A 56,850-nucleotide genomic window follows, 5' to 3' on the forward strand; every position below is an offset into this window, starting at 1 on the left:
TAAAAAAAATGTGGCATTTATACACCATGGAGTATTACGCAGCACTAAAAAATGACAAAATCATAGAATTTGCAGGGAAATGGATGGCACTAGAGCAGATTATGCTTAGTGAAGCTAGCCAATCCCTAAAAAACAAATACCAAATGTCTTCTTTGATATAATGAGAGCAACTAAGAACAGAGCAGGGAGGAAGAGCAGGAAGAAAAGATTAACATTAAACAGATACATGAGGTGGGATGGAAAGGGAGAGAAAAGGGAAATTGCATGGTAATGGAGGGAGACCCTCATTGTTATACAAAATTACATATAAGAGGTTGTGAGGGGAATGGGAAAATAAACAAGGAGAAATATGAATTACAGTGGATGGGGTAGAGAGAGAAGATGGGAGGGGAGGGAGGGGGGATGGTAGAGGATAGGAAAGGTAGCAGAATACAACAGTTACTAATAGGGCATTATGTAAAAATGTGGATGTGTAACCGATGTGATTCTGCAATCTGTATTTGGGGTAAAATTGGGAGTTCATAACCAACTTGAATCTAATGCATGAAATATGATATGTCAAGAGCTTTGTAATGTTTTGAACAACCAATAAAAAATGTATTTTTACAATCTCTTAGAATATTTGGTTTATATAATTATTGCCCCCACCATTCATGTTGTTGGAATTATTAGTACTGTGGATGGTATACTTGACACCTGCTGTTTACTTTGATACCAGATGTAGTTCATGGCTATTTATTGTTTTTGCTGTTGGCAATTTCCTGTTTTTTTGTGGTAATTAGTGTTGTAGATGTCATAATAGGCAAGAGGCATTTATTTTGATGCTGTACATTGTTGGCTTTGGTTTTTGCTATTATATGTTTCCCCATTTCTGTGAGATGCTGGGAATCTACGGGGACACTGTGAGTTCCCTGGACAGAGGCATCCCAATACCTGACTTCAAATTATACTACAGAGCTATAGTAACTAAAATGTTACTTTTTTTAATGCATGGTACTGGCATAAAAACAGACACAGACTAATGGTAATGAAAAGATACACATGTACAGCCATCTGGTCCTTGACAAAAGTGCCAAAAACATACATTGGAGAAAAGATAGCTTTTTAAACAAATGGTGCTATGAACACTGGTTATCCATATGTAGAAGAATAAGACTAGATCCTTATCTCTCACCTGCACAAAAATCAACTCAAAATGAATCAAAGACCTAGGAATCAGACCAGAAACTAAGCAACACCTAGAAGAAAATAGAGGGTCAATATCCAACACACAGGCACAGGGAATGACTTTCTCAGTCAGACCACTAAAGTTCAGAAAATAATGCCAAGAGTAATAAATAGGACAGCATCAAATTAAACAGTTTCTGTCCAGCAAAGGAAACAATTAGGAAAGTGAAGAGGGAATGTATAGAATGGGAGAAAATCTTTGCTAGCTACTCTTGTGATACAGGATTAATACCTAGAAAAAATATATATAAATGTAATACCCAAAAGAAAAAATCCAATTAATAAATGGACAAATGAATTAACCAGACATATTTCTAAAGAAGAAATACAAGTGACCAATAAATAAATAAATAAATGTTCAACAACATTAGTTATTAGGGAAATACAAACTAAAATGACACTGAGATTTCATCTTACACCAGTCACAATGGCAGTCATCAAAAATACAAAGAACAATAAGTGTTGGAGACGATGTTGAGAAAAAGAACACTTTTCCATTACTGGTGTAATTGTAAAGTACAACCATCCTGGAAATCAGTAAGGAGGTTTCACAAAAGGTAGAAAGCAACCACCATATGAACCAGCTATAACACTCCTTGGTACTTATCCTGAAGAATTAAAGTCAGCATACTATAGCAATACATGCATATCCCTGTTTATAGCATCACAAATCACAATAGCCAAACTATAGAACCAGGCTAGATGTCCATTAATGGATTAATGGATAAAGAAAATGTGGCATACATACAAAGGAGTTTTAGTCAACAATGAAATCATGTCATTTGCAGGAGATGTGCATATACTACATATATATATTTTAAATTTTTTTTTGTAGTTGTAGATGGGCAGAATGCCTTTATTTTATTTGTTTATTTTTACGAGGTGCTGAGGATCAAATCCTGTGCCTCACAGATGCTAGACAAGTGCTCTGCCACTGAGCCTCAGCCCCAGCCCATGCATATACTATATTGACAACTGAATGTTGGCCATATCTCTGTAAGAAACTAGGGACACACACTGTATTCATTCCCTTACATGTTTACATTGTATACACATGTCATTGGTATTAAGATGCTAATTTAGTAGAAAGACTAAGTGAAAGTAATCTTGAACAAAGTCTTGATTTCTAAGTGGTCTTTGAATGAAAACCAACCTCTATGAGGCCTGACCTAGGTTACTGGCCCATATTCTAGGAATTGGAAAAGTACAAAATGACTAGAGTAGATGGTGTAGAAAAGGGAGTGCAAAGCGAAGAAGTAAGCAAGGGTGAGCTCATGACTACATTTGCACATTTTAGTCAGAGTGTTCATTTTGGAGGTGGTGGGAAAACCATGAAGTAATTTAGAAAAATGTCCTGGGACGATATTTGGATTTCAAAATAATCAATAATGGCAGGGTTAGATGCAATTAGAAAGGAAAAAAAAGGCTTATCTAATGACACAGGTGAGCAATGATGACCTGAATGTCTGGTGGTGAAACAGAAACATAGGAACAGATGGTAGACATACCGAGTCAGTAGTGTGAGAAAGGAAGGGGAAAGGAAAGGAAGGCATTCGGAGGAACTCCAGGTCTTCTGGCTGGACAACAAAATGAATAATGGTTGAATTCTTTAAGATAACACAGAGCACCAGAGAGAAGCAGGTTTCAGTGAGATAAAGTTTGGAGGATATTGTATTTAAGGGGCCATAAAATATGGCCAATAAGCAACATAGACAAGAATGGATATGTGTTTAAAAACAGAAAACTCAAAGAATGAAGTTACCTGTGACTATGAAATATCAAGGATAAAAACAAGGTGATGGAGATAAGAAAACACAACCTTAAAACATGTGATTCAGGAAAGCAGTGGGAAAGCATGGTAAGCTATAACTGAAGCAATGTATGATGCAAAATTTTAATTAAGAAAATGAAGGCTATTATAAACTCCATTGCCACCATCAGCAAATCTGTTTTCTACAAATATTTCTCATGAAATGGGAGTACTCATTTGGTGTATGTCTGGGCTGGGGGGTGACTGGTTGAAAAGGAATGTGGTATTTTAAGCTATAGAGACTCGTGGAAAATTTAATCATTTAATAAAAGATGGCAACTGGACACTAAGAATTGTCCTGGACAACTGGACAACTGAGAATTTGATGAAACAAATGAGCCTGCTCCTGATATACAAGGGACATGGTTCACCTCAGACATCTGGCACAAGCCACAGTTAAAGTGATGTAAGCATTTCTTTCTCTGCAAAGAAAATGCATCCAAATAAAGTATGAAAAAACTGTCTCAACACAGTAGACATGTAATTACTGTGAGTTCAAACTAAATGTGTTAATCTGGAAAAAGCTGTACTGGCAGATTTCTTTTTCCTTCATTAAGCAATGACTTAGCGTAGAACAATGTACTGCTCACAGCAGCTGTCTCATTCTTGAAATCACAAGCAAAGTTTAAAAACACTGTCTATAATGGAAATGTATGTGCCCTAGACCAGGTTACCATAAACACATCCAGTAAGCATACCTGTCATGCTTCCTATTCTTTGCTGCACAATTTATTTTTAAAAAATTTATAGAAAAACCTATGATTTCACTTCAGCTAATGTGTTTGTACATATGAACTGACATTAGGTACAGCAATGAGGCTACACACCACACCTAACACGTGCACATTTCTTGTTTGTACTTCAAACACAGAGACCCATGTATAAAACACACAAAAAACACAGATAACTGAACAATGTTTCTTTAAAAGTGCTGGAATCCATTAATTGGTAGCATTCTCTAAGAGTTTACAAAAAAATTAAGATGGATACATTATAAATGTAAATTTAGGAGCCTGGAACTGGATGCTGGGTTGGAGCCTCAGCAGCACCACATAAAAGTAAATAAACAAAATAGGGCTTTGTGTCCATCTACAACAACAACAACAAAAATCTTTTACATATAAATTTAGGACAACCAAGTAAAAACATCTGAAATCCACTTTGAGATTAAAACAATGTAACTCATATATTACTGTCCTCTTATATTCCAGATTTTGAACTCATCAGTAGCTTCTGTTTTTGTTTTGTAACATAGTATATAAGCTTCTAAATTCCCCCAAAATATCAACTCACATAAAAGTTGTTACTAACAATTGTGCAGAAGATTAAGGGTTCCTAAATGCTTTTATCAACTTCAAGTACAATGTTGTGCCTAAAGTAAGAACAATACACTCAGTCATTTTAAACACCATCCTCTCCTTTTTATTTTTTTTCCCACAAGAAAATTGTAGATAAAATAAGATTGGTTCAATTTCATGCAAAGAAACAGCAGAGGCACTCCTAGAAATTCTGCCACCTATTGCTCAAGTGCTCTTTGCTTTATAAAGCACTGGAGTACAGCCACCATGCAATTCTTCATAAGTTGAAATTATAATTAGATAAAGAGGACAAGGTCATCTTATGTGACCTATTAAACTTCAGTTTGATAATTAGTACTTCCATAAAAGTCATCCCAGGAATTCATTTGATTTACAAATTTAATTCCTCTTACTAATAAAATGGCAACCACACAAGCCTCTGCAGGGCCCAGGTGCACAGAGGGCCTGGTCCACCCCTTTCCGGGCGGGGCAGACACTCGCCAGAGCCTAACCTCTGGTGCAGGGCTGCCCCCTCTGATCAGCAGACTACCAAAGGAGCCAAGATCCATCCCAGAAGGCCCACATCAGCCCACATGGGATCCAGGATATCAGTAGGCAGGGTTCACCCCTCCCCAAACAGGGCAGACACTGCCAGAGCCTAGCCTTTGAGGCAGGACTGCCCCTTCCTACCAGCAGACTACTGTTGGAGGTCAAGCCCAACAGCCCAGATGCCTCTGCAGGGCCCAGGCACACAGCATGCCTGGCCCAGCCCTTTCCCGGTGGGGCAGACACTTGCCAGAGCCTAGCCTCTGGTGCAGGACCACCCCTTATGACCAGCAGACTACCATGGGAGGTCAACCCCAGTGGCCCAGATCTACCCACTCCAACTTATGCAGGTCCCAGATCCAGGATGCAGCAGCATCCACTGAGGGACACCAGCAGGGTCTGGAAGCCCAACATCAAGGTGAGCTACAGACAATTTGTAGGGATACTACAAGAATATAGAGAAGAAACTGTAATATCTCAGATCCACACTGCAAGAAAGGAAAACACATAGACATCATGAAAAAACAAGTGAGAAAAATGTCCCAAACAAACCAGGACACTATAATAACAGAACCCATGGATAGTGGAGAAGGAGTTCAGAAGGTTCATCATTAAATTGATCTGTGAATTAAAGAATGACCTAAAAGAGCAAATACAAGCAAAAATTGATCACTCCAACAATGAGATAAGAGAGCAAATACAGGTAGCAAAAGATTACGTCACGGGAGATTAAAAAAAAAACAGTCAGAAATCCTTGAAATGAAGGATTTAATGAATACAATAAATCAAAAAACTCAACAGAAGGCATAACCAATAGACTAGATCACTTGGAAGAAAGAATGTCAGATAACGAAGACAAAGTTTACAATCTGGAAAATAAAGCTGATCACACAGTGAAGAAATTATAAATATCAAATAAAATTACACACAGGAAAGAATTAGAAAATTATCAAACTTTCTCAAACAGTAAAATTTTTCCTTGATCTATATTGTTACTATTAAACAAAAGAATATTTTGCATGAGTTTGAAATTTCTATCCTGTGCTTTGTGTTCGATGCCTTCCCTGAACTGGTAAGAAATTAGGTGTTTTTTTTTTTTTTTTTTAAACTTCACAGTGGGCTATCGAATGCACAGAAAAATTAAACAAAACAAGGTACCCAGTTGTGGCCACCTCCAAACACAGTATTGAAACTGCTGGTCTATTGACCATCAGTTTTCAGTATATGAAACATTTTGGGGGTTGCAACTATATGTTTTTAACCTATCCTAGTAGTACCTCAACAAAATTTTGACTGTATGAATAAATTTGAACATAAAATTTAGATATTTTTAATTAACGATAAATCTGAATGGAGATTTGGAGACACAAAATATGTGCTCAAATCTTATCTTAGGAGAAACAAACACTTCTGTAATTCCAGTGGCTCAGGAGACTGAGGCAAGGGGGTCACAAGTTCAAGGCCAGCCTCAGCAACTTAGTGAGGCCCTAATCAACCTAGTGAGACCCTGTCTCAAAATTTAACAAACAAAATAAAAATGAAAATAGGTCTGGGAATGTGGCTCAGAGGTAAAAGCCCCTCTGAGGTCAATCTCTTCTACCACACACACACACACACACACAAAAATCACAAATTACATGATTTTGAATTCCACCTCAGTGCAGTTTCCCATCTGAAAAAACAAAGGGCAAACACCTATGTATTTCATAGTAGCTGTAAAGGCAAAATAAAGTAATAAATATGAAAGTCCTTTGTATATATTTTTAAAAAATGATATTTGAGCTGGGTGTGGTGGCCCATGCCTTTAATCCCAGTGGCGTGGGAGGCTGAGGCAGAAGAATTGCGAGTTCAAAGCTAGACACAGCAAAAGCAAGGCACTAAGCAACTCAGTGAGACCCTGTCTCTAAATAAAACATAAAAAGTAGGGCTAGAGAAGTGGCTCAGTGACCCAGTGCCCCTGAGTTCAATACACATACCAAAAAAATAAATAAAAAAAGATATCTGCTGTTATTATACTACATTATATACATGTAGAAATACATGCATGAAATTTACAAAATCTAAAATCTTTTAAGATGCAACATGACAACTTACATTTAAAATATTTCCCCAAATTAAATGAAGCTTAACATTTCTCTTTAGCCTACAAATAAACTCAACCAAAAATGTATATATATATATCTTTCTTCAAATGTATATATATATCTTTCTTCAAGCTTTTTCTCTTCTCAAGCAAATATTGTCAAAGAATGGACACCTATGCCTCCTCTTCCTCAATGCACCAACATCTGACCTGGCCACCACTGCCTGCAGAACAGCTTCAATACAGCCAAGCCATTAATTTTTCTTCTCAGCTTTTGCTTTATTTTACACCTGAAGATTTCTTTTTCAGCACCTCTCATAACTATGTTGGTTTCTTCAAAACAGCAAAACCCTATTTATTTCTATAATTATTTTTTGTAACTGGTTCAGCTTCTTGTTTGTCAAATGCAGGTGTTCTATGAGGTTCCATACTTGTACCTCTAGGTTGCTCACCCTATTTTTTTTCTTAGATGATCAACTTGCTCCAACAGACTCAGGCATCCTCTTGACATAGCCAACTTCTAGATCCATGTGTTTGTCTCAAGGTACCTTCGAAATATTTCCATCTGCATGGTCTTCATTCTGTTTGAAGTGAAATTCACTACCTTTCTCCCTTCTCTAAAACCTCCTCCCTTCCTTTGTTACCACTCATGGTAGTTGGTGGAACAAAAATTCTAGAGTCATCAATGACTTCTCCACTCTTGCACCCTTCTGATTTCCATGATCTATTCACATAATCTATTGATTCCATCTCTGAAGTGTCTCTCTAATGCATCTACTCTCTTTTCCATTTTAATGTCTACTGTCTTTATTGGGGCTTAGTTATTTCTTTTTTGAAATATATTCACTGCCTCTTATCTAATCTCTCTGGTTTAGGTCTCTCAAAATTTGAATCTGTCCTGTGAATGGATGACAAGGAAATCAAAACACTCCTCTATTTTTGATGCTTTCACACTATCTGGAAAATAAAGTCCAAACTCTTCGACATGGCATTTGGGATCCTGCTAATCTATTTCCAACCTGTTTTTCCACTCCTAACTCTGGCCACTCTGTTCTCTCTCTAGAACATGTTATAAACTTTCACAATTTCATGCCCTGGATCATGGTGTTCCCTCTACTTGTTATGGTTGTTCTTCATTTTGGGTCTATGTATATGTCATTTTCTCTGTAACACTGTCTGTGATTGCCTTCTTTCTACTGTTATTAAAAGTACATTTTAGTTTCAAAAAGTGTTCATCTCCTCTACTGCAGTAGGCCCAAAGGGAAAAGTCTTACTCATTTTGATTCACTTTGATAGCACAATATCTGACAAAGACAGTATCTACTAAATACTAAACTGAGCAGACCTATTCCTCATTTCAATAGGCTATACCAAAGAATCATTTTCATCTGTAAAACATCATACTTATACTGATTATTTTGTCAGTTTCATTATAATGTCTTTCTTTCTTGAACTGAGGATTGAACCCAGAGGTGATTTAACTATATCCCCAGCCTTTTTATTTTTCATTTTGAGACAGGATCTCACTGAGTTGCTAAGGGCCTCACTTAGTTGCTGAGGCTGACCTTGAACTTGTGCTCCTCCTGTCTCAGCTTCCCAAGTCACTGCAGTTAGCAATAAAGTTCAGTGAAAATCATTTGGCTTTGGTAATAAAAGAGAAAATGTACCCTAAAGATGAATTATCCATTGTAATCCTCTTGGTTTTACATAAATCAAATAGTAGTTTTTCTCTTGCATTCAGTTTGGAAGGACACAGGAAGTCATTAAAAAATCCAGTCAAATGTCTGTAAAATACAAAGAAACATAATATAAGACCTTTACTAGCACTATTAGAATACCAACGTAGGAATCATAATGCCTATCAATTTTTACATATTAAAAACCTAAAGATATTGTAAAGTCTAAACGTAGTACTACTTCAACGAAAAGTAACCTTAGAGAAATTGCATATATGCTAAAGGGGCAGTGTTAAATCAATGTCATGAAATATTTTTGTATAACTCTGAAAAAAAATCTAATAAATACTATTTTAATGAAATTACTCTATCACTGTGTGTGATATAGTTTGTCAGCAAACTATATCCTGTGAGCAAAATGTGGTTCCTCACCTGTTTTTTGTTTAACTGGCACACAGACACACTCACTTCTGTTCTGTCAGAGTCTGCTTTTGCTCCACATTGGCAAAGGTGAGTAATTTAGATAGAGACTGAATATCACACAAAACATAAAATATTTATTATCCGGCCCTTTAAAGAAAAATCTGGTCAACTCTACTATAGATAGCAGTTGGAAATCTAGCTGAAAACTAATTCAATTTGTATATTGTGGATTTCTTTTTATTCTAGAATTTAGAATCTTTATGCAAAGATATCATTTCAACAATTTTTTTTAAAAAGCATAAAGATGATATGATAGGAATGTATAGATATCAAGTACATAGTAAACACAAAGAACTTACATACAGGATTTTTTAAAAAACTAAATCAGTTAATTGTAGTACTTTTATTATAAGCCTGCCCGATTATTCACTAACTAGGAAAAGGAATGGCTCATTTTTATAATAGAATATGTTACTACTACAGTCTCATTAAAAAAATATTCTTTTTATAGGAATAAAAGGGTAAAATTATGTATACTTAATTATTTTTTTAAATAAGGGGAGAAAAAGGTTGACAGAGGAAGAAGAAGAGAGGAAAAGAAAGAAGGAAAAAGAGAGGGAGTCAGAGAAAGAGGCAAGAGAGACTGGAAAGGAAGGGAGAACCCAGTACCTCATTCTCTAATTGATATGAAGCCAATCTGTGTGCCAAAATTAAGGCCATCTCGGACATGGGAGAAAAATTTGTCAGGATGGCAAGATGTACAAAGGTTGAGATCCTGGTTCAGGTCGTGAATATTCTGTGGAAGAATTCCTCCTTGTTCTAGAAGAATCCTTAGGATAAAGATTTTTTGAAAGAGAGCAAGCATTTATTTTACCAAATGCCCAAGAAATATGAAAATAATATGTAAAACAATGTAAAAGAGTTCTATAAAAAATCTGGCAGGAATAATGCAAATTGTTACTTATGTACACAACAAGAACTAGCTAAGAAATGGTAGATTTTTATCACCTAAATTTATAAATGAACTGTATGAACTTCTATACTGTCCTGTAGACATAATCTGGTTACAGAATTTTATAATCAAAATCAAGGGCTAACTTAAGAAGAAATTTTTCAAACTACAAGAGTATTTTTAACCAAGATTTATTTGGTTTATAGAGAGTGTGCTTTTTAGTGATCTAACAGTCTGGTCTCCTTTCCTCTTAATTAGCCGTATTTTTCACTGAAAACGTGTTTCCCTATAAAACTTTATGATATGAAATATGAATGAATTAATTCCAATTCTTTACACTTAGGTATTAAGTGAGTAAGGTTTTACTGACTGGAATAAAAACACAATTCAAATCATCTATCAATTTCCTTTGTAGAAATAACAAATATTTTTCAAAAGACATTAAAAACAAAATTTTTTAAATTCAAGATGCATGAGACCACAAAAAAATGAAAAGTGGCTGTGTATTTATATTACCTGATATTGTTTCGAAAACATATATCCTTCTAATTAATTAGAAAATATGAACAATTTTAAAATATTAGCTTTCTAAATGTTTTTATATTCTAGAGAGTTTACCTAAGGAATAACTGTAATGTCAAATAAATGCCAGTATTTCTATATGAAGTAGAAATTGAATCTTTTTCAAGGCCAGCTATTTCTTTCTTCATTTTCAAATCAATGAGAGACACCAGATAAGAAATTTAATGTCATTTGAACAGGTTGAGAATAGATTTTATATTTAAAATGAGTTTTTGTGTAGTGTAGTGTGTTGTGTAGTGACTGCAGTGTATATCTGCCACCTGTCTTCTTGGAGTTAGCAGTTGTTCTCTAAAATAATTTTCATTTCAGAAGCAATAAACAATAATCAAACTTGCAGTTCCACAGTGAAATCAAACATACCTGGTGGCTTTACGGATGTCAATATGGGGTCTGGGTGAGTTAAAAAGTCGTACGCATTCAGGATGAAGATTATGAAATGCGTTTGCTGATTCCCTGGGAAGAGTAAAACAGCAAGGTCCTACTGAAGGTCCCAGTACAACAATAATATCTTCTAAGCTACAGCCATATTCTGCTATCATAGCATTCACTGTAGCCATAGCAACTCCTAATAAAGTACCTTTCCAGCCTGGTAAACAGGAAGAAAAAGAGATAAGGAAGATTACAGCATAAAATTTCAACTCAATTTGTGTCTAACTTAAAAATGAATAGATTCAGTTTCTGATTCACATAATTATTACACAAAGTACTTTTTCCAAAGTGAGATGTACTATTACAAAATACAATGACACAGAATAGCTATTTAATGAGAGTCACTGTCTTCTTCCTTTAAAATTTTCTATATGCTTCATTTATACCATCTTAGTCTTCTCTCTTTACAAAATATTAATTGTGGTAAGAAACATATAAAATGTACCATTTTAAGTGTACAATTCAGTAGTATTAAGTATATTTACCATGTTGTATAACCAACCTCCAGCAGAACGTTTTCATTCTGCAAATCTGAATCTCTATATCCATTAAATAACTAATTTCTCCCTTCACTTAGTCCCTGGTGTCACAATTCTTCTTTGTTTCTACAAATTTTATTACTCTAGATACTCCTATAATTGAAATCACATAGTTTTTATCTTTTGGGGAGTGGCTTATTTTATTTAGCATAACGATCTCAAGGCTCATTCATGATTTAGTATATGTCAGAATTTCCTACCTTTTTAAGGCTAAATAATATTCTATTGTGGTATACCACAATTTGTTCACTCATTCACCTGTCATTGGATGTTTCGTTTGCTTTCACATCTTAAGTATTATGAATAATGCTGCTATAAACATGGGGCGGTATATGTCTTTTAGATTGTGCTTTCAATTCTTTTAAATGTATATTCAGAAATATAGTTGATAAATCATATGACAATTTTATTTTGAAATTTTGAGGAATTGCCATACTGTTTTCGGAGGTGTGAGTCATTTAACATTGTTCCTTTTTTTTTTTTTTCCTGAGATTGTTGTAACTATCAGGAGCCCTCTGAGATTCCATTGAAATTTCGAGATGGATTTATTTATGAAAAAGTGCCTTTGGGATTTTGTAATTAATCTGTAGACCACTTCAGGTAATACTGACATCAATAATAAGTCCTCCAATCCATGAACATGGGATTTCTTACCATTTTTTTGTTTCTTCTTTCATTTCTTTCAACAATATTTTGTAGTTTTCATTTCTACCTCACTTTCTATATGTAAAACAAGTCTATTTCAATTAACCTTCCCTTTTACAAACTTCCCTTTCTCTTTGTTGGATCCTGTGGAATTCTAAGATTAAACCATTCTCCTTCTCTCATCTACTTCTGGAAGACAAAAACTAAACAATGTTGCTTTTTTCCTTTATTCCCTATATTGGGAGTAAGATTCAGCTGATTTAGCTGGACAGTAAGGAGCCCCCTTACTCCTTCCTTCAACACTCCATATGTATATGCTTCTAAAACTAAGCACTCAGGTGAAGAGACCAATCTTTCCAGATAAAGGAAGGAGATGATGAAAGCAAGAAATATTTAGATGATAAACTTCTCCTGGGAACCCACTAGATATGTGGTTTATGGAAAGAACAGAATGAAATATCAGATTCTAGGTAAGTAAGTGGATTATCAGTGGCCAAAATAGGAAACCAATGTGGTAGAGAAGGCATTAGGAAAAACATATTGCATTTTTAACATGATGATTTTCAGCTACCTCTGAAATTACAGGCAGTGATTTCAGAAGAAAGCAACTATAAAAAAGCATTCTGAGCTAAAAAAGAGATATTGTCAAGGCTTTTAATGGATAAGAGCATCTCTCTGCCTTGGAGGCCTTCCTTAATTATTCACACACATATAATATATTCATCTTCTCTCTATTTGTTTCTTTCCTGAAGGACATGCATATGCAAATATATACATCTGGCTGAAGAATTTTTATTAAATTAATCATATAGAAGAATGTTATACTTTCTCTGATATCTGATAAAATAATTTCAAGGTTAAAAATTATAATGTGAAAGTTCACTTTTATAACTTCATTTTGACTGCTTCATCTGAGACACCTTAAAACTAAACATTTCAAAACATTATTATTAAATAATATTTCCTTTTTAAAACCAAGAACTGAGATTCAAAACTTAAACAACTTTTGACAATGTAATATGATAAATGTTACTTCTCAACCAATTCCATTAATTTAGTTAGGTCAAAAGAAAAACATGTCACTTTCTTCTTTATAGTCTAAATATCAAAGTAGTCACAGATTTACAACTAATAGGGAATTCAAAACATCATTTCTCATTCCACATAGAACCATAACCACAGGAAAATCTAAATATTATTTCAATACCTTCACACAAAAAAAATTCTGTAACCTTAGTATAGCATCTGAAAGTACATCTGTGCTCTTCAGCAACAGTTATGGTTAAATACATATAGCTTTTTAAACTAAAAGCAGTTTTCCAAACGTGTCTTGTTTTTTTTAACTCCCTACTTTTACATCTGTTGCTACATCTGCGTGAATTACTTTCTACACCTGCCTCACATTCCTACTCTCTGGTGCCTGGATATCAAGGGTCCCAAACAGAGGCAGCACCATGTCCCTAGGCAGTGCTTAGACAAGCATGGAGGGTTGCTGTTTGATTATTGCAATGACTGGGGGTACTAATGGGATTAAGAATTGCAAGGGCCAAAGATACTTTCAAGGGCACAGTAGGATTATCTTACCCCCTAATGTTAATAATATCCTTGCTTGCAAACACTGACACTAAAGGATCCTTAGGAATCTACCTAGAGACCATCTCCTTTGGGAATTCTACTCTGATTCATATCATTTGACTTATATATTCCCTTTATCTGCTCCTATAATAAGAGTATGCCGCCCCACCCCTATCACAAAGTAATATAATTAACTGTCACACCCACTAGAAAAATTTATTTCCCTGTATTAAAAATTTAGGAAAAATCCTAAATGCTTAATTAAGTATACTTACCAGAGTGAGCAACCCCACATGCTTTTTTGACAGGATCTGCGAAAACTATAGGTATGCAGTCAGCACCAGGAGCTGCTATTGTGACTCCTCTCTGGTTCGAAGTTATTCCATCAAAAGATTCAGGCTCCTTCCTTCCCATAATCCAGACTTCATTGGCATGATCAGTCTAATACCAAAGATACATTATAAAAAGGTTTTGAAAATTGGGTTTCTCATATCATAAGCTTTTCTGTAAGTACTTATTTGAGTGCAAAATTACATAACCAGCATAAATTACTAGAATTCAATAAATCTATCATTTCAATACAAAATACTAAATGCAATATCTCTGCATATTTTATTCAAAGGAAACTAGGTCTTAACACTTAAGAGTTTAATAAAATTCATCGTGAAGACCTTATACTTGAAATGGGTACTAGTCTTCCAAAAAGTAGAAATTTAACATTTTAATGAGGAATTTAATCAACTATCAAATTAATTGTGCAATTATTTTTCCTAGACTCAAATAAAGCTAGAATTTTGTAAGGAACAAGACATTACTCCTTAATTATGATGCTAGTTTTTAGAAAATAATGGCTTTTCTTTCCTACTCTTCAGGAATCTTTCTTCTACAACAAAAAGGGCAGTGTTACTATACTAAGAATTAACCATACTTTTAGAATTGAAGAGCTACAGTGGGTTACCAATGGTAACCTACCAATGGTAACCCACTAAATAAAAAAAGTAATCCATATGTGTGTGTGTGTGTGTGTGTGTGTGTGTGTGTGTATACAATGAGATTTATATAAATATGAGATTTATGTAAATATATATTTATGAGATTTATATATCTTATAAAATTGATCTTTAGGCTATGATATATAAATCTAAGAAAACAACTCCTAAAATTTTAGATAAAACACCAAAAGCAAAAGTGAAATACCTTAATTAAAATTCATTTAGTTACTGGTGTGGTCTAAAAATATGGTTCAAAATACGAAACAAAATTTTACCTTTATTTGATAAAATTTTTCCACATTAAATCCTGCAGTATTTGCCAACCTACGTAGATTTTCTTGAACAACCACCTTGGGATCTCTTCGTTTGGAACTACTGAAGAGATTGAAGGAACTAAGAGTTGGTATATAAGATATCCCACCTGTTCTTGTAGTAAATCCATGTATGAAAATATCTGTTGAAGACAAGTAATGAAGATTAAAAAGATTCTCCCAAAAGACTACAAAGCATTACAAAAGCCAGACTCTCCAGCAGACCTCCCTGATCACTTCAACCAGCTCTTATTTATCTGGCTTCTAATTTTGACAGCACTTTGTACCTCCATATGTTCTTATTACCTACTGCTGTTTACCTTCCATATGGGATTACTGCTCTTCAAAGGGTATCTTCTGTCTCAGACCTGTCTTTTTCATACCAACAGCACACAGCTCACAGTAAATACTGTCTAACCAAGAAGGAAGATTGACTATTTTAAATTTCACTCTTCTGGGAAAGTATTAATGAGTTGATGTTTCAGAACTTCTAAATAAAAGATTTCTAGTGTTATAAATCACATTGTAAGGAAGGGCTGGGAAATTTGCTTAAAGCTAAATTTGTTTAGAACAAATTTGTTTATTTAGTATGGCTTTGAAGGAGTTTTCTCTTTTCACCCCTGACTCACAACGCCATCCATAACACACATTGCAAATGATGCTAATGACCAGTAAGTGAACAAAAGAAAGGGTGGGGAGAGGTGAGCATCCTCTGAAGACAGACTGGATTTTTCACATATACAGAAAAACAACAGAGAATATTGAAAATACCTGGGATCAAAGGAGATGTGATAATAGTTAATTCTCCTTTCAGTGCTGGCAGACTTCTCAAATATGTTTCTATTTCACTCTGGATTTCTTCTAGTTCATGAGCTGTGATTGTGTTTATCTCAGTGGACTGTTTCAAAAGGCCATCCCTCAAAGTCACATGTAAATCTTCAAACTCAAAATTGTAAACCTCAGTGAAGAGACGATCAATAAAAGCCTTCATTAAGGTTTTCCTGTGTGCAGGTACAATTACCTTAATGCTGCTCAGATGTTTTTCATCTATTTTTTGTTTAATGGTATACAAAGAGGCAGCCATGCTGGGATTTCTAACAATCTCAAATTCTCTCATAAGAGTTAACAATCCATTGCCTGTTTCCAGTTCACAATTATCATGTTCACCATCCCTTTCACAGCTCATTTTCCTGCAATCCATTATGCAAAGAAATTTGGCCTTGGCAGCAAGGTGGTATTGGATGACATTCAATGTCTTCAATAATGTCTCATGGAAGTTTTCCTGACAGGTTAACTTCAAACCAAAGAGATCAATCAAAACTGCTTCTGCCATCCTTCAATAATACACAAAGTTTTTCAAAGAAGACTTCTATGCCAAACGAATTACCTGAAAAAAAGAAAAACTGGCACAAGTAAGAATACAAAATGATATCAATTTTCTTACACTTACAACAGAAATTTGTGGTGAATTAAAAACAAGAAGAATTAATTGTCTTTACCTCAAAAAGTAATCAAAATAGGGTTGTGGCTCAGTGGAAGAGTGCTTGCCTAGCAAGTGTGAGGCATTGGGTTCCATCTACAACACCATATAAAAAATAAAACAATACAGTCATTGTGTCCATCTCCAACTAAAAATATATATATATTTTTAAAAGTAACAAATTGTACCTATACCCCTTCCAGAAAAAAAACAGACCACTATTAATCATAAGAGAANTTTTTGTTTGCCTTTTGGTGATTCTGCCTTTCTTGAGAACAAGCCAATCCTCATGACAGCTCCCTCACTTTTATTGACTACACAAAGGTCGCTTATGCCCCTACCCCTTTTTTGCCCTTCTTTAAAAATAGGTGCCTCTAATTGGCAGAAGGCACTGATTCTTAGAATCGTGTTAAAGATACAATTAAGCATGTGTTACATTTCCTCCAAGAATATGATTTAACAAATATTGAGCAGGTAAGGATGGAAGGCATGTGCTTTGTTAAAGGAGAAAAACTTCTGCCAATTACAGTCATTTCCTTTCACTTTCTGGTACTAAATTCATCTGTCATCCCATTACTCTACTTATCCCAGTGTTTTTCAGTCCTGGCTACACATCAGAATTAAAGTGGAACTTTAGAATAATAATAATAATGCAGGAAACCCCACCCCAGATATACATTGAATCAAAATCTTCTAGAGTCAGTCCTGGCATGTTTTGTTTTTCTTTCTTGTTTTTTTCTTTACAGTTGATTTAGATGCATAATTTGTTTTCAAAAAATTACAGCCTTCTTCCCAAGCCATTCAGATAAAGGCTTTTTTTTTTTTTTTTTGGATAGGCCACATGACTTAATCTTTTCTTTACATTTGCTGTTTGTTTTACTTAGGACATCCTTCTTTTTGTATGCCTGTTTAACTAATTGCTCCTTATTCAGTCTTCAAGCTCAAACATAGCCTTCCTTGAATTCCCATCCAAGCTGCAGAATTTGTTTCTTTAGCATTTTGTTCACATACCAGAAACCCTCTTTTGATATAGTCCAGACCTCTATCCAAACAATAAATTGAAAAAGTTGGTTAAACATTGAGTTGTATACTGTATACGGATGAACTTTATGTTATATAAATTATATCTAAGCACAGCTTTTTTAAAATAGAAAAGAGCAGTTAAGCCAGAAAATCATGAAAAAGTGTAAAATTATAAACTTTTATTTTTTACCTAAAACAGCTGTCTGCTCATTTGCCAATCTATTCAGAAAGCCCAGGGTCTTTTCTTTGCACATGGTCTACTGATTGGAGTTCTGTATTTTATCTCTTGCATAAGTCATACAGCTAACCCACTAGTAAGATTTCCCGAGATTTTGTTCCTTTAAGAGGAGAATAAAGGCAATTGTGAATTAATCTGAGTGCAATTTTAATCTTCATAATCTTTAATAGTTATCTTACACAGCTTTATTGGATCTTTCCAAAATATTAAGCATAGTTTTTAAAGAAATGAGGAACTTTATTTCCATGCTATTACATTTATGTATATAATATGTTATAAAAGCACAATATCAAATACAAGTGGCCTAAACAGATTGGGAACAAACACAAGTAACTCACAGGACCCCACATCTGGTAGTGCAGAAACAGGCAGCCTCATTGGAGAGTACTTTGCTAGCCATGAGCATTTAGCATGATATGGGAATTAGCCACTTATGATTTACAAAAGAAATAGGGTTAATTGCTTAGAGGTCAAATGTAGATAGGCTAGGACAGCATCTACTCTGCTTCTCCATTTTAATTATTTGACTATATGTGTTCTTCCTCATAGAGATTTAGAACATTTATTCTGAAGACAGAGATTGGGCCTTTCTTTTCAGGGGAACTGCTGGGGAAATCCCCAGACATTCTTACCCTAACATGTAAATTTTATGAAAACGTGGAATTTTAAAAACTTGTTAACATTGTTTTTAAGGCATTTGCACAACAGTTTATGGATCTTCTTAAAAGCTTGAACTAGTTTCCTGGGGCTGCCATACCAATTACCACAAACTAGATGGTTTAAAATGACAAAAATTTGTTCCCTCACAGTTGTGGATGTCAAGTTATAAAACAGAGGTGTTGACAGACTTTGTACTCTTTGAAGCTTTCCTTGCCTCTTCCATTTTTTGGTGGCTCCAGACATTTCCAGCCTGGTGACTACATGACGTGGGGGTCTGTGCCTCCATCTTCACTTGGTCTTTCTGTGTGTCTGAGTCTCAACTCTCTGTCTACCTTTCTCTTATAAAGAGAGCTTGAAAATAAATGGAAGATCAACCAAATGAGAACAAGCAAAGGCTATTTGTTCAGAGATTGCAAGGAATTCGGCTACCATCTGCATTTTAGCTGAGTCAGAGGCAGGAAGTGGAGTGAGTATGACTTGATTGGAGGTATAGACTTAGGGAAGCTACAGGCAGGCAAATTAGAAGTGAGGCATCCAATGTGATTGATCAGGGGTGTATATTTGATGTTCTCTGGTTGGCCCCAAGTTGGAAGCAGAGATAAGAATTAGGGAAAATATCATCATTAATCAGTAGTGACTATTTGGGGAGTTCTTGTTATATGTGGTTTCCTAGGTTGTGTTACTAGAGATAGTGTTCTGACTTTCTACATGTCTGATTTATAAATAACAAATTGGCTTCCTGGACTGCTTACTGTAGATAGTGAGTCGGTTTCCTGGGTAGGTTGCTGCAAATTGTTTCTCAGAGTTCTGATTCTTTTTTTAATGGTCTGACCATTGTATGTTTACATATTCATTCTTACACCTTCCATTGAATTTAGGGCCCACACAAAATCCCTTAACAAAACCACATCTGCAAAGATTCCTTCTTCTGTTTTCCCCACTTAGGGTCACATTCATGGGTTTTGAGCATTAAGACATGGATGGATGTATCTTGGGAGCAATCATTCAACCCACCAAAAATTCTTCTTGGTTTAGAAATGATGCCTGCTTGTTTAGAGAAAGAAGACAGAAAGAAACAAAAACCTTGTCCCTTAGTGTCATAAATAGGCAGGTAGGTTATGACTAGATTTTGCCAAAGACCTATTATTTCTATCACAAAGGCAGGGACATTTTGCAATGGTTGCCTGGGCATTCCTTAAAGCTTGAATTGGAGTTTCAGACCAACCCTTTGGTCTACACTCCCAAATGAGATGTTTTGGTAGGCACTAACAAAACATGTCTCTATATTCAGAGAAACTCCACCTTTGGTAGAAAGCTTGAAGCAATGTGGATAACATGATTACTGCCTGCATTATCTTAGAAAGTTAAGGAACAAAACAAACTTATCTAATTTTTTCTGTTTTCAATATCCTGAAATTTTCATTTCAGTGCCTGGTTAGAAAATGGAAAAAATCACTAGTTTCAGTAGATTCTAAGGCACTGGGATATAATAGAATATAATACAATTTTCATGATTTGATCTATTAATTCCTTTTGGACGAAGGCTGGATATGTTCTAACTTCTAAAAACGTGGTTGAAAGTTCTGGGCTAGGGCTGTAGCTCAGTGATAAAGCGCTTGCCTAGCAAATGTGAGTTGCTGGGTTTGATCCATAGCACCACATAAAACTACATAAAATAAATATTGTGAAAAAAATTCTTTTTAAACTTTTTATTGTTTTTATTTATATATGACAGCAGAATGTATTACAATTCTTATTACAAATATAGAACCCAATTTTTCATGTCTCTGGGTGTATACAAAGTATATTCACATCAATTCATGTCTTCATACATGAGCTTTGGATAATAATGCCCATCACATTCCACCATCAGTTTTAACCCCATACCTCTCCCTTCTCCTCCCAGCACTCTGCCCTATCTAAAGTTCATCTATTCCTCCCACGCTCCCTGTCCCTACCCTACTATGAATCAGCCACCTAATATCAGAGAAAACATATGGCATTTGTTTTTTGGGGATTGGCTAACTTTACTTAGCATTATCTTCTCCAACTCCATTTGTTTACCTGCAAATGCCATAATTTTATTCTCTTTTATTGCTGAGTAATATTCCATTGTGTATATATGCCACAGCTTTTTAATCCATTCATCTATTAAAGCATCTAGGTTGGTTCCACAGTTTAGCTATTGTGAATTGTGCTGCTATAAACATTGATGTGACTGTGTCCCTGTAGTTTGATGTTTTAAGTCCTTTGGGTATAGACTCAGGAGAGGGATTGCTGGGTCAAATGGTGGTTCCATTCCCAATTTTTCAAGAAATTTCCGTACTGCTTTCCATATTGGCTGCACCAATTTGCAGCACCACCAGCAATGAATGAGTAGACCTTTTTCCCCACATCCTTGACAACACTAATTGTTGTATTCATAATAGCTGCCATTCTGACGGCAGTGAGGTGAAATCTTAAGAGTGGTTTTGATTTGCATTTTTCTAATTGCTAGCAATGATGAACATTTTTTCATATATTTGTTGATTGATTGTATATCATCTTCTGAGAAGTGTCAATTCAGGTCCTTGGCCCATTTATTGATTGGGTGATTTGGTTTTTTTGTTGCTTAGCTTTTTGAGTTCTTTATATACCCTAGAGATTAGTGCTCTATCTGATGTGTGTGTCGTAAAGATTTGCACCCAAGATGAAGGTTCTCTATTCGCCTCACAGATTGTTGTTTCTTTTTCTGAGAAGAAACTTTTGAGTTTCAATCCATCCCACTTATTGAGACTTGATTTTAATTCTTGTGTCACAGGAGTTGTATTCAGGAAGTTGGGGCCTAATCCCACATGATGGAGATTAGGGCCTACTTTTTCTTCTATTAGACGCAGGGGCTCTGGTTTTTTTCTAGGTACTTGATTCATTTTGATTTGAGATTTGTGCATGCTGAGAGAGAGGGGTTTAATTTCATTTTGTTGCATATGGATTTCCAGTTTTCCCAGCACCATTTGTTGAAGAGGCTATCTTTTGTTCGATGCATGTTCTTGGCACCTTTGTCTAATATAAGCTAATTGTAGTTTTGTGGGTTAGTCTCTGTGTCCTCTATTTTGTACCATTGGTCTACGACTCTCTTTTGGTGCCAGTATCATGCTGGTTTTGATACTATAGCTATGTAGTATATTTTAAGGTTTGATGTGATGCCACCTGCTTCAGTCTTCCTAATAAGGATTGTTCTAGCTATTCTGGGTCTCTTATTTTTTCAGAAGAATTTCATGACTGCTTTTTCTATTTCTATGGGGAATGTCATTGGAATTTTGATAGGAATTGCATTAAATCTGTATAGTGCTTTTGGTAGTATGGTCATTTTGATAATATAAATTCTGCCTATCCAAGAGCAAGGTAGATCTTTCCATCTTCTAAGGTTTTCTTTGAGTTCTTTCTTTAGGGTTCTGTAATTTTCAGTATATAGATCTTTTGCCTCTTTTGTGAAATTGATTCCCAAGTTGAAAGTTCTAGGTTGGAATTGTAGCTCAGTGGTAGAGCGCTTGCCTAGCACATGGCAGCACTGGGTTCGATCTACAGCACCACATAAAAATAAATAAAATAATGATATTGTGAAAAAAAATCTTAAAAAAAAAAAAACTCATTCAGTTTTGGGTCTGAAGTTCAATTCCCATTGATTTATGCAACTCCAATGAATTATCAGTAGATGGCAGTAGATTGTTTTTATTTGTTTCCATTCTATTGTAGAGATACAGAAAAAGCTCACATACCCAATTTTACAGCAGATATCCTTTCATGATTAGTTGGTATAAATAAATTACATGCACGAGTTCTTCAGCTTATGTTGCTTTAGAAAAAGATAGTCAAGAAGTAGCAGTTATTTGATTATTTTCATTGTATAAATCTAATTGGCTTCATTCTTTAAGTTACTTCATCAAATATTCTAGGGAATACAAAAATGAATAACACATTGTATTTGCCCTTTTGCAGTTTATAGTCGAAGGGGAAAGATAGTGTAAAATAATGGAATTAATAAGAATAAATGTGTTGAATACTCACCATGTGGTAGGAATTTGCTAAGGGCTTTATATGCATTATTTAATTTCATGCATTGTCCTTGTAGTAACACTAATGAGGCAGGTACTGTTGTTCCCATGTATAAATAAGGATTCTGAGGCTCAGGTTAGAAATAATTTACCTAATAAGCTATGAAGTGGCACAACCTGGAATCAAAACTAGCTTTGTCTTACTCTAGAACCTATAATGTTATCTATCATCATATGAGGCAGAGAAACAATCATATTAAAGGAGCTCACATATTCCCAGAAAGATTAAGAAAGGTTTCTTTAAATGCCACCCAAAGTAGAGTTTTTTTTTTCTTTCAAGTATTTTTTTTTATTGGTTGTTCAAAACATTACAAAGCTCATGACCAAAGTACAGTTTTAAGATTGGTTTTGATGTTGACATTACAAGAAAGTGTGTAAAAGCCATATTCTGTCAGAACAGAGTAAGTTGGAGTACAGATAGACCACAGTTAGACACCTATTCTGGGCCAGGCAGTGCTCTTCTCTCATGGAGTTTACATAAGTTGAAGGATACAGAAAAGATATAAATCTAAAAGATGTCAGTGGTAATAGATGTCAGTAATAATAAATGCTATTAGGAAAGCAAGGAAACAGAAGATGAAAGAATAAGGTCATGTTTTTAAGAGTGTTATCAGGAAAGCTCTGCTAAGACAGTTATTTGGGGTTGGGTGAGGAAAGATTACATTCCAATAGAATTTAAAAATACAATCAATTAATGAAAAAAATTGCATTTAGTATGCATGATAATAAAAGAATCAAGATACTAGATTGTCTCTAGTATAAGACAACTATTGGGGGCAACATCCTTGGGCATCCTACCTATGAGGTGTCTTCAAATGTTTCCCAAAGGGCCTATGAAGTGACAACAATGAGCTTGCCTTTATGACTTGCTGGGGCAGGTCTGGTTGAATTGCCCTGGGGAATCTACCTTTCTAGAGACCTCTCTGCTAATTAATCTGGAGGTTTGGCTTGAACAACAAGAAAAATGAACTTGTAACTTACTGAGATGAATAAAAACTATGAAAGAGTAGTTTTAGTGGTGGTAATTGAATGGAAAAAGGAACCAGAATTCAATTTGGTACATATTAATTTGAAATGCCTTTTAAATTCCAAGTGGAGATATGAAGTAGGCCATTTCAAGACTCTGTACTTGAAGAAAGAGATTCAGTCTACAGATATAAATTTGGGAGTTGTTAGTCTATAAATGGATTTTCAAACTGCAGAACTAGATGGTGGATGGCATAACCAGTAATATGTGTATGAGAAAAGTAGATGAGAACTGAGCCCTGGAACATTCCAATAAGTGAGAAAGATGAGAAGGAAGCGGCAAAAGAAACCAAGTGTGGTTTTTCAGAGAAGGTGGTCAGTTCAAATGTGTCAAAAGATGCCATCAGGTCAAGTAAAAGGGAGACAGAACTTATCCATTGAATGTGACAACATGGAGGTCAGATAAGAGCTTTAAGAGTAGAGTGGCAACTGTTTGTTCTCATTGGTTGAAGAAGAATGAAGGGAAAGGAAGTGAACATCATGAATTGTTGCCTATAAATGGGAACAAGAAATGGTTGAGTAGCTGACGGGTTTCAGAATCAAAGCAAGGGTGGTGGTGTTGGTAGGTGGTGATTTATCAGAGTTATTTAGGATGACACATACAGCTAAATAAAGAGTGAATTATGTTGAGAGAACATTGAAATAATGTCTTTGACAAAATGAGGAAGTCCAAGAGCAGATTATTGACCTTAGTTATGAGCAAGGATGCTTTATTCATTGTAAGAAAGGATAAATTAATATATGGGTACAGGTTCAGAAAGACTAGTAGATGAATAATTTAGTAACCTCTGATATTTTCTACTATCTCAATTAAATAAGAGGGTAGGTTATCAGCTGAAAAGGGAAAATATATGTGGGAAGTTTGTTTGTTTGTTTGTTTTTTAAAAAACATATTCAGCTACTTGAGCATAAGTGAAGCAACAGGTTTGATTTTTCCAAGAAGAAGGTCAAGGAAAGAGCTCTAGGGGAAGTGGGATGAATGCAAAGGAATCTAAGCCAGATAAAGAAGTAAGAATATATGAAGGGCTGAAGAATCATGTAAAGGTAGAAGTGTTAATGGATTGGAAGTCTTGGTGTGATTGAACAACCCTTATAATCAAAATACTGAAAAGAACCGAGCCAGAAAATTAAAATATAGTTTGAAACTGAAATAATGTATGAGGTACTATTATTCCTGTGGGTGCCTGCGGAGAGTGGATGAAAGAAGACATCAAGGAACTCAGAGGCCAGGGTATTAGATTTATCATCTATGTGGATGTAGAAACTCCAGAGAAATGTAAAGGGGAAAATGATGCAGAAACAGAAGTTATAATCTAGAAGTAAGGAGGAGAGAACTAAAGATCAATTAATAACAACAAGGACAGGTAAAGCTTAGTCTGATGGCACGAACCTCAAAGAACCAGAGGTTTTAAATAGAAGAGAAGGATATTAGTTTTCTAGTGCTGACAGGGAACAGGAACAACGCCTTATCTCCAGATTTAGTAGTGATTTGAGGATGAAGAAGCGATATTTTTGGATTTCAGTTAGAGGCAAAAGATGAAGGGAAAGTTCACTGAAATTGTGAAAGATAGGATTTTTCAGAGACCACAATGGAAGGATTATAAAATGTTTGAGGAGTAGGTGAATATGGATGGGTCTTCATGACCAGGAATGAGCCCTTGGGAAATAGAGTATAATGGGAACAGTGATCACAGTGTCTTTGATTATGGAAATGACACTGATTTGGAGGAAAGAGAAGGGACTCACCAGGAAGGCAATTTAGCTAGCAAGAACTTAGGAGGAGCCTGCAGAACTCACAGGGTTCCCTCTTCAGTCATGCAGATTATGATACTGAGGCCAGGGGAAGTCTCCAGGAGCTGCTCCATCAATGTTTTTTACTTGAATATTTCCCCAAAGAATAAAAGGTGATAGTAGGAAAGGGAATAGAAAGAAGGAAGTTGGGGGCTGGGGATATATGGGGATGTAGCTCAGTGATGGAGTTATGTTCTTAGTAGGTACAGAGGCTGCAAGTTCAATCTCCAGTACTGGGGTGGCGGGGGGGGTGGGGAACGGACATTAAAGCAACAAAATGACTACAAAAGTGTAGTTTAATTTGATTCTAGAGGGATAAAGATATACTTCTGCCCTTAAAATATAATCTTGGTAGTTTAGTTTGGAGCCCAAATACCTGAATTTAAATCACGTCTCAATAGCTAGCTGGCTTTGGTTAACTTTCTTGATCTATTCGTGCTTCACTGTATTTTTCTATAAAATGAAAATTATAATAATATCTACCTCATAGAGTCAAATGAGTTAGTATCTGTAAACTTCTTAGCATACTGCCAGGCATCACATAAACACTAAACAATATAGATTTTATTGTCATTGTTGTTGTTTTATCTAAACCACTCATAACAATGTCCTGCATAAAGCAAGCACAATATAAATACTTAGGGAGAGAACTGTCTGAAAGTATAAAGGCATGCAATTTTACGTTAGGTGGGCAGAATAAGATGTTGTCTGTGAGCATGAAAGGCAAACTAAAGAGCTCGAGAGAAAAATCAGATTTGGATCTGTTAGCACTGATCTGGGACAGTTCTGTGTGATAGGAAGAAAGGACTTAGAATAATGACATGAACGGAGTAAATGGACTCGGCATCGGGGAAAACTTCAGGAAAATGGTACATTTGAGGTGAGATTTGAAGGAAGTGACCTGAAGAGACAGGAAAGAATCATAAATTCTCAGGGGTGATTATAACAATCTGCTAGTTAAGCTCTCAGGCTTTCTTTTGCATGGTAGGATATTCTGGATAGGCTTAAGTCTCCTCAGATAGAAGCAATTTAACGTTGTTTTAAGCAATTTAACGTTGTTTTTCTCTTTTTGTTTATCATATTTTAATCCTTTAAAATGTGTGACTAATACATGAGTACTTTGTTTATAATATTATGTGCCTTACTTTATAACATTTTTTCTTTCTCTCTTTCTTTCTTTCTTTCTTTCTTACAAAGCTTGTAATCACTTGAGTACAACTTGGGAAGATGCACAGGTTCTATATAAATCAATTAAGAATTTTTTAAAAAGGATCAGTCATCTGAATAGAAAAATCCTTATGTTTAATGGGAGATGGCAACTTCCAGTTTCAAAAGTACTTATTGACATTGGATTCCATTTACATATCATAAAATCTTAAACCATTTTCTCTGCATAGGAATGGACAGGCAGATTTGGAGACCTATTTTCCTAAAGCCGATAATGCCCTTACTTCTGCCAACTCAGTATTGTTATGTTGGAACAACTTTATCTTCATCTTTCAATGGAGAAAAATATGTACTCCTTCATCTTATCAGTTATTCCTAAATCAAGTACATTGGCACACGATTTTCAACCTACTTGGGTCTTACTCTGACCAAAATAACACTGGCAAGAATGCTATTTCCCTATATCCAAATTTGTGGTAGAGATTGCTAAAGCATTCTTAGAACTGATTCTCACCAATTGTGTGTGTGGTTGTTATAATTATTACAACAGCCCTATAGGGTGTAGAGATGAGGACACAGTGAATCAAAGAAGAAACTTACTCAATGTCATAACAGCTAAAAAGCAGGAGAACCAAGATTCAAATACGGTTCAACTTTTCTTCCAAAATCTCTCCCTTACTCATTGTCTTTTAATTACTGGTACCAGTGGTGAAATGTCATTGCATTCCTGTGACATGTTTGACAATTTATAACAATATAGATGTTTTTGTAGGAATAAAGAAGGTGAGCCAGACTGTGGAAAAGAGGAGATTACAGACAATGATAATGTCAGGCAACAAGGAAAGGAAGAGTGAAGAAGTTCCTAAAGATGGTAATGAATCAATCTTAAGAAATAAAAAATTAAAAGAACATCAACAAAAAGTAGTACCAAAAGATAATTATGTTAGAAGGAATAATAAATTAAAGTAGAAGGAAGCAGTTATATTTCACTAGGAAGAAATGTACTCAGTGTTTAGAAAAGCCATAACAACCTGAAAATACAGGCCTATGTTGAAAATCCATCAACTGTAATTGCTATTGAGTTGTTGTGGTGACGCTATAGTATATGTGCAAGTGGCCCAGATTAAAAAAGAATTAGGTCAATCAAAATATTTATACTCTTCCAGAAAAGAACAGTTATGGCATTGCAGAAGACAGGTTTGAGTTGCCTGAATTGCCTACTATTATTGCCTTTGATTTTGATTTTGTCTAGAATCAGGGAGGATTACCAATCCAAAATGTACTTTTCTTTTATATCAGAAAAAAACACCTAATTTTTCATGTTCCAGTATAGAAACATAAGTGTCTTAAAATGTCTGCATTTAGTTTTTATCATGAACTTTATTCTTTTGTCTAGCTGTGGGTAAAGAAGATACATCATCATTAACTGAAGTTGTAAAACAAGTTGCAAAACAACAACAATCACAAACATCAGAAATAGAAAGAAACAAAAAAGTTCTGTTTCATTTACAGGTAACTTATTTCATATAATCTTTTAAATGTCTTCAAAATTTAATAGTGACAAAAAATTTTAAAAGAACTTCATATTGGGAATCAATTTTAATTACACTATACTATCAGTCAACAAATATATGAAAAAATGTTCATTATTGCTAGCAATTAGAGAAATTCAAATCCAAACTACTCTAAGATATCATCTCACTCCAGTTAGAATGGCAGCTATTATGAGACAAACAACAATAAGTGTTGGCGAGGATGTAGGGGAAAAGGTATACTCATATACTGCTGGTGGGGCTGCAAATTGGTGTAGCCAATATGGAAATCAGTATGGAAATTTCTTGGAAAATTGGGAATGGAACCACCATTTGATCCAGCCATCCCTCTCCTTGGTCTATACCCAAAGGACTTAAAAACAGCATATTACAGGGACACAGCCACCTCAATGTTTGTAGTAGCGCAATTCACTATAGCTAAACTAGGGCCCACTTTCTATTGAGAATTTTGCTAAACATTTTTCTCAACATTGTCCTTACCCTTGCATTGCTCATGATTTATTTGGGAAGGAGTCCAAGTAAACAAATAATTGCACTCATGGTGGTAGCATCAACAATAGAGGTAGTAGCCCAACATATTTAACACTGAAGAATGAGTGATTGCAAAAGAAGTGATGTTTCAATGTTGGGTTTTAAAAGACAGTTGGAATTCACTGATTGATTGGGTATCTTGGTCAGGTATAAGATTAAGGGAACCTGGGATAAGGAGGATGATATTCCAGATTAACAGAATCTGAGAAATTCACAGAAGCCTGAAACAGCATTGTACATTCATAGAACCCTATGTAGTTTGATAATGGTATAGTATAGAATATGTTTTGAGAAGAGGTGGAAGGTATATACTATGATTAAAAATTTGGACTTTATTCTAACAGTGATGAGAAACCTTTGGTTTTTAAACAAGAAGCAAATTAAAAATTGCTTTTATATAAAGAGAATTCTTTTTAAAAATATATATAAAGTGCTTGTTATAATTCAACATCCATTCATGACAAAAATGTCTCAGAAAATTAGGATTAGAAGGGAACTTTGTCCATCTTAAAAAAAAAAATCCTAAAGTCAACCATATACCTAAGGTTGGAAGACTGAATGTTTTTTTTTCTTTTGTTATTTTTTAGAAAAGTATATGACATTTTATTTTCACTTATGGATGTATAGTACACAAATTAAGAAATAAAATCATTACAGGGTTCTGAAATATTGATAGCTTATGACCTAACATACCAATAAGTCCATTCCCTGCAAGCAGCCACATTAGAGGTTCAGACTTGGTCTTTGATGCAGTAGTTTTCACATCATTACCATGAAATGCCCAGTAGCATTTGGATAATAAATTACAGTAGACATGAGCTATGTGTCAATATTCCATCTTTGGAACAAATTATGCTTATTTACATGTTAAGAATAGGTGGCTCTATCTACTTACCCTACTATGAGTTTTAATGACTGATTTTAAGCTACACAGGGTTTTCCAAACTATTATTTCTTTCAGAGCTTCTAAAAGCAACAATTCTTATTAATGTTTGTAAAAGATTATATTGGAAAAGATAATGTTAAAATGAAGGCGCTTTAAGAAACATTTAAGGACAACATAAGGTACTACTATTGGGAAAAAAACCTGTACATATTTTCAAGCAAAACACTGAAATATAGTAGCAGTGTTTAATTGAATTGTTTCAAAATAGTAGTAACTACACTACCTTACATACTGTACTATTATTGAAACCTCATAATTACAATTTGAATATACAATCTGACTTACAATTTCAATTATGCACAGCTTCTGAAGCATATTTTTCAGGTTTGTTTTTGCACATGAATTGAAGTTGAAGTTGGTCCTTGATTTGGAGAACTATAACTACCTGGAAGCACTAAATTTTAGACACAGTTATTGATAGCCAACAAAAAAACGTGACAGAGAGAAAAGCAATAGTAACATGCGTGGAAAAGCAGCTGTTGCCCTAAGTGCAATATCAGATCTAGAGAGGCCTCTGGGTCTCAGTGAATAACCCCCAAAGAAACCAAAATATACAAGAGGAAGCAGCTGGCCAGTCAAGGGTATTTCCCACAATGGGACAATCCTTAAAAAGTAGAGGCTTTGGACCTTTAGCATAAGAGAGACACTTTCCATTCTTTGATTCCATGCACACCTGGTAAAAAAGACAGAAGTCTGTCTTGACCCTTCATCACACATAAACTGCTGGTGCACTGCAGCAGCTCAAGCTGACTGAGGTGGAGGCAGCCAACCAGAAACTGAAGAATCCAGACCCCCATCCTCCTCCTCCTTCCCGTGAAGTCACAGACTATTTCATCAAGCCATCTGATGTAAGAAAGAGACTTACATTTTATAGACATAGTAGAGTTAGCTCATTGTTAAACTTCGAAGAAAAGTCCAAAGGTGTGGAAAAATATGCTTGCTAACGGTGACTGCATCTACAATGACAATAATGAAACAGCTAGAAAAATAATTGTACTGTTTTAAATAATGAAAGAAGCTAATTTTAAAAAATATATTACTAATCTGCAACAGCTGATTAACTTAACAATGAGTATATTCCTTTTCTGTGAGCTGAATTTGGGTTATTTTTCAATTATAATATAGCTTCAAATTATAAATATAACCATCCCAACAGTAAAGAGATCATCAAGGCAGTAACATCAGATCAATTTTACGTCATTACTTCACACAGAGCACAAGAGGTGCTTTTGGATAAAGGCTTTAAAAAGACAGTGACTAACTGTAGTAAAGACTCCAGTTCTACATCATGGAATCTTCCAAGCCAAGCCACTTTCCACAAACACAGATTCAGTCTATCTTTTCTTTCTGGACCAATCTAGCAGTATCAACAAAATCTTTGCCATTGTAAAGAATAATAAAAAATGTTCCAATGCTTGCAACTCCCCAGAAGAGTACATAAGCCAGTGTTTCTGTCCAAGTGTCACCAGCCATAAGCAAACAGATAATGCACATTGAAAAGGCAACAACCATAATAATAGGCAAAGCCTGGAATTTCCAGTCCCTTGGAACACTTAAAGGACTAAGAGATTCTAATTCATCCACTAAATAGTTCCCAAGAAATAAGTCTATGGAATCCTGTCTAAATCCATCAGAAAAGTTGATCTTGTAATATCATTTGAGTGAGTTCCAACCATCCCTTATGAGTACTGAGTTCTCTTCTCAGTTCTGCTAAAGTCAGTCTTCAAGGTACAGGTTCCAGCATATTGTTTGGCACAAGCATTTGCTTTGTCAGCCCAGACATTTTTATAGATCTTCTCAAATTCATCTTGTTCTTCGAGCTTTTGTCCCACGTGCAAAGCACCTGGTCTTTGAAGCTGGGCCTGAAGAGACCGACGAGCTAACAAACTCAGGATCACATTGGTTCTATCCTAGACAATCCATACAATTCCTGGGGAACACACCTTCCTGGTTTGTCACCACTTTGCCAGCAGAGTCTACTAGAAAATAACTTAATTCATCTTGAATTTCTGATACCTGATCCAATAAAATACTTAGTTGATCCCATCTCATACTTTTACATACCTTATGGAAGTCAAAGGCAATGTATCTGATCATTCCACTTCCCAAGGAAGACACCATTGTGCACAATTTGTTCTGTTTCTACAAAGTTAGCTGCATGGCCTTCAGAATCAATTCCTCTTATATAATAATCCACGCCAGCTCTGAAACAACTCCTCCTGGAGATGAGAATCCAATTGAAGTATTTTCCATTGATAGAACATGAGTGCATAGTAATAAAACCATGTGACACTGGAAGAGCAAAATGATGAACCTCAGGCTGAGCAGACAGTTCTCTTAGAAGATGACCATTCCATACAAATCGCTGATCTGCCTGTTCCAAGAGACTCATTTCTTGCAATTCTGGACTAGTGTTGGACAACTGCTGCAAAGTATGGGTCAAATCATATGTTGTTGAAAAGTAAAACCCATCCACACTCAAGACATGGTTTAGCATCATTTTTATTATTTTATTATTTATCATTTTTATTATCTTGTAACTGAATATCAGTTAAGTGCAACATTATCTTCTTATAAGAAAGGACATCAAAATCTGTTGCTTTCCAGATTACATGATTAAAAAATTCACCTATTTTTGTATTTTTGGTAATGATGATAAGATAATTACCTGCCACCAGATGGATTGTGCCCAGTATACGAAATATTGGTCTTGTGACAGCTGAAGGAGGAACATCTTTCTTGGCTATAAGGGTGACCTCTGTGGACACAGGGTCAATGGTAAGTATGTCATCTGCTTCATTATCACAAGCTTCCACATAAAATTTTTCAGGTATAATTTGCAGCTTCAGCCGCTCGTAAGTCATCGCCGCCATCCTACACCACCACTTCTTCTTCTCTGCCTCGCTGGCCTGCCCTGAGCCTCACCACCACCTCTGCTAATGCCTACCTGTCACCCTGGTACCCTAGCAACCGTGCCCGCCTCACCCCATCCCTTTGCCACCCCACGGAAAGAACTGAATATTTTTTTCTTCACATGAGTAGGAATGCAAGGATATCTGCCCTTTTTTCTATTCAGGAAGTTACTGGGAGTTGGAGCCAGTACAAACATGTAAGAAAAAGAAACAAAAGGTATCCAGATGAGAAAGGAAGAATGAAACTTTCTATTCACAGGTAGCATGATTATTTTCAGAAAATCCCAAATAATCTACAAGAAAGCTCTTAGTACTAAAACGTAAGTTTAGGATAAAAGATTGATATACAAAAACGAACATTGATGTACAAAACAAAACACTGTATTTCTATATATTGGCAGAAACATATAGAATTCTATAATTTTCAGAAATTCTATAATTCTATAATTTTCAGAAATTAAAAATTTTGAAGCAATATCACTTACAAAAGTACCAAAACTATGCAATACTTAGGGATCATTTTGATATAAGGCTTATCAAATCTATATGTTGAAAATGTAAAATGATGATGAGAAAAATTAAACAACACTTAAATAAATGGAGACAGTATGTTGAAAATCAGCAACCACTGCGTTATGATGTCAGTTCTCCCAGGTTTACTTATAGATTAAAAGCAGTACTAGTAAAAATCCCAGAAGGTTTTGTTGTTGTTGTTTGCTTCCTTTTTGCCGCAGTCTGGCTGGGCACAATTCAAAAGCCACTTATCAAACAGAAACGAACTTTATTTTTAGAACACACACACTGTACCACAGAGCTCTTCAGGAATTCTCTCAGAGCCCAACTGCCACCACCCGCTTCCCACAAGCCTCTCAACCCCCACACTTCTCCTGTACTTGAGGCCGATTGGCTGGGTCGCATGGGCAGAGCCAAAAGAGGCCCCCAATGAGCAGCTCTGTGGTCTGAAAGGGCAAGGAAACAGCCCAATGAGCATCACTGCAGAGGAGCCAATCAGCTGGCAGCTGGAAGTATGCTGGGGCTGCTGTGAGCCAATCATCAGCTGGCAGCTGGAAGTTTGCTGGGGCCCCTTCACCTGTGGCTCTCAATACTTTTTGAGTAATTGACAGACTGATTTCTGCAAGTTGTATGGAAATACAAAAGAGGACCTAGAACAGCTAAAATAATTTTGAAGAACAATGTTGGAAGTCTTATACTACTTTGGATATTTTCCAACACCAACAAACAATTTTCTGATTCTCGCAATGCCAACTTCATATTGAATAGTTCAATTAAATTCTGATATTATTTGAGGTTAGCATCAGATCTCACAAGTTAAAGGAATCATCCCCACAAGGCTTCCTGATTTCCAATGTCAATGATAATTCCCAGACCACTCATACTTCTGACCAACTGACTATAAATCAGGGGTATTTTAGTCAGTTTTTTTTTTATCACTATCATAAATACTTGAGAAAAATAACTTAGAATAGGAAACCTTTGTTTTGGCTCATGGTTTTAGAGGATTTAGTCCATGGTCAGCTGGCTCCAAGGCAGGAATGTCATGGAACAAAGTGTGGCAGAGGAAAGGTGCTTATCCCATGGCAGTCAGAAAGCACAGAGAAAAGTAGGCTCCTAGGATGGATAGTCCCCAGAGCGTGCCCCAGTGATCTATATCCTTCCAAATGCCTCATCTTCCTTTAGTTCCTGCCACTTCCCAGTAGTCCATGCAGCTGTCTGTGGATTATTCCCCTGATGACATCAGAGCCCTCACCATCAATCATTTTCCAAAAGCCCACCTCTGAACCTTGCTGTACTGAGGACCAAGCCTTCAAGAAATGAGACTTCAGGGAAAATACCAGATCCAGACCACAACGAGGGTTTCTCATGTCTACCCCCCATCCATACTCAAGGCTTAATAATTTGCTAGAGTGAATCACAGAACTCAGGAAAGCACTTTACTTACTATTACTAGTTTATTATAAAAGATACAATTCAGGAACAGCCAAACAGAGAAGATGCACAGGACAAGGTGCTGGGAAGGGACTTGCATAGAGCTGCCATATGGAGCACACCACCTTCCCAGAACCTGGATGTGTTCACCAACCTGGAAGGTCTCCAAAATTCATCATTAAAATTTTTTTTATGGAGGTTGCATCATGTAAGTTGACTGATTATTAGCCTCTCTCCTCTCCCAAGAGGTGGGGGCAGTGTAGATAAGGACTTTAATCAAGTCTTAGCCTTTCTGATAGCCAGTCCCCATTCTGAAGCTCTCTAGAAGTCCATTGAGAGTTACCTCATTCCAAAACAAAACAAAAAACAAACAAAAAAAACCCCAAGTTTTTAAAAAATTAGATAGTAGAAGAACACTTGAAAATCTTCATGCCAGGAAAATTCCTTGGAAGGAAAATTCCTAGGAAGAAAGGAAGATAGGTAGGAAGGAAAAGGGGAGAAAATGTTTGGGGTAATGGATATGTTTATTGTCTTAATTGTTGTGATGACTTTATGAACATAGTAATATTAAAACTCATCAAATTGCAGCTTCAGTATGTGTAGTTTCTTTCATTCTACTTTGCCTCAAAAAGCTAGAGCAAAGGAGCATACAAGACTGAGAAAAGAGAGAAGAGAAAGATAAAAGAGGAGGAGGAGGAGGATGAAAAACAAGAGGCTGATTAAGAGGAAGAAGAAGAGGAAGGAGTAGTGGTAGTAATTTAAAGTTGGAAATGTATTGAAGGAAAAAGATATTAAAGCTAGTAATAAAATTTAACAGCCTGTTGCATTCGATCAGAAAAGAGAGGAGATGATAACCAAAGTAGTGTTCATCTCCTCTCCCTGTATTAATAAATAGAGTTGATATCCTAATGTAACTGACAGAACACTTGTCTCTTTCCTGACCATGTGCATCACTCACTTAATAAACACTGAGTACTTACTTTGTGCTAGTACTATCGTAAGCATTGGGAACATGGTGATAAGGACAGAAAAGATTCCTGCAGCCATAGAGTTACTTTACAGTTAGGGGAGGCAAAAATTAAAGAAGTTTTCTTAAAAAATAATAAAATAATGGATAATTTTAGACACTGATGGGTTCCAAAAAATATAAAGGAGGGCAATGTATAGAGAGCAAATGTGGGAGGGGAAAGGGGGTTAAATTATATTTTGAATCTGAGAAGCCTATTTGGAGGAATAGTAATAAAGCTGAATTGTGACAAGACCCAGCAGTGTTAGAGAATTTTTTTTATGTCATGCTGGGGATTGAACCCAGGGTCTCATGATTGCCAGGCAAGTGCTCTACCACTGAGCTGTATCTCAAGCCCAGGGTTGAGAATATAAGGTAGATGGAAAAATAAACAATTACAAATGCTCTTGGGAAGGAATTAGACCTATTTAATAAACAGAAAGGAGGCTAGAAGAAGGGAGAATTATAGATGAGAAAGATAGCAAAGTCGATAGGTACTAGAGCATATAAAGCCATATAAGCCACTTTGGTGAATTTGAATTTTATTATTAATGCAATGGGACACCACTGGAGATTCTTGAGCATGGAAGTAGCATGACATGATAAATGTCTTTCAAAGATCCTTCTTCCTGATAAATGGAGCCTAAGAGAAGGACAAGAGTGAAAATAGGAAGATGATTAGAAATTAGGCCACACCACAAAGATTGGTCAGAAGTAAATGTGGGGATTTATGTTAGAGAACCAATTCTCACATTTTGGTGGGAAGTAGGATGTGGGATAAGGGAAATGGAAAAGTTAAGAATAACTTTATGGCTTTGGATTATCCAGGTGGAAAATGGTGTAGTTTGTTGGAATCAGAAGAAGTAAGGAGGAACATGTTTGGTGTGTGGTGTAGTTTGTACATAAGGTGTCGCCTAAAAGCTCCTGTGTTAGTGCAGGAATGTTCTGATTGTGCAATGATTGGATTGTGAGAGCTTTAACCTTCTAATCAGTCCATCCTAGTGTGAATGTACTGGATGGTAACTGTAGGCAGCTGGGGTTTGGCTGAAGGAAGTAGGTCACTGGGGAAGTGCCCTGGAAGGGTTCATCTTCCCTGTGACTTCCTTCCTACTTTTCTCTGTCTACTTCCTTGTCTCCATGTCTTCCACCACTCCCTTCAACTATGTTGTGCTGCCTCACTTGGACCCAGAGGAATGGACTGGACCTCTGAGACTATGAGCCAATATAAACTTTTCCTCCTCTCCATCGTTCCTGTTGGGTATTTTGGTCACAGCAATGAAAGGCAAACAGTGTGTAACTTAAATATTTTCTGAATATATCTAACTGAGGTGTCTATTAGACACCCAAACCAAAATGTCAAGTGGGCATTTGAAATATTAGCACTGAAGACAAAAATTGAGTTTCACCAGCATATTGTACTTTTCAATGTACTTATCTTTTTGGTCTCTGTCAGAAAAAGGATTGGAGGCCTTTGTCTTTTTAATACAATACCTTCCTCCAAACATTAAAACTTTATTTAAAGAGAATGACCATATAGATAGAAAAAAGGAATGGAGATAGCCAGCAATTATTTTGGTGGGAGGATTTATAGAATTTGATGTATAGTTGTTTTTTTTTTTTTTTAAAAAAAAAAGCCATACTGTTAAGTACTTTGGGGAATATAGAGTTATGTTAATTTGCATTTTTGTTCCCAATTTTTCATCCCTTTCTATATTGACACCCTTTCCCATATCATTATAATGTTCTCACATCATGGGTAGACATACTTCCACTACTTGACTCTTGAGTTTGATCATGTGACTGGCTGGGGCATTAGCAGATATGATTCCAGCAAAAGCTTTTTAAAAGCTCTTAAATAGTTGAGCTTTGGCTTTTCTGTATCTGCTATCATCATGAGAAGGACATGCCTGGGCTGACCCACTGGAGGACAGGAGACAGATAAAGTAGAAGCAAGACACCCCTGCCAGCTCAGTTCAAAGCCAACCTAAATTGTCTTACAACCAGCCAAACCACAGACATTTTTTTCTTTGGTAAATACATAAATACTTAAATTTCAGATGTATCTGTATGTTTAAAAGACATAGTACTTAGTACATAGTATCTGTATACTAATGTAGGAGAGAAACAAAAAAATTACAAACTGCCTGACTAGAGTTCAAAATTCAAAACCAGTATTTGACACTTACTGGTGAAATGATGAATTATCTTTGTTATTCAACATCTCAGAACCTCAGTTTCATTATCATACAGAGGGAATAACAATGGCAACTGATGAGGGCACTCACCCATACCATTCCTTCTCATTTCTTAGTTTTACTTGGGAAACTGGATACAAAACTCTGTGGTTAATTCATATTTTCCTTTTTAAAAAATTCCAAGAGAAGAAACTAAATGAATATGTTTCCTGAGTAAGGGGACTTAAAATTTCTGCCTAAAAGCAATTTTGAAAATAAGCCGCCCCAGGGCAGGGATGTGACTCCAGTGAGCACTTGCAAGGCCCTGGATTTGATTCTCAGGTACAGATACACACACACACACACACAGGTGTTTGAGATGTGATTAGAAACACCTAGCCAAGCTAGCCAATACCCACTTCTCCCAGTCATATGAATCACCTAGCCAACCCCTTCTTTTCCCAGTCATGTCAGTCATGAACACGTATTTATTGTTGTATCACTGGGGTTTTGTGGTTCTGGCAATAGATAATTGATACAAGGGGAAATAGGCTAGGAAGGGAGGAAAAATTAGTCTTTTGGGGACATGAGTTTGCCATGGCCAAGGGCATCTGGCTATGGAATTCAAAAGTCACTTTTATTCTCCGTATCATCAGTAGATGCATAGCTGAAAATTATAAGTATGGGCAAGGTAACCCAAGGGTTATGTAGAGAGGGAGAAGAGGGAATGATGAATTACTGAACTCTGAGGAAGACCTGTGTTTGAAGAAATCACTGAGATTAAGAAGGAATGTTCAGAGATAGCTAAGGAGAATGAGGAAGAGTGGTGCTAGAAAAACTCCTTTTAAGGAGGCACCAGTTAGCTATGCCCAATGCCCTAGAGAGATAAAATAGATATTGTAGATATCTTAATACTCATTTTACAAGTGAAGAAAGGGAGGTGGGATGGGTAATTAAATTTGTTATGCATGATCACACAAAATAGTGAACAGCAGTAAGGGCTGCTGGAACCTAGGTCTAGGTCTTTTATTTTATTTTATTTTTTAGTGCTGATGGACCTTTATTTTATCATTTATTTATATGCAGTGCTGAGAATTGAACCCAGTGCCTCACACATGAGAGGCAAGTGCTCTACCACTGACCACGATCCCAGCGGGTCTTTTAATTCTTGAGTCAGGGTTTTATCATTTTTATTATATTGTCTTCCTTGACACCCATAAATATATTATTAAAATATATTATTAAATGGTTTTAATATTTTTATACATAAAATATCAAAACAAAATGATGAAATTTAACATTTAGAATTAGATGACCATTAAAAAGCAAGAAATATATAATTCTGGGAACTTTCTGAGAAAGTAATTGTTACATTATTGCATATTTCCTTCTATTATGCATCAGTTCTTTTCTGTATCTGATTAATGTATTTATTTATGTTAAGTGATTTTCCTATATGCATTATGGATCAAAACAATTTTCCTCTCATGCTGAGTACCATGAATTAATAATGATAATGTTGAAATGTATTACAGAATGAACTTCATGAGCTTGAAAAGCAAATAGCAGCCATCTCTGCAGAAACTAAAGAAACAGAGAGGCAAATTTATCAGAAGGATGCTGCCATAGAGAATTCCAGACTTCAATGTGGAAGCCTGGAATCTCAAATCAAGTCCTTATATACAGAGAATGTGAAGCTTAAGTTTGATATCGAAATGGCCCAAGAAGATTTTGAGGAACGCATGATAAAATATAAGACTTACTATGCAAAAATAAAAGCACATAAAGACAGTTTGGGGGAGATAGAAAGCCAATGGTCATTTATGATTGAACTCTGTGAAAAACGAGATCTAGTAAAAAAACTAAAGACAATGAAAGAGGAACTTATACAAGATCTCCAAAATCCAGAAGGGAACCAAATGACACAAGTACAGGTTTGAATTGTTACTTATCAAAACTTTTTCTTTCATTCTAGTATGTATTAAATAGTACATTCATCATTAAGTTAATAAAATGCTATTTTATTACATTCAGAAACTATTTTCACAATTTTTAAGAACTTGGATAAGTGCATGAATTTAGATAACAACTACCTCAAATGTGCAAATGCATAAAGGAAATATTTACAAATACATTGTGGATTTCTAAAAAATATATAGTTAAACAAAATCACAGTGAACAATTAATCCATGTGTTACAGAAAGTATATATTCAGAGAAAGGTTGAGGCTCTAGCTTCTATGCCAATGCATCCAGACCAATTCCAACCAATTTAGTATGCTGTTATGGAAAGAGTCTGAATTAAGAATTGCACTTTAAACATCTTTTTATTTCTCTTACTATTCTTTGAAGTCAATAATAAGTACAAATTTAAAATACCATTTTTTTTTGCTATTGAATTAAGTATCCTTTGCATTGTTGTCAGGCAAATGCCATCATAAATACCACTTTCCTTTGTCTTAATTTGTTTTTACTTCTGAGTTTTCAAAGTAAGGTAGCTTTGTTTGAATAATAGTTATTTATCCAGTATACCTATAGAAGTCATAATCTAATCCTATGTATCAAAATTAAAATTTAATTTATCTACTTTTCTTAAAATATGGCCACACTGAATGTTGCAGGTTTATATGAACCATGCCTTTCTGACTTGTATATTTTAAATTTAATAACTATACAGGAAGACATTTCAAAGCTAAAGAATGAAATTATAACTGTAAAAGAATCTATCATTGAAAAAACTTGTTTTCTTGAGGAAGAAAAAAGGAGACATGAAAAATTAACAAAAGAAATAGAGGTAAGAGTTAATTATTGAGATTTCAATGTTTTGTAAGATCAGGTTTTAAGCATATGCTACATTCATGTTTCCATAGTTTACTCTCAATTATCAAAACACCTAGAGAACAAAAAATTTTAAAATTCACTAAATAAATGCATATTATTAATAGATAGACTCCTCACTCAAAGATGTTCAAATATGTTCAAGCAAAGGAATTACTACTATTTAAATATGGCCTAGAATTCTTTCAGGTTTCATTGCACCTACAGCTTGATATCTGCTTAATGGCAAGACAGCAGAGGCTATAGTCATAGAAGATGACAATTCCTAGACACCAGATACTCCTAGAAATAAAGTGAAAGACAATGGGAATCGTCCTCATTCTAAATCTCTCTGATTACATATTTGTAATTCTCAAGAGCCAAGTTTTTTAAAAAGCAATATGTAAAACCAAAAATGAGACAAAATTCTCATCAAAAACCTGCAGACTTTTACAGTGAATTATTATTTACATGAATGGAGACAAATATGGTAAAGAACACGCTTTTAATAGTAAAAATGCATTCCACTATGACAGCATTAATATGAAAACTAAGAAGATACCTATTTTCACTTGATTATGACTAATCTGACACAATATAAAAAGCATCTGAAGTATTAAAGATAAAATACTCACCTTTTCATGTTCTCTATAAAGAGATACCATGGAAGTACACCATAACAATAGAGAAGACAAGACTCAACTCTTAAATTTTTTTTGAAGCTGGTAAGGTGTAGAACACCTGAAGTTTTAAACACTATTTGTGTCTGTATACATTGTTAAAAGCATTTTGGAGAGGAATTTGAGATTATGTAGTACTTTTCTTATGCTGACATGTTTTATCAAGGCACAATTGTCATAAGTCCATAAATTGTAAATGTTTGATTTTTTATTTTTATGTGTTCTTTTTAGTTACACATGACAGTAGAATCCACTTTGATATATTTAGACAAGCATGGAATATATCTTATTCTAATTAGGATCCCGGACTTGTGCATGTATAGGATGATGAGATTCACTATGGTATGTCCATATCTGTACATAGGAAAGTTACATCAGATTCATTCCAGTGTCTTTTCCATTTCCATCTCTTTCTCCCTTCACTTCATTCCCGTTTGTCTAAAGCAATGAACTTCTTTCTTCCCCATCCCATTATTGTGGGTTAGCATCCACATATCAGAGAGAACATTCAACCTTAGGTTTTTTGGGATTGGCTTATTTCACTTAGCATGATAGTCTCCAGATCCATTAATTTACTGGCAAATGTCATAAAGTAATTCTTCTTTATAGCTGATTAACATTCCATTGTGTATATATACCACAATTTCTTTATCTATTCATATGCTAATGGGCATCGAGGTTGTTTCCATAGCTTAAGTATAGTGAAATGTGCTACTATAAACATTGATGTAACTTAGTCACTTTAGTAGGCCAATTTTAACACCTTTGGTTAAAAATTGGATAGTGAACTAACTAGATCAAATAGTGGTTTCATTCCTAGTTTTCTGAGGACTCTTGGTACTGTTCAGAATGGTTGCACTAATTGTAGTCTCACCAACAATGTATGAGTGTAGCCTTTTCCCCACATCCCACCAACATTTATTGTTACTTGTAGTCTTCATAATTATCATTCTGGTTGGAGTGATGTGAAATCTCAGTGTAGTATTTGCTTGTTTGTTTGTTTGTTTTTGAATTTCAAAGTGTATTTTGACATTTATTTTCTATTTGATTTATAGACGTTGAACATTTTTTCATATATTTTTTAACTATTCATATTTCTTCTTTTGAGAAGTATCTTTTTAGTTCCTTTGACCACTTACTGATTGTGTTATTTGGGTGTTTTTGGTTTTGGTTTTGGTGTTAAGATTTTTTAGTTCTTTGTAGATCCTTATGTGACGTGCCGGTGGCAAAGATTTTTCTCCCATTCTGTAGGTTCTCTCTTCACACTCTTGGTTGTTTCTTTTGCTGTGAAGAAAATTTTTTGTTAATGTTCTGTAATTTTCATTATATAGATCTTTCACCTCTTTCATTAAGTTGATTCCCAAGGTTTGTTTGTTTATTTGTTTGAGGCTATTGAGAATGGGGTAGTTTTCCTCACTTCCCTTTCTGAGGATTTGTCACTGATATACAGAAATGCCTTTGATTTATTAGTGTTGATTTTATATTCTGTTATTTTGCTGAATTCATTTACTAGTTCTAGAAGTTTTCTGGTGGAACTTTTAGGATGTTCCAGATATAGAATCATATCATCAGCAAATAGTACCAATTTGAGTTCTTCTTTTCCTATATGTATCACTTTAATTTCTTTCATCTGTCTAATGGCTCTGGCCAGTGTTTCAAGAACTATGTTAAATAGAAGTGGTGAAAGAGGGCATCCCTGTCTTGTCCAGGCATTTGCAGGTAAATGGATGGAGTTACAGAAGATAATGCTAAGTGAAGTTAGCCAATCCCAAAAAAACAAATGCTGAATGTTTTCTTTGATATAAGGAAGCTGATTCATAGTGGGATAAGGAGAGGGAGCTTGGGAAGAATATAAGAACTCTAGATTGGGCAGAGGGTTAGGAGGGGAAGGGAGAGGGCATGGGATAATTGGATGTGATGCTCATTATAATAATTGGATGTGATGCTCATTATTATCCAAAGTACATGTATGAAGACACGAATTGGTGTGAGTACACTATGTATACAACCAGAAAAATTGAGCTCTATATATGTAATAAAATTGTAATGCATTCCGCTATTGTATATAAATATAAATAAATAAATAAATAAAATTTAAAAAGAAACTTTTTCGTGTGATACCAACCCATTTATTGATTTTTTATTTTACTTCTTGTGCTTTAAGAGCCTTATTAAGGAAGTTGATTCCTAAGATGACATGTTGGAGTGTTGGGCCTACATTTTCTTCTAGTAGTTCTGGTTTAATACCTAGGTCTTGATCCACTTTGAGTTTTTTGTGCCGGGTAAAGATAGGGATTAAATTTTATTTTACTATATATGGATTTCCAGTTTGTTTGAGTTGATTTTCATTTTGATTAATGTAAACATGCATCTGTGTTACCATCATCTAGATCAAGACATAGAACTTTCCCACCATGTCCAGAAAGTTGTTTTGTGCCCCTTTCATAGGCAAACTGCAATTTCATCAGCTGAGTTTTGAAAAGAGATTTACTGAGAAATAACTCATGTTCTATTCACCATTCAAATTATTTAATTCAGTGGCTGTTAGTATATCTACGGATTTATGCAACCATCATCCAAATTAATTTAAAGAATTTTCTTCACCTCAAAAGAAACCCATTACTTTCACTGTGACTTCTCCATCTTTCCCTGTTTTATCCCTAATTTTGTTCCACCCTGCTTTTTCTGCTTTCCTGATCTCCTAAGATTCTGTCTTTTATCATTTCCTTTCTTGCTAGAAAACTTCTTAATTCATTATCCTAGGGTAGGTCTGCCAGTGACAAATTCTTTTATTTTATTTATTTAGAGTAGGCAAAAGATCTTTCATGGCTGTTGTGTTCTTCTCAAGCCCTGTTGATGTGTGCTGTTCTCTTCACAGGTGCAACATAAGAGGTATTATGCAATTCTTAAGCGTTTACATTGTCAGGTGAACAAGCTTCAATCAAATAGAAGACAATGGCAATGGAACATTCAACAGCTGGAAAAAACTGCAGCTGAACTAAGAAAATGTGTTGGAATGAAAGAGTGACATTGCCATCGGGCAATGTGGAACACAGACCATGACAACAAAACTTTGGGGACAGAATTTTAAGAAAACCCTTTGGTTACTTAACAACCAGCTTCTACTGGCAAAGGCCTGTCTAAATGACAGATGCGTTTTCTCTTTTTTGAATCAGTTATATGTTGGTTAAAGTACCTCCCAACCTTACAACAGATGGCACTAGATAGACAAAAACAATGCTTACAAGAAAACAGTGGAAGGACCTTTGTGAATATTTCAAATGTGAATACTATATTATGCTTACATCTTTTTAAATACATTTATTTTATGTATTTTTATGTAGTGCTGAGGATCGAACCCAGGGCCTCACATGTGCTAGGCGAGTGCTCTACCGCTGAGCCACAGCCCTGACCCCCATTATGCTTACATTTTAACAATGTTGTATTCATTACCCTACAAAGTAAAAAATTAGAAGAAGAGAAACAATCGGATTTTCAGTAATTTAAATTGGGTTGTTTTCAAAGTTTTTATTAGATCATGCTTTTTACGACTGCCTTCATAGTAGCCCACAAATATTATTATTCACAATAATGTTGTTATATATTTAATGTTCCAGATATTTCACTCAGATTTCTCTTTTATCCAGAAGGTAACAATCATTTTTTCTTTCTTATTAAATAACATATTTTAGAGTATTGCAATACGTAATATTTTTGTTCCTTTTTCTGTCTATACATACTTTATTCTACTGTGACTAAATTAAAGTTACAACATCATGTAAAGCAAAAATACAAGCAAGTTCTTGAAAGAAGTTAACTAATATAGACAAACATTTTCATTCACTCAGGAAACATATTATGTCCATGGCAATAGGTCAAATGTTAACTTTTTTTTAAAAATAAGTTATGGCTATTTCATGGCTCCAATGAGCCAAATACTTGGTGGCAAAAACAAAATATTAATTATTGCAGGGACTGTTTTAAATATTCTCTAGTAGGATTAAATGATTTCAAACCAACATCAACAAGTCATTTCAAATCCTTTTTCTCCTCACCTTTCTATGTGCCTGAGATTCATACTAAGTGTAGTTGATATAAAACTTGATATAAATAATCTCATTATGTCTTATCATGGTTCAGCCTGGCTTACTGTGGTTAACATTTCAAATAGCTTATCCTGTAACATAATCAGCTTTGGTCCATGACTCAGAAACACAGCTACAAATGAAAATGGTTAAATTTACAGATTGTAGACAGTACCCACTAAAGTCAGCTAGAGATAAGGCTGATATAGATTCTGATCATATAAGTATATTTTAATATAATTTGTAGGTTAAGAGTTCTTATATTGACACTTCATAATTTTAGCTATACCTTATAAGAGAAAAATTTTCTAAACTTTTTAAGTTTATCATGAGATTAAAAATATTTATACATGATAAATAACACCTTGAGTTGTAGTTTCAAGAAAATCCAGTGTTTAAGAAGTGACTGCACTAGTTGAGAGTTGTCAAGAGACCACAGAAAGGGGCAAATTGATCCCAGATTGCACAGAGTACAAGTTACTGGGGACTTACTGACACAACCATGGTCAAGAGTGACAACAAGACTAGTGGATCCATATCAATGTGGGCTTAAAAAGAGTGGCTTTCACCCAAGTAGAAGTATACCTGGACTTATCACAAGCTAACATCAAAGATGTCAGGCATATTCCTGGAGCTGACAGTGCTAGGGTCTGGTCATAAAGCTCCACATACCTCTCTAATGATTTTGTTAATCTCTCATAGTCTCGGTAACTATAAGGCAAACAGGCCAGAAGTTTCTCAGAGGCACCCATGGTGGCTACAATTCAAAATGGTTGCATTCAGGTTCACTTTTAAACTAAGATAAAAAAATATATAGAGGTCTAATCTACTTCAGATAATGTAGTTTTTAAAAGTATCAGTAATAATAAATGCAATTATTTTCAATATTGAGGCAGTTCAATTATTTGAGAGAAAGCATTTTTCTTTTCTCTTTCTAATCTTTAACATGATTTCAGATAGTGGAGAGTTTAATATTAATCAAGAACTAAAATATGAAGTGACCTCAAACCTAGTGAATTGGTAGATATGACATTTCAGCCCCATCATAAAGCCTAAGGTTGGAAAATTGAAGTTTTTTTATTTTTATTTCCGTATAACTGAATCTAGCTTAGAATATGAGACCTTTAGCCTAGTGTTCGGATAGACTCTCTTTTGTTACTATAACAGCATAACTGAGGCTGTTTAGTGATCAAGAAAAGAATTTAGTTAGCCCATAGGTTAGGAGGCCGAAAGTACAAATAGGATACTTTGGCACCAGCTCTGGCAAGGGCAAGGGCCCCTCTTGCTACATTACCTCATGGCAGATGGCATCATGGTGGGAGCATGTGCAGGAATGACAGATCATATTGCAAGATGGGAATCCAAAGAGCCACTGGGGACTACTTGAGGTTCTAGGAGAACTATGCAATCCCTGAGGACCTAAGGACTTTCCACTAGTGCCCACCTCTTAAAATCCCACCACCTAGACATTACCACACTGAGGACCAAGCCTCCAATATATCAACCGTATATATACAAACCATCTCATGGTCTTTCTCATGTGTTTCTTGTTTAAAACTCTCTTTGGGGTTACCACTCAGTTCATAATTCTTGTCCTCATTTTCTTCTCCTGGGAAATGGTAAGTTCCTGAGGAGTTTAAATTGCTTTGTCATCAGAAGCAAGGCTGTGGCCCAAGTGCCATTCTCTGACATCACTGGCCTCTGCAGAAACAGAATCCATTCTTCCTGGTCTTAAGTATCATCTCTGTCAATGTTATACCTGCAGTCTTTCCTCTGATAAATGAAATCTACTTCCTTGTCCAATCACAATTCTTCAAAAGCTATGATTTAAAGAATATTGTTTTTAATACATACTTTAAGAAGTATCTGTCTTCACCCTGGCCTGCTAGGTGCTACTACCGAAATGATAGGGAAAAGGTAACTAATGGAAGGAAGCAGAGGGAGGAAAAAACTCACAGTTAATATCTTAAAATATTACATATGAAATATATGTGCAAATTAGAGCTGATATCTCAAAATATTACTACAAATGCAAGCTGTGGGCAAATTAATGGACCAATGTTCAGAAATTCATATCTACTTTGCAGCCATATCTTAACAACATAGAAAGATTTTACATATTAAATCCAGTCACATTAACCATCATGGACACTTGCATGGTGAACATAAAGTACCTACATGTTATCTTTTCAGCCGTGTTTCTTCTAGTCCATTTATTAGACATGCTATTTTCCAAAATACTACTGATATGAAAACAACACTAAACAACAGTATTGTGCTCAGAAACTGTGATATTTCATATTTGGCAAATTTTGTACTTTATTTCATTGAATTCCTAAAATAATGGTATAAGGCATACGTAATTATCCCCGGTTTATTGATGGAGGAAATGAGGCTAGACAGGTAATGCAACTTTCCTAAGACCTAATCACACAGCTCATGAGCTGGAGATAAAATTTAAAGTCCTATTTTAGTTACATGGCAATACAAGAAAAGGACTCTAAGGGTAAGTACAACTGTACTATAAATTAGAAATAATTCATGTTTATATTTTACCTGTCATTTTCATAGATTGTAAAGCATAAATGGATTTAATCAAAGAGAAATTTTATGGTTAAAAATAATCAGCACTAAAATGCATAGGTAATTCTACATTGGTGTCTGAAAAAGCATTTTGGTTAAGGAAAAGAGCATTCTGTTTATAAAAAAAAATGCTTTGGAAACTTTTGAAATTCACAAAGGAAATTTCAATTGAATTGAAACTAAGTTCCTTGTCATCTTATAGTGAATGTGGGCTTCACCACTCATCCATAAAACTTATTAAACTGCTAAATGAATAATACAGTGATTTGGTGCTATTAGAAGTGGCAGTCCTTGTTTCATAAGAATGTGTGGTTTTGATTTGCTAGTTGCTCGTATTTTACTTGCTCCTATTTTCACTATTGTACTTTATTTTTCATTACTAAGGTAATGATTACTAAAGCCAATGATCAGAAGCTAGAAGTTATGTGCCTATCACAAATGACCTATGTGATTCAAATTCTAAGGGAAGTGTTTTTCTTTGCTGATAAACTTGGCATTGTAAGAAACAGGTCTTCTATATGCTATTAGCTACTATACATAGTTTCTGTTGAATATTACTGAAAGTATGACTAAAACCAAGAAAAGTACTAATAGCATAATAGATTTAATCAATACATAGCTAAGAATGGGATGCTTCAAATTGCTTTTTCTTTTTTATAATGTTCCATTTAAATGATGGCTGTGAGCTTTAAAACTTTGGGAATTCTTTTTTTAAAAAGCATATGAATTGAGTTACTGTAATGACAGGGTTGCTGTTTACATAATCCAGTGAAGTCTGACATGCAGTAATTAGACTTCAACCTCTTAATTAATGAGATGGTGTATTCCAAAAGCAAAAACCAGAGTTTGAGAGAGAAATCATTTTTAAAAACTTCTTACCCAGAAAGCTCTGTGGCATAAAAATCATGTCAAAATTGGAATAAACACTGAAATTGCAGAAATTTGCCTGTATTGCTCAATCTCAGCACAAGGTAATTTAGAGGCTGTGATAATACACTGTCAGTCTAAGATATAAATTTTCCAATATTTTTTCCTAAAGTAAATAAGTCAAGACACATCATCTACTTCATTTGCTAATATTTATTGTTCCCCTGACATTAGTCTACATAGAATAGACCCCTGTGATCCCTGTGCTTGTGTTGGAGAAGCCTCCTTAAGGTGTTTTCAAAACCTTTTCTCCCTGAATCTACAATCCTTCTTTCTATATGTGACATGCAAAAAATAGCAAGCCAAAAATTTGCATGGGTTGTTTGTCTTCCATGACTTAGCATTAACTAGCTGATGCACAGATCTAGCCCCATGTCAATATATATACTTGGCAGAAAATATCACAAAATTTTCTCTTTGTGCACCTTTTCCAGAGACTGACAGCCACTTCAGTTGTCTATCAATCCTTAAGGTGAGAACTATCCAAGAGCATCCCCATCCCTTAAATGTACTATTGACTTTGCTGGACAGCTAGATAACATAGGTATTATTTTAATTTGTGGTTCATACAAATTTGCATAAAACTCTCAATTCTCAGAAAGACCCATTTTTCCCTAACCCATAACTTATTTAGATTATTCATCTAAGCCTTTCAGTCTCAGTCTGTGCATGTAGTTTACCCATGCACAGGTTTAACAATTGGTGTAATTCCCTCATGTTTCTTTTATCTATTTGCATCAAAAATACCACTTCCTCATTCAGACTCTTCCTTTTTCTGTCCTTGAACATCCATAAATTGCAATACCTTCAGGCTTCAGTTCTCAATTTTTGGAACTCCAAAGCTTCATCTACTGTTCTAAAGTGAGATCCCAAACATTGAAAACAATGTCTTCATTTCCAACTGCCTTATGCAAGAGAATCTACCGTTACTTCAAAATGCTTCACTAAGAGAAGCTTTCTCTGGAACATTGTACAATAGACACAGTTAATGTTCTGCTCAGATCCTCTCATACCTTGTTTTCTCCTTCCCAAGCAGCCCTCTCCCTTTTGAGGCATGCTTTTACCTCCAATTGCTCTTATCTGAGACTTTCCTTGGAAGGTTTGCTATCCTCAAAAGGACTTTGCCTGGTACTACAGTTTGGCTTTGTCCTTTTTTCCTTATCAGACTTGCTTCCCATTCTGATCTCTCGTAGGAAGCCTTTAATAATAAACAACTAACTCAGGAATCTCCATCTGAGTCCACTTCCAGGAATCCCTAAGTCACCTGTGGAAATAATCACACAATGCAATCTTCATTTTCTTTTCTTTCTTTTTTTTTTAGGCGCCAACTAGTTTTATTTTTTACATATTTGAAGAAGTGATTAAAAAGACAATGTTAATCAGCTTTTTTAGTCGCACAATAATAATAGAGAAAGTAATGGTTTGTTTGCAAGGTTCATTTGTATGTGGGGCCAATTGCAATAAACTTCAAGAAAAATTCTAAGTCTGTGGAACATGGACTTTAAAAAAAGCAGTTGGGCTGGGGATGTGGCTCAAGTGGTAACGCTCTCGCCTGGCATGCACCAGGCGCTGGGTTCAATCCTCAGCACCACATAAAATAAAATAAAGATGTTGTGTCCACCAAAAAACTGAAAAATAAATATTAAAAAATTCTCTGTCTCTCTTCTCTCTTCTTCTTTTTCTTTTCTCTCTCTCTCTCTAAAAAAAAAGAAAGCAGTTGGAATTAACACTGCTTTTACATTCATGGCTCAAGGAAGCTGTCGTGTTTTGTTTCTTTGTACGGCAGATATAACCATATTGGCAGGAGCACGTAACTTTTCACATAGACACCAAGAGACCAATCTGTATACACAAACTAAAAATTGAAAATGGATCTATTCAGACCTTACATTATTGAATCATATATAAAATCATAATGTGAATTTGTTGACAACTTCCCAGAAGACAGAACAGTATTAAAAAGCGGTCTTCTTCATCATTCTCAAAAATTCTTCCTCATTTACTTCTCCATCCCCATCACAACAGCTTCATCAAGCATTTCCTGCAGTTCATCATGGGTTAAATTCTCCCCAAGCTCCTTGGCAGCTCTCCTGATATTACTTAGTGTTATCCTCCCAGTATCATCATCATCAAATAATTTGAAAGCCTTCAATATGTCTTCTTTTTCATCTTTATCACCCATTTTTACACTTATAATGGCAAAAAAAAAAAAATTCAAAACTAACGGTGCCAATTCCTTCTTTGTCCATTTCAGCTATCATTTGTTTAACTACTTTTTTCTTTGGTTCAAATCCTAAGGCCCGCAATGCAATCTTCAATTCTTTCACATCTATGGTCCCAGAGCCATCAGCATGGAATAAGTCAAAGGCCTCTTTAATTTCTTGCTTCTGCATTTCCTTCAATTCAATTTTTGCTGCTCTTTTCTCTGAACACGTCGCCCCTCTCGCCGCACCCCCCCTCCACGCCCGCATTGCTAGGGCCGCCCCCAATCTTCATTTTCAAGAGATGACTATTGTTCTATTCTTCTTTCTCCCTCACCCCAGATCAATTCCACTCACAGCAACAGCCAAAATTAAAAAGCAAAAGAAAAAGGATGACATGATAAGAAATAAATGAAGGAATAAGTTAGGAAAAACTTCAGAACCTTGGAAAACTAATCACGGTTCCTCCCCCATTTGCAGAAATTTGATAAAATTTATTTACTTTTTTAAACAAACATGCCAAAAGACCCAAATTTTATTACATGTGTTTAGTCCACCACTCAAAGTACATATTACCTATCAAAATAATAAATCACTATTTTGTATTATGAATCTTTTTTATGTTAATGCCCTTAGGAACCACCACGTTGCTACAAACAACACATTCAATAAATAAATCTTGCTTCTGTAACTCAGGGGTGAAAGCTTAGAATATTTTTTCAACTGTGTTGAGGTCATATGACATTAAACAATTTACTAGAAGACCCAAACAACCAGACAAAAAGTTTATATTTGAGGAAAATCTTCTGGCTGCTTTCAATTCCAACTAGAAGACAAAGACAGGGACAGGGACACGAGTAAATCATGTGCATATCCACAGAACTTATGTCATAATCTAATCATCCTCTTTCTCACAGACCATTCTGTCCTATCTTTTTTATGTTTAAAAATTAGCAGTTCCCCCTTTTCTCATTCATGTTCCAGCTCAAGAACACTAGAGTAACCACTTGATACAGATCAAGAGCTATGAACTCAGAAAATGACAAGGAAAATGGAACTACAGGACAAAACATTGTAAAATATCATAGTATGACTATGCAGTTGTCAGCATTTATCACCACAGTTACAAACAATTTATAGTAACTTTAAAAGCATTTGTTATTGGGCTGGGATGTAACTCAGAGATAGTGTACTTGCTTTCCATGGGTTCAATCCTTAGCGCCACAGAGGTGTGGAGGGGAGAGTTCTTATTGTCAATACCAAACACTACCTTCCTGAAATCTTTATGATGTCAAAACTTAATATTAGTAATAATTTATCAAAAACAACAGTGATGTGAAAATCGTTTTATTTTTTGTGAACATCAATTTAACTTTTTTTGCTCAATTTAACTCTTTCTCCCTCATCCCAGATCAATTCCACTCACAATAATCATAAACATTGATGTTGCTAGCCCTCAAAATTTGTAGCTTATATATAAATAATTTTAAACTGCTACACAACATCACATACATGCAAAAGTAGGGGACAGCCATAGGAGAAGATTTTTAATATCAACTTTTGTTATATAGCCTCAAAAAGTTCACTAACCATGAATTAGGTTTGAAAACAGAAAATTGATGATGAAAACCTCTTAAACATTTCACGTTATAAGTCCTCTGTGTTAGGTATCTGCAGAAATAAGAATGAGACGATTCTTTCCATTCTAGAGGCCAACTTAGATGCCAAGAGAGATACACTCATGTATATAAAAGATTCAAATAAATTGTAGAACTTCCTGTAACAGAAGAATAAACCAAGCCCTTCTTTTATTTTGGAAACACAAAATAAGGAGCAATATATTCCAAGTGGGGAGGGGTTGATTAAAAGAAGAGATGACTTTTGAAGTTTGCTTTAAAACAGATTCTCATTCTTAAAGTTCTTATAGTAGATGTTTCCACTCATTAGACTTTGAAAGTTCCTATTTTATTCCCATATATCTGTGCCAGCTAACAGACAACTGGCGAAGAATAATGTTCTGATGTCTGCTGAGTGAATTCATGAATAAGATAACCAAAAAAAAACAGTCATTCAAACACAGTTTCTACCAAAATCTCCCAACCTTTCTAACTGAAATCTCTCCTAGATATGATTTTATTGGTGTAGTATTTCCTGATTAAATTTCTTAAAAATTGAGCATGTAATGCCTTTTTCTAAAAAGAAAGAAATTTTTAAAATCTTTCCATGGCCACAAAATCAGTTCCATGAGTGAATAGTAAACATTTTTTTTAATTAGAGTGTTATAGTTATAAATAGAAGTTGGGTTTATTTTGACAAAATTACACATGCATGGACTTTGATTTCCTCCATTGCAATAACCTTTTCCTCCCCTTCTCCCTCCCCCTATTCTACGGATCTTTCTTTCATTCATTTATTTATTTTTGATTTGTGTTTTTTGAATGTACATAAAGGTGCAATTCCCTTTGCTGTGTGTGTGTGTGTATGTGTGTGTATCAGATTTTGTTAAATTGATTTCTCATTTTCTCTTTCCCATCCTATCCCTCTTCCCTCCCTCTTAATTTTGTACTCCACTCATCTTGCCTACATCTTTATAATATCAGATCCTCCCATCACTTCTTTCCCTTCTTTTGCTCTAGCTTCCACATAGAAAACATTAGATCCTTGATTTTCTACATCTTGCCTATTTCACTTAGAATGATGTTCTCCATTTCCATCTACTTACCGACAAACACTGTAATTTCATTCTTCTTTATGACTGAGTAAAACTCCATTGTGTATGTGTTCCACATTTTCTTAATCCATTCACCTATGGATGGGCATTTGGGCTGATTCCATAATTTGGCTCTTGTGAACTGTCCTGCTGGAAACATTGAAGTGACTGTACCTTTACACTAAGTTGATTTTAGTTCTTCTGAATAAATACCAAAGAGTGGGATAGATGGATCCTATGATATGATGGTTCTATTCCTACATTTTTGAGGAATCTTTATACTGCATTCCTGAACGATTACACTAATTTGCAGTCCCACTAACAATGTATGAGCAACCTTTTGTCCCACATCTTTGCCAACATTTATTGTTACTATTCGCAGTTGATCATTGTCATTCACCACATTGATGCTAAACCTTACTGTAGTTTTGATATGTATTTACCTGATTAATAGAGATGTTGAATATTTCTCTTCTTCTTGGCATCTGACCATTTTCTCTCTGGTAAGGATCTTCATAACTCTCTTGCTTGCTTACAATTCTAGTTCCTTATTTCAATTATTCAATTATTCACCTCTCCTGTGAAACACTACAGCACAGGGACCAAAATCCCCTCATTTAACATTGAACTACATATTGTTTGGCACTGGCTTGACTATCCACCATTATCTGAAACTCAGTGTATTCAAAATGCCTGAGCCCTGTCTCCTCTCCAGCTTTCCTGATTCCTTCAATATTCTGCCATTTGCCAAACACTCAAACTAGAAACGTCCATAGTATCTGCCTCCGTGACCCACACTCAGCCAGTCTCCATCAGCTCACACCCAGTCATTATCTCAGCTTCATAGTTGCCCCACTTCACTGGGGGGGGGAGGGTCTTTCCCCCACTATCCACCTCTCTTAAGTCCACCTTCCTAATACAGCCTGAGCATCAAACCTTTCCTACGCAATGAGCTTCAGCAACTGCCAGTCTTAGGGAACGTGAAGACCTCACTGGGCTTTCACACAGTCTGCTTTCTCCTCTGCCTGTAGCTCCTTATTGAGCCACTGCCCAAAGAGACCTTTGCTTTGGTCAGGTTCCTCGTACAACAGACTAAAGGATGCACTGAGGACAGAACAGGGTTGCCTAGAAGGCGAGTTTCCTTTGCTTTCTTTCTTTTTTTTTTTGATACTAAAGGGTGCTTAATCACTGACCCACAATCCCAGCCCTTTTTTAATATTTTTTTAGACACAGAGTCTCACTGAGTTGCTAAGTGCCTTGCTGAGGCTGACTTTGAACTTCCTCCATCAGCTTCCTGAGTCCTTAGGATTACAGGTGGGTGCCATCACACCTGGCTCCTTCACTTTTAGAAATGCCCCGTGTCAGCAATTCTGTGCTGAAACTAACCAATACTCTATTTTCTGCAATTTGCTAGCCCACACGTTTCTATGCTTAGACCCAGAACTCACCCCCACCTCTGCTCTAGCATGAGCTCAGCTACCTCCTTGGGATGGTTGGTGTTGAGCCTGGATTTGCTCTTGGGGCCATGTGATTAGCTGGTTTTTCTTACTGCTCCTGTGGCAACTGCTCCCAGGTCATCACTGTATTTGTGGTGATCCAAGCTGTGGCACAAATCTTCCTTTTATTAGGGAAACACATCGTGATCATTCTTTTAGGTATGTTTGCAGTCATGTTTTTTGGAATGCAATGCTGGAATGCCTCTCCCTCATCTTTTAACTATCTAAGTACATCTATTTAAAAAGCACAGCCTAAGCTTCAACTCCTTGGCTTATAAAATTCATCAGCACAGACACCTCTCCTGTGAAACACTACAGCACAGGGGCCCAAATCCCCTCATTTAATATTGAACTATACATTGTTTGGCACTTGCTGCTAGTTCACAATTTTCAGCTTTGTCTCCCCAAGTATATAGTTTAATCTTGTCAAGAATAAAAACCATGATGGGTATTCTGGTATTTCCCTGTAGGGCCTAGCTTGGCAGGTCCACAGTAAGTGCTGCACCAGAACAAGCTGGCTAATTATTTTCAAAGGACTCAAATATCTATTGTTTGTCCAGAACCTCTTTAATTCAATAGATGACAACTTGCCAATGACACAGCTTGGATCACCATCATCTCCCTAGGAAATTGTGGTTCATTAACCTTACTGGAGCCAGGCCTAGATTATAAACACTGTTGTTATATACTTATAAATAAACTAGAAATACTGGGCCAGGGGGAACCAACAGAATGTAAAGAACTGAGATTCTAGATAGGGCAGAGGGGTGGGAGGGAAAGGCAGGGGGCAGGGGGTTAGCAAGAATGGTGGAATGTGATAGACGTCATCATCCAAAGTTCATGTATGAAGACACGAATTGGTGTCAACATACTGTATATACAACCAGAGATATGAAAAATTGTACTGTATACATGTAATAAGAATTGTTATGCATTCCACTGTCATTTATTTTTAAAAAATCAATAAAAAAGAACTGAGATTCTAAAGATAAAATAATAGATTAAAAATATGATGACATGAAAGGAAAACTTATCCACCAAAAAAGTATTTGTGATGACAAACAAATGTAAATATTGTTGTTCTTTATTTTTTTAATTTTTTTTGTGCTGGTCCAAATCCAGGGCCTTGCGTGTGTTAGGCAAGTGCCCTACTCCTGAGCGACATTCCTAGCCCATGTGAGCATACTGGATGCATAGGCATTAATTACGGCTTGGGACTGCTGGAAGGCTATTCCCTAGTATAGAATTTTCATTGAGATTGTAGTTAAAAGTTTATTTATTTGCAGAGTATCAATGATAATTCATTTTTTTAATGTCACAGTTATTTCATGGGTACACAAACATGGCTGAAATAAAATGAAAATGAAACCACGGAAACAAAGCAGTTTGAGAAAGAAAAGCAACTCTAAGTGAATGAGATGCCAGCTTCCTCTGGGACAGACCAGCCAGTCTAGTTTCCTGGCTTTGTGCCCCAGCCAGGCTTCTGCTGTGCCCAGCAGCACAAGGGCTTCACCTTTCCATTTTATTTTTATTTTTATTTTTTTTAATTTTTTTTATTGTTGGTTGTTCAAAACATTACATAGTTCTTGATATATCATATTTCACACTTTGATTCAAGTGGGTTATGAACTCCCATTTTTACCCTGTATACAGATTGCAGAATCACATCAGTTACACATCCATTGATTTACATATTGCCATACAAGTGTCTGTTGT

General features: G+C 35.4%; 2 protein-coding genes and 1 pseudogene across 4 annotated transcripts; 1 reads left to right on the plus strand and 2 right to left on the minus strand.

The window, feature by feature from the left end:
- Window positions 1-5,706: 5,706 nt before the first annotated feature.
- LOC107141064 (purine nucleoside phosphorylase LACC1) lies at window positions 5,707-16,672 on the minus strand. 2 transcript variants are annotated; one of them, XM_015484319.2, is made up of 7 exons: window positions 16,588-16,672; window positions 15,860-16,475; window positions 15,053-15,231; window positions 14,061-14,226; window positions 10,958-11,183; window positions 9,733-9,893; window positions 5,707-8,748 (listed from the first exon to the last, which is right to left on the minus strand). In XM_015484319.2, exons 2-6 carry the CDS (start codon window positions 16,419-16,421, stop codon window positions 9,734-9,736), a joined length of 1,293 nt encoding a protein of 430 aa, XP_015339805.1. In that variant the 5' UTR covers window positions 16,422-16,475; window positions 16,588-16,672; the 3' UTR covers window positions 5,707-8,748; window position 9,733. The 2 variants fall into 2 exon arrangements, with proteins under 2 accessions (XP_015339805.1, XP_015339806.1); XM_015484320.2 differs by lacking the exon at window positions 9,733-9,893.
- Window positions 16,673-22,035: 5,363 nt separating this feature from the next.
- Window positions 22,036-44,540, plus strand: LOC107140723 (coiled-coil domain-containing protein 122-like). Of its 2 annotated transcripts, XM_015483917.2 has the most exons (5): window positions 22,036-27,438; window positions 27,964-28,079; window positions 39,172-39,570; window positions 40,313-40,429; window positions 44,011-44,540. In XM_015483917.2, the coding sequence occupies exons 1-5, from the start codon at window positions 27,387-27,389 to the stop codon at window positions 44,158-44,160; spliced, it is 834 nt and encodes a 277-aa protein (XP_015339403.2). In that variant the 5' UTR covers window positions 22,036-27,386; the 3' UTR covers window positions 44,161-44,540. The 2 variants fall into 2 exon arrangements, with proteins under 2 accessions (XP_015339403.2, XP_048656910.1); XM_048800953.1 differs by lacking the exons at window positions 22,036-27,438; window positions 27,964-28,079 and adding an exon at window positions 28,433-32,375.
- A 6,142-nt stretch (window positions 44,541-50,682) lies between these two features.
- LOC107140724 lies at window positions 50,683-51,198 on the minus strand (annotated as a pseudogene).
- Window positions 51,199-56,850: the final 5,652 nt, after the last annotated feature.

This window comes from Marmota marmota, unplaced genomic scaffold, assembly GCF_001458135.2.
Source record: "Marmota marmota marmota unplaced genomic scaffold, marMar, whole genome shotgun sequence".
Taxonomy (NCBI): domain Eukaryota; kingdom Metazoa; phylum Chordata; class Mammalia; order Rodentia; family Sciuridae; genus Marmota; species Marmota marmota.

Excerpts from the sequence above, each read along its gene's own strand:
- LOC107141064 (XM_015484319.2), bottom strand. The coding sequence starts at position 16,421 with ATGGCAGAAGCAGTTTTGATTGATCTCTTTGGTTTGAAGTTAACCTGT. Across the intron at positions 14,227-15,052 it reads AAAAATTTTATCAAATAAAG|ACTGATCATGCCAATGAAGT; the intron begins GTAAAATTTTGT and ends CTTTGGTATTAG. Across the intron at positions 11,184-14,060 it reads ATGTGGGGTTGCTCACTCTG|GCTGGAAAGGTACTTTATTA; the intron begins GTAAGTATACTT and ends CCTGTTTACCAG.
- LOC107140723 (XM_015483917.2), top strand. The coding sequence starts at position 27,387 with ATGATAATGTCAGGCAACAAGGAAAGGAAGAGTGAAGAAGTTCCTAAA. Across the intron at positions 28,080-39,171 it reads AAGTTCTGTTTCATTTACAG|AATGAACTTCATGAGCTTGA; the intron begins GTAACTTATTTC and ends AATGTATTACAG. Across the intron at positions 39,571-40,312 it reads ACCAAATGACACAAGTACAG|GAAGACATTTCAAAGCTAAA; the intron begins GTTTGAATTGTT and ends ATAACTATACAG.